The sequence below is a fragment of the Candoia aspera genome, chromosome 3, assembly GCF_035149785.1.
Source record: "Candoia aspera isolate rCanAsp1 chromosome 3, rCanAsp1.hap2, whole genome shotgun sequence".
NCBI classification, from domain to species: Eukaryota; Metazoa; Chordata; class Lepidosauria; order Squamata; family Boidae; genus Candoia; species Candoia aspera.
The window spans coordinates 4701682-4763315 of NC_086155.1; the positions used below are offsets into that span (position 1 = coordinate 4701682).

At 46.6% G+C, this 61634-nt stretch overlaps 2 protein-coding genes and 1 non-coding gene across 14 annotated transcripts; all 3 read left to right on the forward strand.

Annotated features, from left to right (window-relative positions):
• The first annotated feature begins 906 nt into the window (after window positions 1–906).
• Window positions 907–2292, forward strand: LOC134494786 (protein ABHD16B-like). Its single transcript, XM_063300034.1, has one exon. It carries the CDS (start codon window positions 907–909, stop codon window positions 2290–2292), a length of 1386 nt encoding a protein of 461 aa, XP_063156104.1.
• Window positions 2293–9288: 6996 nt separating this feature from the next.
• TPD52L2 (TPD52 like 2) lies at window positions 9289–35706 on the forward strand. 12 transcript variants are annotated; one of them, XM_063296893.1, is made up of 9 exons: window positions 9289–9430; window positions 12676–12839; window positions 15667–15815; window positions 16870–16929; window positions 19034–19093; window positions 25171–25272; window positions 30951–30992; window positions 34216–34264; window positions 35417–35706. In XM_063296893.1, the coding sequence occupies exons 1-9, from the start codon at window positions 9412–9414 to the stop codon at window positions 35510–35512; spliced, it is 741 nt and encodes a 246-aa protein (XP_063152963.1). In that variant the 5' UTR covers window positions 9289–9411; the 3' UTR covers window positions 35513–35706. The 12 variants fall into 12 exon arrangements, with proteins under 12 accessions (XP_063152963.1, XP_063152966.1, XP_063152968.1 ...); XM_063296894.1 differs by having other exon boundaries at window positions 9292–9430; window positions 12703–12839; XM_063296896.1 differs by lacking the exon at window positions 30951–30992.
• Window positions 35707–42180: 6474 nt separating this feature from the next.
• On the forward strand, window positions 42181–42252 carry TRNAE-CUC (transfer RNA glutamic acid (anticodon CUC)). Its single transcript has one exon. It is a non-coding gene; the product is annotated as a tRNA-Glu (tRNA).
• The last annotated feature ends 19382 nt before the right edge of the window (window positions 42253–61634 follow it).

Consider the following 61634-nt stretch of genomic DNA (forward strand, 5'->3'; position numbering starts at 1 on the left):
TTCTTCTTTACTCTTTCCCAGTTACCGCCTGCAGAGCAGGTACAGATTGCTCTAGCCACAGCTTTGAACTGATTTTATTGCCAAGGGGTTGGGGCTGGCGTGAAGCCTGCGGGTCGATTCCCTCTAGGGCGTGAGTAGGGAACTGTGGCACCTCCTCACCAGCCCTCCAGTCCCACTTCTCCCACACTGGGAGATAAATGGCAAGGGCAAAACATTTTGGCTTGGCTTTGCCCAGTGCCAGCATTCCAGCCATTCCCCCTCACCCCACACTGTCGTCCTGTCAGCCTTCCTTGGTAGACCAGACAGGAAACACGACCAGATGAGCTACTTCTACTTTACTGTAGGGCTACACTGACAGCATCTTGCAAGTCTGAAAGTACAGATCTCCCGCCGTCTCCTTTACAGCCTGAGAAACTAGGGAGGGTCCCTTCTGAGCCTCTTTCCCCACCCATTATGCAGCTGCGGGCTCAGCTGCCTCTTATCTGACCGTTCCCTAGGCAGCCTCTCTTGGCCCCGTCTCCCAAGGTCTTTCCCACATACCATCACAGGTCCTCTGGTCCGCCAGTGAACAGAGGGCCTTTAGCCCTGCTCAGGCAGTTGCCATTGGTTGATTTGGCAGCTCTTTGACCTCACAAAGGGGCCTGATGTCACCCATTGTTACACTGCTTTTGTGTTAGGGGATGCTGAACCATTCAAGGACCTGAATGCACGTTAGTTCATCATGGCCAAAGAGATGTCCTTCAACGGGTTCTAAAGCCAGAATCATGTATCTATGAAGGGAGTGGTCCAGCCACAAAGGTCCTACTTGGGAGACATCAGAAATATCAGTGTGGGGGTCCTTGTCTTGCCCCCACCGCTTTTTATTTACTTTATGCAGCTCCTAGAGAATAACCATTGTTTCTCTCCATGTGTGTCCTCTGTTTCCCAAAAGCTCTTGCCAATATCTTTAAAACCTATTTTATGGCCAGTTACCACTTTGAATTTGGTAACTGGCCAGTGGAATTCCGATGGGATGAAGCAGGAGGCAGCAGCTACCAGGTGGGTCACAGCAACAGTAGCAAAGCCCGTGGGTACCCCATTCTCGTCAAGACCGTGCCAGGAGCATGTCCCCTGGAGCCGGCCTTGGAGCCAGGGCCTTATGGACCCCGGAATACCCGATGGAACTTTATCAGACGCATTAAACATTTGCCCAGTCGCATTGCCAGCTACATCATGGCTCATTCCTTGGGCCGTTGGCTGCTCTACCCGGGCTCGGTCTTCCTCCTGAACCAAGCCCTGCTCCCGATCCTGGCCAAGGGTCAGACTCGCCTCCTGCAGGAGTATAATGGGAAACGGGCAAAGCTGGCAGCCCGGGATGGAAATAAGATCGACACCATGTTTGTGGACAGGAGAACCAAGCTGGGCGTCCCTGGGGCAGAACGGGGGAACTGCCTCGTGATCTGCTGCGAGGGGAACGTCAGCTTTTATCAGTGGGGCTGCCTGTTCACCCCCTTGAAGACAGGATATTCAGTGCTGGGGTGGAACCACCCTGGCTTTGCTGGAAGCACGGGTCAACCGTACCCGAAGAATGATGCCAACGCGGTGGACGTGGTGATGAGGTACGCCATGCTCCGTCTGGGCTTTAGAGTTGAGGACATTGTGATGTATGGGTGGTCATTAGGGGGTTATTCGGCCACCTGTGCCGCCATGTCCTACCCGTCACTGGGCGCTTTGGTTCTGGATGCCACCTTTGATGACCTGCTCCCCTTGGCTCTGAATGTCATGCCCAAGAGTTGGAAGAAGCTGGTGGTGCGGACCGTGAAGGAGCACTTCAACCTCAATGTGGGGGAGCAGCTGTGCAAGTACTGTGGACCCGTCTTGCTCATTCGCAGGACCAAGGATGAGGTCATCAGCACCTGCCCTGTGGGTCTGGAGGACCAGATAGCCAATCTCAGATGCAACCGGGCCAACGAGCTCCTGGTCCAGTTGCTGGAACACCGTTACCCATGTGTCATGTCCCGAGAAGGGCTGGAAGCCGTCCATGACTGGCTCAGAGCTGCCAACCCCAAGCAGGAAGCAGCACTTTACCAGCGCTACAGAGTAGACGACGCGTGGTGCATCAAGGAGCTTCAGGATTACAAGTCCAGCCTTGGGCTTAAGGACCACTTCCCTTGGCAGGTTGGACAGTACAGTCAGAGCCAAGAAAGGCAGCAAATGGCTGTGTTCTTAGCCAGCAAGCATCTGAAGAACGTGGAAGCCACCCACTGGTCCCTTCTGAAGCCTGATGACTTCCAAATGCCATGGGAATTATAGCAGCAGAGGAGGAGATGGACATTGAATGAAGAAAAGAGAAAGAGAGTGAGACAGACAGATGGACAGACAAAAAGAAGGGCTCAGAGAACCTAATCACGTGCCTGTATTGTCTTTTTGGGATGGGCCCTTTCCCAAGTAGGGGTCCTTCAGATGTGCTGGATTGTCCCCATCAGTGTTTCTCAACCTTGGTAACTTTAAGGCGTGTGGACTTCAACTCCCAGAATTCCTGGCTGGGAATTCTGGGAGTTGAAGTCCACACGCCTTAAGGTTGCCAAGGTTGAGAAACACTGATCCCCATCATCCATGGCAGGATGAAAGCTGTAGGCCAGCATATCCCATGGGGCAGCAGGTTCACTGCAGGGAATTAGCGTGGTGGCCCACTGATCTGGACTGGAGAATGGCAGGCTGGGTGGGGAATCAGAGTCATTCCCAAGCTGGAGGTTGAAGATGCCTGAGACACACAATCTGGTTCCTGAGTTGTGATACGGGACACAGAGGATGTCAGCCCTCCCAGGCAGACCAGACAGGAAACATGACTAGAAGAGCTACTTCTACTTCATTGTTGGGTTACATTTACAATTAAGTCTGAAAGTACAGATCTCCTGCCGTCCCTATTTACCGCCTGAGTAGTTAGGGCGGGCCCTTCCTAAATTTCTTCCTCTGGCCGTTACTCAGTGGCGGGCTCCTCCCTCTTTTATCAAATTGTTCCCTAGGCAGCATCTCTTTCCCCCGTCTGCCAGGGTCATTTGTGCATTCCATTACAGAGGATGGAAAGCAATGGACATTATGAAATTCCCGTTAGATGCTGGCCAGGCTCTGAGGAGGGATGCTAAGAGCACTGAAACTTCAGTTCATCTCCTGGGTAGCCCAGCTGAGTTTAAAAGATTGCTTGGAATCCAGATTAGGGGGTTTCGTGATGCAGAAGAAATTTAGGGGTAATTCGGGGAAGCTATTGCTCCAGAGCTGAGCAATGCTCATGTTTAAATAGTCACCCACGGGAGCTGGTAAGGAACAGCACTCCACAGGGTAATCAGCAGATGTCGCCTTGGTAAACAGAAAGCAGAAGAACAAGATTTATTAATGCCAAGCAGAGAAATTCCTCGGCATTTTCCCCTTCACTTGGATGAAGGAGAGTTTGCTGTGGAAATCCGTTTTAGAGGAAAAGTTGGGTGAATTTCTTATGGGTCAGATTCAGTGCTTTGCACCTGCTTAGTGACACAATGACCAAGGGATGTGTGTTAAGGTCCTAATTCTCTGCACATTTTTTCCTCCAGTTTCCATGGCTTCTTATTCATTATTTTTCAGAACAGGTAGTCCTCGACTTACGACCGTTCATTTAATGACCATTTGAAGTTATGATGGCACTGAAAAAAATTACTGATGACCAGTCCTCACACCTAAGACCATCGCAGCGTCCCTGCAGTCATGTGATCAAAATTTGGGCGCTTGGCAACTGCCATGTATTTACAATGGTCGCAGCATCCTGGGTCATATGATCAACATTTGCGACCTTCCCAGCTGACTCCTGACAACCAAAAGCAATGGGGAACCATGTGATTCACTTAATGACCATGGCAAAAAAGGTCGTAAAATTGGGCGCCACTCACATAATGACCACATCAGTTAGCGATGGAAGTTCCGGTGCCAATGGTCGTCGTAAGTTGAGGACTACCTGTATTGGTGCTCCAGTGGCTGTTAAGAGGGATTGTTGCCCTTGAGAAACTGTGGAAGTATTTCTCTTTAACCTGGAGAGATTGGAGAACTGGCCCATCTATTTCTTCTTATCACCAATTCAGCAGGGATTTTCAAAAGGGTGTTTTTACCCAGCCCTACAGCAGGGGGCAGCAGATAGTTGACCTTGACTGATCTCAACAAGCTAAGTAGGGTCAGATCTGGTTAGTACTTGGATGGGACACAAGCCACTTCCAAATTGTGGCCAACAATGAAGTCTATGAAGTTGCCACAAAGTGAGCTCCCCCAGATTAAGGAGGCTTTCCTTAATCTTGTGTGCACTGAGAGATAAATGTTTCTACTCGCCTTCTATCAAAGGGCCACAATTTGGGGAAGGGGGGGTCCAAGGCCACTCTTGGCCTTTCAGTGGCATATGAGGGTCTGTACTTCACAAAGGAGGAGGGGGCACCATTCATGGTCTGGCTTTAAGCTAAGTTAGGGTTGGGCCTGCTCAGGTTTTGGATGGGAGACCACCAGGAAATCTATTGGCTAGACTGGGAAGTCCAAAATGATCTTGGAGGAAGGCCATGCCAAACTCCATCTATCGTGCCGCCAAGAAAACCTCGGGGATGTATCCATGAAGTCACCAAGAATCAAAACTGACTTGCTTGGAAATTTACTTTTCACTAGGAGTCATATGTGAGGATTAGAAGGGTGGTGAGTCTTCCCCTATACCTCTCATTTGTTCCCTCCTTGTACACTCAGAACAATTGTGTGATGGTTTGTGTTGCAGGCCTTGAGAACTCGTGATGTGTTGACCAGCATTCCCTCCAGTTCAGTGTTTCTCAACCTTGGCCACTTCAAGAGGTGTGGACTTCAACTCCCAGAATTCCCTAGCCAGCATAGGGAATTCTGGGAGTTGAAGTCCACACCTCTTGAAGTGGCCAAGGTTGAGAAACACTGCTCCAGCTGATCATGGAGGGGACTGCAAAAACTGGCCTCTGGTTGTACCCTGTATTCTCCCTTGCTGTGCTGGGGTTCACGCCCAGAACAAACATCTAGCAGCTTCCAGAAAGGAGGGCAGTTGGGGAGGGGGTGGGTGGTGGGAGGGCCCACTCTCCAAAGCTTCCTGGGGATCTAGCATTGCAACTTGCAAATCCCAAGTTTTGCCCGCTGTCCTGAGCTGCGGGTGAGGAAGAAGCAAGCGATCAACTCAGCTGCCCAGCACGGAGGGTGGCATGCAACCACGGCAGTAGCGTGCAAAGCGTGGGGTGGTGGACCAGAGACGCCGTGCTGGCCTGAGATGACTGCGAAAGCCCCCTTTGAAACTGCGGGCTTGGTCCCACGGTAGACTTGGGTGTAGGCCCTTCTCACAGGCAACACCAGGCCTCCCTCTTCTACCTTCTAGATCTGGACATCTCTTCCTCCTCCTTTGCAGTACCCACCCTGGACTGCTCCAAACCAACCCTTCCTAATACTGCTTTGCACTGATTAAAGTAGCTGATGGGATCGCAGCAATGTGGCTTTTTGCCAAGGCACACTGTCGCACCTTGGCTGAAGCCAAGCGACGGGTCTGTTTTCACAATGCTAGCCAGTGTTAAAGCTGGGTGAGGACCAATTTCTGGGGTCGCAGGAACAAGAGATGTTGGACAGCATCTTCGCTATATGTCTGCCTCTGATCTGGTGTGTGTGTGTGTGTGTGTGTGTGTGTGTGCGTGTACACACACACACACACTGTATATTTTCCCCCTCTCTCTGAGTAGGTGGGCAGGCAGCTCTAGAGCAGTCTTTGTCAACCTTGGCAACTTTAAGATGGGTGGACTTCAACTCCCAGAATTCCCCAGCAACAACATGGCAAGAGTATGTTGGAATAAATTTCTATTTTTTTAAAAAAATAAAGACTTTTAAAAAGGTTGTGCTTTTTGTCTGAATAAATCAGTGTGGTGTAGTGCTGGAGGCACCAGGCTAGAATCCGGGAGAAAGTGAGTTCTAGACCGGCCTTAGGCACAAAGCCAGCTGGGTGACCTTGGGCCAGTCACTTTCTCTCAGCCCTAGGAAGGAGGCAATGGCAAACCACTTCTGAAATCTTGCCAAGAAAACTGCAGGGGCTTGTCCAGGCAGTCGCTGAGAACTGGACATGAGTGAATGGATAAAAAAAAAATCAGAGACTTCCCTTTCCTCTTTGTTGTTTAGTTTTTGATTAACAGGGAGACCCGGGTCTATGTGGATAAACAGTATTTCTTTGGTAGGAAAAAAAAAATCTGGTCCAGCAGCGCCATCTTCTGTCCAAATGAGGGATAACAAAAGGAAGACATCCTGTGGCAGTCTCTTAAATGACAGGTTATTCAAGTAATCCAATTTTCTGAGTTGTGGGACTCACTGAATCACACATTAAACACCCTTGGCTGGATTTGCATAACAAGCCAGGCTAAGGTACCTTGTTTTGGTGACTCACACGTGCTTGGTTACTGAATCAACTCATTTTCTACTACAGTACACTGAATCATAACCAAACAGGCTGGCTTCCCACAACCATATATTCCATGAAAAAAAAGATTAATACTAACCAAGCTTCCCATGTTACATGAATGGATCTGCTAGACCAGTGTTTGTCAACCTAAAAGATGTGTGGGCTTCAACTCCCAGAATTCCCCAGCCAGCATGGAATTCTGGGAGTTGAAGTCCACACATCTTCAAGCTGCCAAGGTTGAGAAACACTATGGTAGACCTTATATGATCCAGCCAAGCTTACTGTATGATCGGCTGAGTTCACCCAGTGTCCCAATCTCCAAACTAAAGCTAACAAGACATGTGTGTTTAAAGAAGTGTCTGCAGGGGTTGTCAAAAAAGTCAAGATGGCGGTCACAACTGCGTGTTTAAGGCCCTGCTCCAGAGGCGAGGCTTCAAACATGCAGGGGTGGAGGTCATCTTGACTTTTGGACCTGCCATCTCACAAATGCCCCTTTAGTTTCACACAATATGCGACACCCAAACTCAAAAAATATATGGTAAATTAACATGGTCTTTTGGTTCAAACAACCCCCTAAGAGAATGGCTGTGTTCCCACGGTATGTTGAGCCAATCAATGCCCAATTTTATTTCAGCCTAACACGTGGTCCAGCCCCTGGAAGGAAGGGGATTTTGCAGTTGCGAAGTGCTCAGCATAGCCACGTTTGTACAGCCTGACCAGCACTGTGGAAAGTCACTTACCCAACAATTTTGCTGACCAGAGAACTATTAGCTGCAGACATCTTGGTTACGTCTCACTATCTTGGCAGGAGCTAGCCAGCGCTTAGCCAGCTCATTTTCTGTTTGTCTGATTTATTTTGGAGCAAAGTTAAAATAATTCAAAATGGCTGCACGGGGGTCAAAAACAGGGTGGATAGAAACCTGGCACCTTCCTAGCCTCTTTCTACCCCATTTCACACATGCCTTGGGCACCAGTGGGAGGAGGGTTGGGAACAAAGGGCCATCCGACCGCTGCAGAAGCTGGAAGAGCAGGAACCTGGAAGAGTGAATCTATCAGTCTGGGGTGAAGGGTCATCCAGGGTGGGCCACAAATGCTCTGGACATCTTGAACCAGTGTTTGGAGGTTGCAAGGGGCCACACAGGGAGAAACAAGTTCAGGCTAGACTTCGCAAGATGGAGGCACCGTGTGTCTACCCACTCCATCCAGCTCACAAAAGCTGCTGCTTTAAAAACAAAAACATGGTGAGTCAGGAAAGGTGTTACCAGTGACTAACACATCTCTCCTCCTACAGTGGTTTCTTGCATTAACTTGGTTTCCTGGTTTCACCGGACATTCCTAAAGGGGAAGTTCGGAATAATCCCAGAATTTTCTGGATTACCCACGGAGATAGAGGGATGATAGATATCCCTCAAAGATATTTGAAGTCATGTATAAGAAAATAACATCAGTGGTTTGTAAAAAGCTAACAGATTAGGAAAAACAAATGTATATCTATTTTATTTTATTTTTGTTTATGTTGGTTGTGTTGTAATTCATGGGTTGATGGTTTTGAATTGTCAATTTGATTGTAAACCGCCTTTTTGGGGAGATGGGCGGTAATAGAAATTTGAAAAACAAATAGATAAATAAATAAATTTAAAACATTATGAGGCAGATGGGGTAATCACAGATTCAATTTTGTAAAGAAATCATGAATGAATTCATGAATTAAGAGAGCCAGTTCCGTGTAGTGGTCAAGATGCTGGCCCAGAAACAAGCAGACTGAGCTCTAGTCCCACCTTAGGCACAAAAGCTGGCTGGGTGACTTTGGGCCAGTCTGTCTCCCTCAGCCCAACCCACCTCACAGGGTAGTTGTTGTGGGAAAAACAGGAGGCAGGAAAATTTGGTATGTTCGCCACTTTGAGTTATATATTAAAACGTCTGGGTAAAATAATAATAATAATAGGTACACCATAAATTAAGATCTCAGCCATACCCAGGAGTACATCCTTTACCAAACACCTGAGATTTTTCAGAGTCAAACATTCCCCCCCCCCAAAGTCACTTGAATGCAACCAAGGGCATCCCTAGCAATCACATCCCAGTCATTGAATATTGATTTGTTTGGTTAAAACATTAACTCCCCAGGTTAACTGTGGAATACAAGCATTGTTTGTACACTGGAACCTTTAATTCTGCATTTACAATACAGACTTTCCTTTTTATACTTACAAGAGGGAGGAAATTTCTGGGATAGTAATTGGGGCATCTATTTTTGTGAAAGTCAAATAACTTTAAGATATAAATTTGCATAAATAAATTACAATCAGCACAATTTCTGTTACACTGCCGATTTTCTAGCACAAGAGCTTTGCCTATTAATTAGGAGTTTCGGGATTTTTTTTTAATTAATACGCTCTACAGCCTGAAAAAAAAAATGAAAACTACAGTATGTCACTAGAGGGCGCTATGCTGGAGGGGTGGGTGGGAAATCACATTGGGCCAAAGAGGAACAGTCTAATCCATGTCTCTAAATGCTTCCGATTCCCAAATGCAACTTTAATATTCCTCTACGGGTGAGGTGTGCGTGGTGGACGTCCATGGGGATGAAAGCCCAATTCCCCCGTAAAAGGGCAGGGAGGAAAGGGCGACGCCACGCAACGTCAACAAGCAAAGCAAATCTTCAGCCGAAGGAGATGACCGCTTAAAAAAAACCCAATGCCACTCTGCACCCGGCTCATTTGAGCGGACTCAGCCTCTTCCTGCCCCTCCCTCGCACTTCTCAGCAGTCCATCGGGAACCCGAAGTTGAAATGGCGCCTCCCCCAACTCGCACTTCCTACCTCTTGCTGGGGCGTGTGCCGCCGCCTCTTGATGACGTCCCGCTGGCCGGAAGGGAGCGTCGGTGAAGTCTGACGTCGCACCGTCAAGCGAGGAGCTGCCGCGGTGGTTGTTTTCCCCTCCGCCGTAGCCGCGCAACGGTTCCCGGGCCTGGGCGAGATGGAGAGCGCCAGCCAGGGTAGGGGTCGCCGGGGGGGACCGTTCCCTGGCCGCGGCCGGGTCCCAGCCCTTGTCTGGGCTGCGCGGCTTCAGCCTGCCCCGGGGGGCCGGGGGGCGCCTCCCGGCTGACTCGCCGTCCCTGCAGCGAGACATCTAGCGTGTCGGGAAGCCGCGTCCCTCGCAGGCTGGACTTCTAGGTGCGGGGGCGGGCTCCCGGTGTGCTTCCGGGGGGCTTAAGCGGGCTCGTCCGGGGAGCGGCGTTTCAGAGGCGCAGGGCAGCCCCGCAAGCGGAAGGGGGGCGGGGGGCGGGAGCCGGGGGCGGGGCTCGCCGGGGGCGGGGCGGAGGCGCCTGCGGCAGGAGCGGGCGCTGGGCGTGGCTGGGGAGGGGGCGGTTTGTGTGCTTTTATCTTAGCCTTTGGGGCGTCCCCCAGAGGAGCCCGGGGTCGCGGGGGAGGGGCCGGTCGCGGTGGGCGCCGGGGGCTGCCGCTCCCGCTGTCCCTTCCCCCCGGGGGGATCGTGGGGACTGGGTCTGAGAGCTGGGCGCCCGCCCGCCCGCCCGCCCCGGGTGGCAGCGAGAACCGGGGTAGGGGTCGCCAGCGCCGCTTTGCCCCCCTCCAAGGCCGGGGCGTGGGGCGCGGAGCTTCGGGGTTGAAGCCTGGACCGCGAGGAGGGACCCTTTGGGCGAGGAGCGGCCGGCCGGGCGGGTGGGTTTGGCCGCGCCGGGGTGTCCTCGGGCAGGGAGCAGAGCCTGGGAAGGGGCGGGGGGAGTCTGGAGCTCAGGGTTTAGCCAGGAAGCGCGGAGGCAGGGGGTGGGAAAGCCCCCTGGAAGGGGGGGCCTTGGGAGGCTTGGTCCAGTCTGGGGCTGCAGGGTTGCAATCTTGGGGGTTAGCCGTTGCAGCTTTAATCTCTTGGAGGGTCCATTTTCCCCCCGATTATGTGAGGGGTGGGTTTGATGGCTTAGAGCAGTGGTTCTCAAACGTGGCAACTTTAAGATGGGTGTACTTCTCGACTCCCAGAATCCCCTGGCCAGCGTGCTCTTTCGCCTTGCCTTTGTCAGTGGATTCCGCAGGTGACGTGACACCTGGTTCAGAGTTTTTTTTACAAATTATACCTGGCTTCACCCACATTTTTAAGGAATGGTGGGGTAGATCTTGCAACCAGATTCAACCCAGCGGTCAGTATCTCTTCCCCATATCCGCTGTGGGGAAACCGCTTCTTGTGCTCACGGAATCCTTCTCTCGCTTCATTTCTTTAAAAGTTATTTTTAGTCAAAAATAGCAATAAACAGGAAGGCGGCACACTACAAAGCAAAGGCTCATCCGCTTATTAGAAAACAAAAATAGTGGGTGAGCAACAAACTAGAGCAGGGTTTCTCAACCTTGGTAACTTTAAGATGGGTGGACTTCAACTCCCAGAATTCCCCAGCCAGCATGGGGAAATATCCCAGGGCCCCTGGTTGAGAACTGCTGGTTTAAAGCACAGAATACGAAATTGCAAGACAATGGCTCTTGATTCACAAGAGTTGCACTGATTTCTGAGGCCGCCTCTTCTCATGGTAGGTTGACTCTCGTCTCCTATTACAGTTGCAGCTGTGTTTTCATAGGCTGTGTGTGTGTGTGTTCTTGTGTATCTTGAATGTGCAGCTGTTCTCTGCCCACCTCTGCATGAAGAGTCTGCGTATTTGGGAGAGAGTAACCATTTGAGATTCCAAAAGTGTAGAAAACTCTATGGGTCTGCTCTGATATAAATTACTCCGACATTCCTTTGATGTTTGCTAAAAAATAAATCTAGTGGCAGCTGCAGCATCGGAAGGATGTTAGAAATGTCCCCTTTCTTAGACACTAATCCTTTGGGACTTTTGGCAGGGAGGGCTTTTATTGCTACCATAAAGTTTAGTCATTTGTCTTTTTAATGGGCTACGGTATTATCCCAGCTGGCTTCCGAGTGAGTAAAAAAGTAGCTTATACCAACAGAACAGAATCTCTGTAGCTCAGGGTTGAACTGTGGAGTCCTTGGCGCTCGCTGAGCTTGGCTGTTCGCTTGCAGACGTTGCATTACCTGACTAGGGAGCACCATCACTGGCAATGAAACATCTGCAAGCCAACAGCCAAGCTCAGCACCAAGGACTCCACAGCTGATACCTTCAGCAATAAAGAAAAAGTTGTGAATGAAAATAGGTGGAAAGAGAGTAACCCAGCCAAATTCAGTGAACTTTGGAATTGACTCTTTGGAATTGATATTTGCTTTTTTTTAATTGCTTTCTCCAAGTGCTGGTAACCCACTGGTTGGCTGTTTTTTCATGTTTCTGGTCCTTTGCTTCCTTCCTCTAAGCATCCATTCAGTCAGCAGCTGGAGGGCCTTCCTTTGTCTTTTTGACCAAAATCAGTTTGTTCGTTTGTTTATTTTCTATTCCGCCTTATTTTTTTTTTAAGAAGTAACTCAAGGTGGCGACCATACTTAATACTCCTTCCTCCTCCTATTTTCCCCACAACAACCCTGTGAGGTGGGCTGGGCTGAGAGAGAGTGACTGGCCCAAGGTCACCCAGCCGGCTTTCAGGGCTAAGGCGGGACTAGAACTCTCCATCTCCTGGTTTCTAGCCCGTTGCCTTAGCCACTGGACCACACTGGCTCTTTTCACCTCCCCCACCACCCCAGGCTAATGACCTGCCTATTTCCAGTAAAGATTGTGCTAACCAGTTGCATTGTTATGGTCTTAACTGGACTCCTGTGTGTGTAGGGGAGGGAAATAAGAGATAGGGAAACTGTTGAAATGCCCACGTTGAACCTTCTTTCGTGTCTGTGGGTAAGCATAAATTGCGAGATGCACCTGCACGCAAAGGGACATGCATACCAGGCAGGTCCAGCCAGGCTTCTCTGTGTCTTTCTGACTGGGCTGCAACCTGGCAACGTGTGTTGGTTTTGTATTCCTTTTAAAAATGCCTGTGGGCCCTGGCTGTGCCATAGCCCACAGCGGGTCCCTCCCACAGCATCAGCCAAAGGCCAAGGAATGGCACGTCCCACGTGTTGAGAGCAGATAATGCATCATTACCATTGGGGTGTGTTTACAGATGTGGCTGGTGGGTAGCTGCTTGCTATTCCTGATACAGGAATGCCCATGTGCTAACTCCTGGGCAGGGCTTCCCTTGGCACCTTCTGTCCCTCTGTTCTCCAGCCTCTTTTCTGAACAGGCAGCGTCTGCTTGACTAACACGCTTGCATTTTATCTGCTTATCCTTTCCCTCCCTTTGCTTCTTGTCCGTGACAGATATCAACCTTAACTCTCCCAACAAAGGTCTGCTGTCTGAGTCAATGACCGACGTGCCCGTGGACAACCCCAGTGCCGCTGCCATGGCCCCTCCTTCCCGGGCCTTGGCCCACAACGGGCTCACCGAAGCTGAGGAAGAAGAGCTAAGGTCTGAGCTGGCCAAGGTAAAGGTTTGCTCGCTCAGCAGGGCTACCCTGTCCCCTCTCCATCGGTTGGGTTGGATGGAGACCTTGGTTCCTCCCCATCTAAGACGATTAAGCTTTTCTCTGTTGCGCCCATGGTTCTTTCTGGTCCTGAAGACCAGGGAGAAATGGGAAGGAATTTCTCAGTGAAGAGCAACATTTCTTTGGAGATGAGTTATCTCATCCTTCCTTTGAAGAACTTAGGCAGGGAGATAATTATTTGTTTTTTATTTATTTATTTTCTATCCCACCTTTATTGTTTTTATAAATAACTCAAGGCGGGGAACATACCAAAGACTCCTTCCTCCTCCTCCTCTTTTCCCCACAACAACAACCCTGTGAGGTGGGTTGGGCTGAGGGAGAGGCACTGGCCCAAGGCCACCCAGTCAGTTTTTGTGCACAAGGCAGGACTAGAACTTTCCTTCCGCGCCTGATTGGCTCTTGAGCTGAGAGGGAGGGACTGGCCCAAGGGCACCCAGCCGTCTTTCAGGCCAAAGGTGGGACTAGAACTCTCCTACCACGCCTGATTGGCTCTTGGGGTGAGAGGGAGGGACTGGCCCAAGGGCACCCAACCGGCTTCCAGGCCGAAGGCGGGACTAGAACTCTCCTACCACGCCTGATTGGCTCTTGGGGTGAGAGGGAGGGACTGGCCCAAGGGCACCCAGCCGGCTTCCAGGCCGAAGGCGGGACTAGAACTCTCCTACCATGCCTGATTGGCTCTTGGGCTGAGAGGGAGGGACTGGCCCAAGGGCACCCAGCTGGCTTTCAGGCCTCAGGTGGGACTAGAACTCACAGCCTCCTGGTTTCTAGCCCATTGCCCTAACCACTAGACCAAACTGGCTCTTGGTCTCTCCCGCCTCTCGCTTCTTTTCATGACCTTTATGAGAAGTTGACTTAAGCCAGAACAGCCAGTGGCATTGTGGATTGAGTTTCCCTGATACTTTGCTTCAGCTATCCTTGACTCAGTGCTCTCTAGGTAATTGGGATTATGCCTATCATCAGCCTCAGAAACGATGAGATCTGCAGTCGAACACCTCTAGAGAACGAACATCTGGTTGAAGAAAACCGAAAGTTTCTCCTAACTTCTATTTGCTTCCTGCTAGAGCCGTTCACGCCGTGAAAATTATTCAAGAACAATGCTTTAGAATGTGCAAGCGCCACACCTTTTATCCCCTTGGGAAAACTCCTGTGTGTGGTCCAAAGCACCCCTTCCAAATCGTTTTGAAGCATGCTTGGTCCTAGTTACTCTATTACATTGGTCTTTAGTAAATATGTCATTCGCATAACCTAAGACTTGCTCACATATTTTTAGTTATGGCTAGGCAGTGGGCATCGAGCAGGGCTGAAACAGTCATTTGACCCGTGGCGTTAACCCCCCTCTTCACTGTGGAACCGTGGCACGCACATTACAACATCTCCAGGGGCTGCACCATGTTCTCTATTCGTTGCACTTATATTCTCTCTCGTAGGAGCTGAAGATGATAGATATGAGGGTCACCCCTCATTTTACACTCACTGGATGGGTCCACGAACACATTAAAGCTTAAATGTAGATTAACAAAACACTATTTCTTGATCCACGTAATACTCTAAGCCCAAGTAAACCATCACTACCTGTGGCTTTGTGTGGTTCTCAAAATGGGCAGACTACATGCTACCCCTTTTAGCCAAGTTCTTGTGCAAATCCAGCCAGTCCAGAGGCATTGAGTGATTTTTGTTCTAAAAGGCTTTTGCCTTGTAAGTAACCAATATATATAAATATATATTTTATCTGTGGCTTGCGTGTCTAAAATCACCAGGGTCTGCAAAGCGATGCTAGAATTGCAAACCAAAGTACATGTTCACGGTGGCCTGAGCATTGTAATAGAACTGATCTCTGTCAAGAGATCCAGAGTGTACCGTAGTGCTTACAAGCATAGCAAACGCTTTGCAGAATCAGTTTTAAGATCCAGCCTTCCCAGCAATCTTGTTTGATTTAGGCTCATCTTGTCTAGTTCCCCCCCCCCGAACCACAATTTGTTTTTCGTTTAAGCACTTACGTGAGCCACTTTGCAATTTTTAAAACATTTTCTGGAACTGCTGATAACGTTCCTTCAGTCACTACCCTTATATAAGGTAGACATTGGGGTGCCTGGGGCTGTGATACTTTGTGGCCCAGCGACCTCCATTGCTGCCAGTCATCCTCCCTGCCCCATCTTTTTAAAAGATGATAGGAAGCCACAGTGCTGCGAAACGCCAGCCTCTAGCATCGTTTTTATCTGCAAGATTTCCTTAGGTTGTCTGAAGATTCCCAAAGTAGAAAACGTGGAGGACTAATTTACCTTCTGTTAAATGGGCATTTTGGGAATGGCCGTGCCCTTCATGGCAGGTGTTTTGTGCACAGGTAAGGTACCTTCCATGGTAGCCTGTTTGTGAACAGTCTTAAAATTTCAAAACAGACCTTAAAATGTCTAGCGCATTGGCTGCATTCATGCAACATGCTTCCCTTCCTGAGCAGCTGGGCACAGTGCCTCAAGTCATCAGTTAATCCAAAGAGCTGAATTTGCCCATCATGTAAACTCACTTAAAATGACTGAGTTTAATGCTAACCAAGCCTTGCGTCCTATGTGAATGCAGCTGGTGAATCTGCCTGGCCTGTTTAAGCACTGCTGAAGTGGCTGATGCTCTGACAGCCTTAATATGCCTGCAGAGTTGCTGTACGAAGATGGTGCTTCTCTTGATGAAAATGGGGTATTTATTACTCATTATGCTGAGCTCTCCTACTTGGTCTTGCCTAATTTGGACTTCTCGCCCAAATCTGTCTCTGTAGGTGGAAGAGGAGATTGGCACATTGCGCCAGGTACTGGCTGCCAAAGAGAGACACTGCGGAGAGCTGAAAAGAAAGCTGGGCCTGACCCCCTTGGATGGCTTGAAGCAAAATCTCTCCAAAAGTTGGCATGACGTCCAGGTTTCTAATGCGTAGGTGTTCCCTTCTTTATGTTCTTGTATGTTGTTGTGTACAGTAAGGGAGAAACACCGAAGAAGTGCCTTGTAGCCCAGCAGAGGGGAGAAGGTACTTTCCCTCCATCGCTGTGTGGTGTGTCTGTGAAGTTCTCTGCCTCTGCTGGCCTCCAGCAGCTGAGTAGATCCTGATGGGTCTGGGGAAGGCTTCCATTGCTCATCAGGGCGTACAGCCTGGCTCCCTCCAGGGGTCTTAGAACCATGTGGCATCCTGGGAGTTGTGGTCCTACCACGTCCGGAGGGCTCCCAGCTGTAGAAGTCCTGTGTGTCTTGGCAGGGAACCTTTCCCTAAATCACAGGCATTGGTGCCAACAGGGATGGTGACTCAATAGAAACCCCTGTGGTTTTGAGCAAGTATGCCTCTCCTTGAGCAGTGCTCGCCCAGGGAACCGATGAAATTGGCCCGTTTTGGGCATTTTCAGTTAGATTTACAATGAATTACGGGTTGATTCTGTACAAATGTCAACATTAACATGGGCTTTGGGACTTGAGATAGCCTCAAGGGCACTGTACGTTGCTGTGCCGTGCGATGTTTTCGCTCAGGGACATAGTCCAGATTGATCTTCCCTTCCAGCCATTTATCATCTTCCTCCTGGGATTGGGCTATTTTCCCCCCTCTCTTCAAGCTCTTGACATTAAGTCCAGCCGTGTCCGACTCTCGGGGGCGGTGCTCATCTCCGTTTCAAAGCCGAAGAGCCGGCGTTTGTCCGAAGACACTTCCTCCGTGGTCATGTGGCCGGCATGACTGAACAGAACGCCGTTACCTGCCCGCCGAAGCGGTGCCTATTAATCTACTCACATTTGCATGTTTTCGAACTGCTAGGTTGGCAGGAGCTGGGACTAGCCACGGGAGCTCACCCCGTCACGCGGATTCGAACCGCCGACCTTCTGATCGGCAAGCTCAGCAGCTCAGCGGTTTAACCCGCAGCGCCACCGCGTCCCTTCAAGCTCTTAGTCACCCCATTTTTTTTTAAAAAAAAAATGTGATTGACCCCCGGGTTTTTGTTCCCAGCTATGTGAAAACCTCTGAGAAACTCGGGGAGTGGAACGAAAAGGTGACCCAGTCGGACTTGTGAGTTCCTTCCACTCTACAAGCACATGTCTTATTCTTCCTGGCTCTGTCCCCACTTTGGCCCTGCACCCCCTTGTTTTGGCTGCAGAGGAGGCTGCTTGTGCGCTTGGAATACGGGAGACTCACATTGAGGCCTCTTGCTTGTTAACTTTCAGACTTATTCTTTGCTGGGAAATGCATTTCTTGGTTGTGCTCAATGCTAAATATCTTGCAGGCTTCCCTGAGGTTTCCCGGTGCAAAGTAAGGAAAATCCCACTCAGTTACCAGATCACACAGGAAAAAAAAAAGGAAAGGATGATAGTTTAGCATTATTCGTGCGTCCTGTCTTGCCTCTGGGGCAAAATGGGGTATCTTTTTTATTTGATACCTTAGCATAGTGTTCTTGAGAGAATGACATTAAAGGCAAAACTGAAATACTTTGGCCACATAATGAGAAGACAGGACACCCTGGAGAGGATGCTGATGCTGGGGAGAGTGGAGGGCAAAAGGAAGAGGGGCCGACCAAGGGCAAGGTGGATGGATGATATTCTAGAGGTGACGGACCCGTCCCTGGGGGAGCTGGGGGTGTTGATGACCGACAGGAAGCTCTGGCATGGGCTGGTCCATGAAGTCACGAAGAGTCGGAAGCGACTGAACGAATAAACAACAACAAAAAAAGCATAGTGTTTCTCAACCTCAGCTAGTTTAAGATGAGTGGACTTCAACTCCCAGAATTCCCCAGCCAGCATGGAGATTCCAGCGCAAGAGAAAAAGGATTTTAATCCGCACAGACCGAAGTGGTGCATAACTGGGGGGAATGCCTGTGTTTGTGTTGGCTGGTTGCAAGTTTGCACATAGGTGTACATGCCTGAACGTGTCTGTCATTTTCTAACTATAACATAGCTATATGTAACCGCTTGGCTGGAACATGCGAGCGGCTAAGAACCGAGTGTGGATGGATGATATAATTGACAAATATAGGAGTGGACCTTCTGCATTCTTCTTCCAATCTGGAGACACTCTTCATGGCCAACCCAGGCAAGGGGAAGGAGGTTTTACAAGCCCACAAAGATTTTTAGTAACCTGCTTTTGATTCCTCACAGGGGTTGGTGTGGGGAATGAATACCCTAACTTTCTTCTCTCTTGAATTAAAAAAAACTCGAAATCTTAGGGCCGGTTTGCAAGGCTGATATTAAAATATATATATATCTCTCTTAGGGTTGTTTGCAAGACTTGTGCATTCAGTTTAAATCTTTGACACTGCTCCATGCTGAAATTATTCTAACGTAGTGGATCCAATCCAATTTTTTTTAATTGAAGTAGACTCTGGATGACAGCTTCCCAGTCTTGTCTGCAGCTTTGGGATTACTTGATGGCTGTTGTCTAAGGGCTAATTGGGACTGGCCCTGCTTAGATTCTGAGCCCAGGTCTGATGGCCTGCGTGCTTTGCAAGAGGTGGCATTCTGGGATTGGACTGTGCACTTGGTGATAAATATGCTGCTGGTACTTGTCCTAAGCAGCAGAAGGAATTAAGAGGGCTTGACTTGGGTTGTGGTCTTTGCAATTTCGAAGGGTGTCAGTAATAGTTCCATCCTTCGCGTGATTTTGTTCAGTCGCTCAGATAGGTTTTTAGGGTTCTGGAATCGCGGTGTGCTGCTCACAGCAAGAGATTCAGCAGGAATCTTTATGTAATATCCTGCTTTATGCGGGGAACTGCCTTCTTGAGCGTGAAACAGGATGTTTTGAGCTCGAAGCATTTCTAAAATTGCTCAGAGCAGCACGTTTGCAGAGCAGCAGTTTCACACACAAAGCAGGGCCCTTGTATCGAGTTCCACTCTCAAAATGAAGAATTTGCACTCCCCCTGCCCCATTGAAGTCTTGGAACTACCGGTGCGTCTTCTATCCACTTAAAGTTTTTGGCTTGTCCTTCCGCCCAAAACACCTCCTAATGCAGTTTACCGAGACGGTAGTCAAGTGTTCCCTGCTTACAGGACCATGATATGTAAGAAGTACTCTGTGGCTTCCAAAAATGACAGGAAGCGAGATACTCCCTCCTACAGGATGGCCTTTAGCAATTGTGTAAGCAAACGAAAGAGGTGTTCTCTAATCTGCGTTGTATTTATAGATATGTTTCGGCCAGCAGTACACTGGAGGACTGGAATGAGAAATTAACACAATCAGAAGCGTGAGTGTCTTAACCTTCTGCATCAACCACACACCTTCTATATACCACCACTAACTGTTCCTTCCTTGCACTAACAACCTTCCTGCTTGGTCCCTATTCCGTAAATGCTGCTTGGGTGCTGAGCAATTAGGAAAAATCAAGAAAAGGGGTCAAGAACTGGGATGCTGAGCCTTTCTTTCTGTTTCTGGCTGTTTTGCTGATGTTTGTCCAGGGCTGATCGATAGTAAAAACGTTCATTTATCCTGGCCTTTTTCGAATCCCCAGTTGAGATGAGACAAGTTAAGTTTTACATGCGCTTACATGTAGTTCTCGCTTAACGACCACAATTGAGACTGGAATTTCAGTTGCTAAGCGAAGTGGTCATTAAGCAAATCTGACCTGATTTTATGACCTTTTCTGCAGTGGTCATTAAACAAATCACGGTCATTAAGCAAACCATGTAGTTCCCCATTGATTTTGCTTGCCGGGAAGGTCAGAAATGGCAATCACATGGCCGTGGGATGCTGCAATGGTCATAAATGCGAACCAGTTGCCAAGGACCCAAATCGTGATCACATGACCGCAGGGACACTGTGACGGTCATAAGTGTGAGCACCGGTTGTAAGTCGTTTTTTTCAGCACCATCTGAAGTCTGAACCGTCACTAAATGAATGGTATTAAGTGAGGACTACCTGTATTACTTATTTTTATTTATTTTTTATTTATCCTGCCGCAGTCTTGCAACTCTTGGCAGTTCAAATGTTACAGTAAGGGCAACAGCAGAATTGAAAACAGCATACCACCCAAATTGTGAAAACAAAGCCCAAGGAAAGAGAAAAATAATAAGAAAAATAAGAGGTGCAGGTGACGTTATTGAAAGGCCGTTAGAAAAAGTTCTGAATCATGTCCTAAAAACTTGCAGGAAAGGGGCCAGTGTGATCTCAGTGGGGAACCCCTTCCATAGCCTTGGTGCTGCTGCGGAGAACGACGGTTGTATTATGACCTGGACAATGGAGCGCTACAGTTCAGTGGATGGTAGGGACAGCCATCTCCAGAACGTTCCATAATTCTTCCAGAACTCCCCAAACTGGTTTATGTTCTGGGTGACTTCCTTTGGCGAGTTTTCAGTCCATCCCCAGAACGACTAGATCAGCGTGATCTGGGGGGAAGTGGAATGGTCCTGCATCTAGTGGATGAGCAAGAAACACACAAACGGTGGTGCTCACACATCACATGAAGTTACCACAGATTTGCATGATTTAGTGGTGTGTGAGTGTGGCCATTGTGATGGATGACCCATGGTTATGGCCAGGGATGTACAATCCTTTTTGGCCCAAATATTGCTGTTGTCTAAATTATGTGTTGGAGATCCCACACGCAAAATAAGGCTGGACCAGGCCAAAAGATAAGGAGTATTTAATTTTATTTAAATTAAAATCAAATCATACAACCAATACGATTGCTCCTCATGTATTCATTTTTCTCCTCCTGTCTCATTCAGTTACATATTTGGTGACTATATCTGGAGGGATTCTGGCTGTGTCTAGAAGGTGCAGCTCTGTCCTCTGCGTAACTTAATTTACACCTTAGTTTTGTGAGTAAAATAGGCCACCATAGCTTGTTCATGCCTTAGTTCAGTGTGCAGTTATGACAATAGGTTGAAAATACAGCTTCTTGAAAACCTTTTTTAAGTACCAGGGCTTAGTACATAAGACTCTGAAGATATGCCTAAGAGTGCATATGACATGTTTGTGACCCTCCCGTGGCTAGAGAGCTAGAAGGGTTAGGCCAAATAAGAAGCACAAATGACTGCAGAAGAATTTAGACAGATTGGCTGCACTTGCTTACTCAACGTGGATCACAAGATCCTGTTTCTTGGTGCAGAATTCAGACGGTTAAGGAGCGGATATGTTTGCCCAACCCTGGTATGAACCCATGTTTGAGCCTACATGGTGATGATTTGAGCAGCCAAAAGGCCATCTAGTGGCTGTTTTTAAGGTGGCTCACTCCCTTCCAGGTAAAGGGTGTTGGCCAAGATCATCTGAAGGGCTGCTGTGAAGAATTCTTGAGCATTTAGCAGACAGCCCCCCAGATGTGGAAGAGCTGGACTCCAGCTGCACAGCAGTAGTGGAGATGACCAGGGCTTCATCTTGTGAAGTGATCTGAGATCATTTGGAGTCTGTGAGCCTTGTTTCTTTGAGCAAGGGGGTGTTTCTGTCACCTCCAAAGGACACTGTGTGTCTCCTGCTCAAGAAGCCATCAATTCATCCAGCTGTTTTGGACAGCTTTAGACCCATCTCCAACCTTCCTTTTTAAGAAAAGGTTGTGGAGAAGTTGTTGGCCCTACACCTGCAAAGACCCCTAGAGTAAGCAGATGATTTGGACCCTTAGCAATCAGGTCTCAGGACAGGGCATAGCATAGAAATTGCTTTGGTCGTGGGTGATCTATGGAGATACCAGGCTCAAGGGAGTTCAACCGTCTTGGTCTTCCTTGATCTCTCAGTGGTTTTTAATACCATTAACCATGGTCTCCTTCTGGACTGTCTCCACAAGATTGGAATGGGGGCACTCTTTGGCTGTGGTTCTTCTTCCTGAAGGGGTGATCAGTTGGTGGTGGTGATGGGAGAGGAGAGATCTGCCTGGATCTAACACTAACTGTTGAACTCTACTTGGTGGAACGCCTCAGGGATTTCTCCTCTCTCCACTTGTTTTTAACATCTACATGAAACTTCTGGGGGAGGACATCTGTCAGCAGAGTGTTTGGTATCATCAATATGCTGATAATACCCAGCCATACAGGTAGTCCTCACTTAATGACCGCTTGTTCAGTGACCATTCAAACTTACGACGGCACTGAACAAAAGGTACTTACAACCGGTTTTTGTAGTTGCAGCCATCGCAGTGTCCCCGCATGATTGTGATCCGGTTGCTTGGTGATTGCCATTGGCAACCTTCACTGCTGGCTCCTGACAAGCAAAGTCAATGGGGAAGCCAGCAGGAGGCCACAAATGGCAACCACATGACATTGCGCTTAATGACGGTGTGGGATTCGCTTAACGATGACCGGAAGTGCTATCACCAAGCGATGCTGTCACGTGACATTGTGCTTTACAACTGTTGCTTAGTGACAGAAATTCTGGTCCCAATTACTGTTGTTAACTGAGGACTTCCTATGCAAAAGAAGACTTCCGGGTCTGGTCTGAATAAGAATGCCATCTGACAGGACCTTGGAAGCAGTCATTAACCATCGTTACTCCCTTACTCTGGAATTCTTTCCTCGTGGGGTTTCGGTCAGCTTTTTCCCTCTTGAGCTTCAGAAACATGGTGAAGACCAACCTCTTTTGTCTTGCGAAATGTAGTGATAACTGAAGGTGGGGCTTGCAGGTGCATCACATTTCTATTTTCTGGGTTTTATACTTTTTAAAAATCTTAAAATTATTTGTACATAGCTGGGTTTCTGGGTATTATTTTGTCTTATGTTGACATTGTTAACTACCCAAAGTCTCTGGGAATAGGCCACCTATAAATGAAGCAAGCAAGCAAATAAATAAGGGGCAGCAAAGTGCCCTCTGTAGCTCTGTACTGCCCTCGAGTGGCTGTCTGGGGCTTTGCAACCCGGATCTAATAGCCCTGTAAAATGGGGCATTGCAGGATTCCCTGCACTCTATTGAAGGTTGGCTGAAGATTGTCCTGTGGAAGAACTCATTTCTGCTGACTTTGAGATTGGTACCATATGGACCTAGAGATGTGGGTTGCATGTTGAGTTGGGAAGCCTGGTGGCTTTACTCTGAAGGAGATACTTCCTCCTCCTGTTGTGATGTGGATGGGATGGGATGGTTTCCTTTAGGTAGAACTTTTAAGAATCTACAGTTTTACTTGGCACCCATACCTTTCATTAAAACTTAATGTGGGTTGTTTGGTGTGGGCTTAGCTTGATGGGCAAATGAGGCCTCTGTGATGAATTTATGGTTTAGCAGGAGTGAACCTGTACAGTGAATTATGATTAAACTTTTTTTTTTTTGCAATACTTAAAGCCACCAGTACCAAAAGGGGCTTACTGTATTGTGTGAATGGGAAATCCATTTTGTCTTTGTCTCTGGGTCTCTGAAGTCATTCCTATAAATCAGTGTTTCCAAACTTTGGCTGCTTGCAGGTGTGTGGACTCCAACTCCCAGAATTCCCCAGCCAGCAAGGCTCGCTGGGGAATTCTGGGAGTTGAAGTCCACACATCTTCAAGGTTGAGAAACACTGCCATAAATGAATGGCATGCTAGAGCCTGGATTGGTGCTTTCAGGTAGGAGAATAGGATCAGTAAAATAGCAGCTGAGTTGAGCTTGTGATGGCCCTGCAGGAAAGGCAGGATGGGATTCCTACCCGTGGACTGCTTTTTTAGGTGTCCCTCAGTGATTCATTAAAATTATGTAATTGTTAGAATTGCAGCCTGCCTTTTCTCCAGATGCTCCTGGTGACATATATAGCACTCCCTCCTTCCATTCCCCCCCCACAAGAACCCTATGGGGCAGTTGGGCTGAGAGAGGAGGGCTGGCCCAAAGCCCCCCATGCCAGGTCTGCCCAGCACCGTCCCCGCACCCCATCCTGGCACGCTGATTTCTCTTCCCTGAGCAGTATCTCCTGCCGTGGCGCCAGCAAGCTTGCAAATGTTCTGGCCGAAGAGCAGCTGGCTCCTGGCCTCTGGCTAGTTGAAATAATGATTGTGCAGGGCTTAGATGAGAATTTTATTTCATGCATAGGACACGGAGTGAGATGAGGCACAGCTCGGAGTCCAAACTGTAGCTTGTCAATTCCAGAGGGAGGTTTAACACTGCAAACTCTTTCAGAAAGGAGAGTTGTTGAATACAGTGGTTTGATTGGTAGGGGAAGGGTGTCTAGCAGGGAGGGGGCGATGACAGCTGGTAGCATTCCCAGGCTGGTCAGATTGTGCTGGGCATTGTGTTCAGGGGCATTTTGGAGTGTTGCAGTCTTCGCCTTCACTTTGAAATCCCGAGGACTACAAGGAGATGCTAAGGTCCTTGGCTGTCACAGTAGCTCAGCATTGTGCTGATGGCGACTGCGGATGTAAGTGACTTCCTCAATTTGTTTTGAAATGGTGCGGTTAGAGGGCAAAAAAAATAGAGAGCAAGATTACCCCCTTGGAACCTTCCAATTGCTGGAGAAATCTCCCAGTGGGCAGCAGAGGCCTTAAAAAGGTAGGCTGCTTTCACTGTTTAAAATTGCAGTGTTGGATGGTACCTGACAGGAAGCTTTTCCCTTGCTGAGCACAAACAAGCCTGTTTTTCTTCTAGATTAATACTGCATCAACTGTGTGTGTGTGTGTGTGTGTGTGTGTTTGAACTTTTAATGCTGTTCTCCAGCCTCAGTGCTCAAAGTGTTTTGGAATTTCCTGAAAGTCAGGAAGATCTGCTTTTTTTTTAATGCTGCAAAGGAAAAGTGTGGAGTCACAAGCAAATTGAAGGAGAAATAGAGCTGCAAAAGGTCAGATGCCCTCTACGTGGCAACCGAAGGCGACGATCCAGAGCCAGTCTGGATTTTTGCAGCTCAGAGATGGTAGCCTTCATTTGCAAGGCATGTAGAAAATAAGCTCTTTTACATCCTGTGCTAATAGGCAAATACCAATCATGTTAATGTGTGGTTTTTTTCTTCTTTCTGTTCTCCTTAAACAAAGCAAAAACAAAAAAACAAAAAAAATTGACAATAGCAGCAGGTGATCCACAATAAAGAGCATTAATCCTCCTTAGCCCATTATCAGGAACTAGCCAGGGAACGTACAGCCGCTTTACAACCTCGCTGAAGAATCTTGAGCTGTTCTCAAAGTCTTAACCCTAGTTAAGTGCTTCTCAGAAGCGACACGTCCTCGCTTAAGCCCTGTTTGCTAGCCTGATTCACCCTCTGCAGTAGTCGCAAAGCTTTGCAAACTTTTGCTCCTCCAGTGATGTTTGTGTACACAGAGTATGTTCTCAAAAATTGCCCTCCCTTTCCTACCCATTCTTGCCTGAGCTCCAGCTGTGTCTTCCTTTGCTCCTCGGGGACCTTTCTCAATTAATAACTGCCTTCCCCTTGCAACCCTTGTTGTTCTCCAGCTATAAGAGGACCCAGGAAACACTGTCTCAGGCGGGCCAGAGGACCTCAGCTGCCCTTTCCAACGTGGGTTCCGCGATCAGCCGGAAGTTTGGAGATATGAGGTAAGGTGCTGAGCGGCGTCTTTCCTTTGGTCCTACTTCGGCCAAAGAGGAAGAAAGTCAGCAGGAGTCAGTTGCCAGCATCGGGTTCCAGTTTATAGCACTGTGACCCTTGTGACGACGCCATATCCGTTCAGTGCAGCCCAAATATTGATCAACGTTTTCCTGTGTTCGGGAAGGGTCCCTCGTAGGTAGCATCTCCGAACAGGCATCTTTTTGCTCCTTGAAAGGAATTTAGCATCTGTGGTCAAAAGCAGTTGTTCAGAGGTGCCACCATCGTCCTTAGAAACTGATATAGTTCTATTTGTTGAGCACGATGATCATTCTGAATATAGGATACTAGGGAGTTAAACTTAATGATACTGTTTATAATTAAGCATCTATGTTTACAATAAGGTTATACATAGATGGTCGTGACCAGTACCCATCGCTGTTGTTCTTGGCAGTAGAAGTAACTCAGTAGCATCCAGTTCTCTGGCCTAAAACTCGGATTCTGATGTGCACCTAATAAACATTTTATATAATTCACTCTGATTTTACTGCTCATAAAAACATACTTTAACCAGTCTGATGATCTCAATGAGAGGCTCTGGATAAATTAACTTTTTATTATTGTTAATGTGTTCAGAATTTCCCTTGGTTGTCCATTACACTTCCCCATTGCCAGTACTTTGGATTTTGGTGTCTTGAATTATAGTTCCAATTATGTGGATAAAAGAGAGCCAGTTTGGTGTAGCGGTTAAGGCACCAGGCTAGAAACCAGGAGACCCTGCGTTCTGGTCCCGCCCAAGGCACAAGGCCAGCTGGGGGACCTTGGGCCAGTCGCTCTCTCTCAGCCCTGGGAAGGAGGCAATGGCAAACTACTTCCAAAAAAACCTTGCCAAGAAAACTGCAGGGACCTGTCCAGGCAGTCTCCGAGAATTGGACACAATTGAATGGGTTAAAAAAAATGTAGATAAAGTGCTACTTCAGTGGAGCTGCTGGCTTGGCAATCCATTCAGCCCTCACCTTGAACTGCTCAAGCCTGCTGTTCCTGAATGCTGAAAGCCATCCAGAAGCTCTGGGCGAACAATTTCTTGAACGGTAGTGGAGGTTATGATGCAGAGAGGCACCCCTTATATATCAAACCCCTTTTGGCTTGCAAAGAGGTAGAATTGATGTTTCCCGTTGAGCCAAGTGGAGAGAAGGGAGGGGTCCAGGTTCCAGCAGAGGGGTTTCCTATGTATGTGTGCAACGTAGCAAATTTTTCCCCCTTTTCCGCTGTGGGGTTTTTCTTACTAATGAACGTATAGAGCAACTGCCTAATGTGTGACAGTATTGTAGTACGACAAAGGAGAGTGCTTAATTTACCACAACCCTGATTTTTCAGGAACTCTCCTTTCCCCATCTGGCTGGGATTATCGGGGTGGTAAGCGCATGCTAAACTCTGATCACATAAATGCCATTTTGAGGTCTGCGTGTACCTTTGCAACCGATGTATTGATATGGCACCTTCCTTCCTTTCCAAAAGGAACACCTTTGCCCAAAAGCACTAAAGCATTATGTGCTGACCGTAACCTCTTCACTTTCCCCCTGCAAGCTGATACGGTTTGCTCCCAGAAAGTTGCTCAGGATGGAGGTTGCCCTGTGAGTTTGCAGACTACCAACAGCGCTAATAGCAGTGGGTCATTTATGCAAGGGGTGGAGCATTTAAACATACATAGGTATTTGCTAGACTGCAGGGCTAAGCCCACGAGTACCAAACAGTGTCCTGTGATCACACAGCCATTATGCATCGTGAAGCGGAGCAGAATTAAAACCGTGGTAGCCGCTGAGCTTATAGGAAGGTGAAGAGGAATTGAAATAGTTTTTGCTGCTCCATACACTGTCCATGGGTTACAGTCAACTTGTGCGACAGTTCTCGATTGACCTTTGTCAACCCCCACCTTAGCAGTGCCTTAGAACAGGGTTCCTCAACTTTGGCAACTCTAAGCTGTGCGGACTTCAACCCCCAGAATTCCCCAGCCAGCTTTGCTTTGCTGGCTGGGGAATTCTGGGAGTTGAAGTCCGCACAGCTTAGAGTTGCCAAGGTTGAGGAACCCTGCCTTAGAACGTAAGAACAGCTCTGCTTGATTTGGCCAAGGCCCATCCTAATACAGTATTGGTTTCTCCCATGGCCAACCAGATCTCTCTAGGGCAGTGTTTCTCAACCTCAGCAGCTTTGAGATGGGTGGACTTCAACTCCCAGAATCCCCCAGCCAGCATGCCCTAGGATGTTGAAAAGCAGGAGGAGGAGGCCTTCCCCTCTCCGGCCATTGTTCCCCTGTAAATGTTTTCAAAGTCGTGTTATCCTCACCAATACCTAATGTTGAATCTTCTAGACTGATAACACTTGACAGGCCATGATTAATAAGGTTTAAAACTGGAAGGACAAAGAAAGCATGACTGCTTTATCAGAGGAAGCAGGCAGCTGCCTTCCTTTCCTCTACATCTCAGTGCCATAGACCAGTGTTTCCCAACCTCAGCAACTTTAAGCATGCTGGCTAGGGAATTCTGGGAGCTGAGGCCTACACATCTTTAACCTGCTGAGGTTGAGAAACCTTGCCAACTGTGCTGTTGGGCCTCCTCGTCATCCAAGGGGTAAATCTGGACTTCTCCGGCAGCCGCATTTCCAGCTTTTGCAGAGCAGAAACACTCTAAAAGATAAAACCAGCACTCTCTTCAAGTTTGCCTTATGTGATCAGAGGCTAAGTGTTGTGGTGAGTCCCTTTTTCTTCCGAGTAATCCCTGCTCAGCTTGTCTTTCCCTTGTCTCCTTGAGATTTTTACTGTCCTTTCCCACCAAACTCTAGTGTGCTCCTTTACTTTTCCTAGTGTGCCTGCAGTGTAATCAGAAAGCCTCTGATCTTGGCAAATCTTAACTGCTGTGGTGTGTAGTCACCTAACAGAAAAAGCTAAGACTTCAGTACATTTTCTAAACCAGATTATTCCAGTCCAGTCTTCTTCAGATGTGTTGCATTACTCCCAGTTTCCCCAGTCAGCTTGGCCAGTGGCTCTTCTGGCTGGGGATGATGGGAGATACCAGCTTCAGGAAGGCTGGTGTATATTTTTTTAAAGCATCTAAATAGTTAAATTTCATTGGATCCAGTGGGAGTTAGTTGCAGAATTAACTTCCTGTGGGGTCAGGCAATCACAGCTAAGCCAAGAGAGGTACTTAATCTCTTCTCTCTTTCTCTGTGGATGGTTGAAGTTGTAGAATGGGCCAGCTGCCTTACCAGATGTAAATTATTGGGATGTGGAAAATAATTTCCTACCTGTATCTAAGCATCTACCGCTTTTGTGCATGGTTTGAATTGGACCCAAATCTTTATATTACACTGGTTTTTATCATGTGGGAAGGTTCATAAAAATGGATTTCCAGTGTTCTCTTGGGGTTGAGTCAGTCTGTTGCCATCCAGGCCGTAACGCTTGTGAAGAACCAGAGATCCAAAAGGACGGAAACCATGAGCACACTGCTGATTCCTCTTCTCATTCATACAGTGGTGAGCAGGAGGACCAGTTTAAAAAACGTCTTTATTAAGTGCCCTAAAATCACCTGGAATGATGGTGGTCGTGTCAACGATTCCCAGGTTTGTTTCCTAGTCCCTCTCTTGGGGAACTGGTTTTCTAGCGGCTGCATCCTTGCAACATACTGTGTCCTCTGGATTTCTCCCGCCAGAAGATGTCATCCCTGGTTGTTATCTGGAGCTGTGTTGGCACCACCTGGAAGAAAATGCCAGGCTACTCCATTGTACGTTCAGGCATCATTTTAGTCTTGCTTTAGCTCCGGGTGTGTGTGTGTGTGTATCTTTCAGAATTCACAGCTGAGTGAGAATGGGCCCCCTTCTTTTTGATCTGTAGGCCCACGCGAAGGTGGTCCACAGGCCACGTAGCAGAGATTGGTAGCCTGATGGACCTGTTGGTTTAGTTGGTTGGTGAGTGGAAGTTGTCAAGCATACTTCTTTTAACTCATCAGAGCTGTTTGAGATTTGCCATGGACTTTCAGATGTGTCAGTGATTTAATTGATGAAAGGTAAATATTCAGTGGCAGGAGCGTAATCCTCATATCATTCCTTGTCCTTTTAAAATTCATCTTTTGGTGGATTGCTTGGGGCCTGAGTATGGTATATACAAGATGGTCTTGAAATGTACCCCTAACTTTCTGTCTTTCCCTGTTCTCAATTTCTGCTTCGGTTGGATTCGTCCAGGGCCCATCCCTTCTCACATTCTTTTAGGTAAGGCTCTGCCAAGATGTGATCCGCACGGGGAGTCTGGTTGAACAAGGTTATTTTCATGGGATACCAAAGGTTGGAGCCATTCATGGATCTGAGTTGCAGGTTCCATGAGAGCTTTGTCTGCCTCCCTCCAGTTTTTAGTGACTTGGTGCACCCGGGCCCAGAGAAGATTATTAGAGGAAGTGCCAAGCAGGGCTCAATGGGTATTTGGTCTGGTCCAAAAAAAAAAAAAAGGTCGCTTTTTCAACTGAAGTTTCCATATCTCTGCAGGGTAAATCCCACACGTGGCTGGCACTTTCATTTGCCCCTGCTCTTTTCTCTGGATGCAGGATGGCTTAAGGATCCGTGCTTGTTGGGGATTTAGAAATGCAGGACAGCAAAGTCGAGCCAACCTCACTTTGCAACCCTGATGGATTATGGGTTTCCATGACTCTTCCTCTATATCAGTGTTTCTCAACTGTGGCAGCGTGGCTGGCTGCGGAATTCTGGGAGTTGAAGTCCACACATCTTCAAGCTGCCACAGTTGAGAAACACTGCAATATTGATCAACCCAGGCCACTGTCACTCAAGTGTATTGGGCATAATGTAGGATTTGAAGGCTCTTGGCTAAATTGAACAGCTTCTTCTTTTGTGGGGGGTGGAGAGAATAGGCTCTTTTTTTCCCAGAGAAGCCAAGCCTCCGTTTGTATTGCAGGCCTCAAGGTGCTTTTCCCTCTTGATGAGACATGTGGCCTTCTCCCATTGCAACAAGATTCTGAGGTTGGATTGTTGGGCCACAGTGCTGTTGCTTCGTGTCCCAGTGAGAAAGTCTAGGTTATAAGCACTTGGGGGAAGAGCAGAGAAGTAAAATTTGGGGTACAGGTAGTCCTCAACTTATGACCATTCTAGCGACCATTTGAAGTTACAAACAGCGTTGAAAAAGGTGACTGGCAACCAGTCCTCGCACTTAGAACTGTCGCAGCACCCCCGCGGTCATGTGATCAAAATTTGGGCGCTTGGCAACCGGCATATATTTATGACGGTTGCAGTGTCCTGGGGTCACGTGATCACCATTTGTGACCTTCCCAGCCGGCTTCTGACAAGCAAAATCAATGGGGGAAGCCAGATTTGCTTAATGACCACATGATTTGCTTCACGACTGCTGCAAAACAAGTCTTAAAATCAGATGCAGTCACATGCCTCACTTAATGACCACATCACTTAGTGACCGATGTTCCAGTCCCAATTATGGTCGTAAGTTGAGGACTACCTGTATTGCTGTCATCTGTCTCTCTCTCCCCCCCCCGCCATAATTCTCCTGTTCCTCCACTGAGAATGTCTCAAAATGCTTTGCAACTTGCCACTAACCTGTGTGACGGGGGCAATAAATAGGATGTGATGGTTTAATGCTTCTAATGTTTCCTCCTTTCCCCTTAATGCTTCCGAGTAGCAGTTACTCCATTCGTCATTCGATAAGTATGCCGGCTATGAGGTAACGTAGCAAAAATGCCGTCTCTTCAAAAATTATGTTTTCAGAGGTACCTGGGTGGGTAGGATGGGTTGGAGTTCATCTAAGGGTTCATAGTGGCGTGGAGCATTAACAATTTGTAGTCTACAACCTGATCTTCCACAAGGTCCTTGTGAGAGCTGCCAGAGAAATATTAACGTACTTATTCATTATTATATTAATAATATATATCCTGTACAAAACACAAGATATCACAGACCATTTAAGGCAGCTGGAGAGAAAGAATTGGCATTTAAGAGTAGAATATGATCTGCCACATTCTGCCAAAGGAGTCTGCCTCCCCACATCCCCCACCTGGGCAAAGTACCCTAGTGGTCCACCATTGAAATGAAGTCTGTCTGAAGGCCCCCCTATTCCACACAAGTGTCTCTATTCTAGCTAGGTCACAGAGATAGATTTTTCCTTTTCCACTGCCGATGATCAGAGAACCTCCAATGCAGTGTTTCTCAACCTCAGCAGCTTTAAGCCGTGTGGACTTCAACTCCCAAAATTCCCCAGCCAGCATGCTGGCTGGGGAATTCTGGGAGTTGAAGTCCACACATCTTAAACTCCAGGTAAGCAGTCTGGGGTAAAGATGTTAAAGCAATTGACAGACACACCCTCCCCACTGCCTTAATGAATTCATGTATAAATGAGGGCGGGAGTTTGGCTTTCTCATCTCCCAAGGTCCTGTATCCCTTATTGTATTAAATGTGATTCATGAACTGTGTGGATCTTGCTTCCCAGCCATACATTGACCATGTCAGGATTGTAGATAGGATCCTATGGAGAAGGTCCTTCCGGTATCCTCACAGCTGCAGCCAAATCTCCTGGTTTCCAAAGACGCTTCAGAAGTAGCCCCACATAGAGTACGTTGGGTGTACCTCAGCCTGGGTGTACCTCTGGGGTCTCTCACAGTGACCACTCTGTCCTTCTCAGGAGCAGTCCAAGCTGGCACCCGTTTGGGTGCAGCTACCATCTGGCCCCAGGTTGTCAAACTGTGATCCCCGATCATTCAAAAGAAGAATCCCCTGCACAACAGACTGGAATCCCTGTACCAAATTCCACAATGGGAGCACCTCTATTTTTTCCAAATTAAACTTTGGCAGGTTGGCCCTTACCTACCTGTGACTTCCTCCAAGTGTGGATCTGGAGCATCAGATGAAAAGGGGAAATAGAACAGCGCGTGCCTTCTGCAGGTTGGGGGCAAAGTGTTCCATTTTGCCCCAGGGAAATGGCTTTCCTGGCAATTCCAGGAAATGTGGTCCAGCATAGAAAAAAAACTTCATTCCTGTGAGGCGTGGAAAAAGAAGTAGGCCATCCATGTCCTTGTTGGATCAGTTTTAGGGATTTCCCAGTCCCTGAGTTTCACCAACTGGAGCCAGGCGCAAAAGACATCCAACTTAGAAGACACAGGGAACCTTTGAACCCAAGATTTTGCTTTTACTTCTTGAATGGAGCTTAGTTTTTTTAATATGTCCACCCCTAAATATCCTCTTGTCGCTGTTACTCAACAAAACATTCTTGCTGACACACAGTAGCTTGGCTTATCACTGGATGTGAGAGATGAAGCCACCCCTTTTGGGTTAGGGAAGCTTCCTGAATCTTTTCACTTGGGGTGGGAAGCAGCCTTTGCTGCCACTTCATATAGGATGGGGAATGGAGTTTTGCACGCTGCAGATTTAATCTGCTATTGGAGCTGGCATCATTCACTGTTGGATCCAACATCGTCTTCCATTGGGAAATGCATAGGAATGTGAGTTCATGCGCTGTGCCCATAGAAGCAGTGCTTCAAGGGCATCAGTTAATTAAAGTTTGAAGGACGTTAAAACAGCCATTGCTGTTACTTGATTCCTGAATGCAGTTTGGGCCAGATTTCAGATTTGGGTTTGAACAAAGTCACCAGCCCTCAACGATGCTGGCAGGGTCTGTCTGTCTGTCTGTCAATCAATCAGACTTTATCACCGCCCATCTCCCTCCCAAGGAGGGACTCTGGGCCGTTTACAATAAAAACGAAATTAAAATCAAGTTACAAAAAAACAGTTACAATACAATAGACTAGAAAGAAAATGTGATGGAATCTAGATGGCGGAGAGTTCTTATCAGTCTGAATGTAATAGGTCCATCAAAAATCACTCTAGGGCGCTAGCCATCCCCAGGTATGGCTATTGCCCCTCCCATTCCAAGCCTGCTGGCAAAACCAGGTCTTCAATCCTTTTTGAAAGTCCAGGAATGAGGCGCCCTGTCTCACCTCTGGGGGGAGGATGTTCCAGAGGGCAGGAGCTACTGCAGAGAAGGCGCGCTTCCGGGACCCCGCTAGGTGGAGTTCTTTTATAGACGGGGTCCTCAGCATGCCCTCCCTGCAGGACCGGGTGGGGCGGGCCGATGTAATGGGGATGAGGCGGTCCCTCAGGTAGCCTGGCCCCATGCCATGTAGGGCTTTAAAGGTGATAACCAACACCTTGAATTGGACCCGGAAGCAAACTGGAACCCAGTGCAGCTCACGCAGCAACAGTGTTACACATGCAAATCTTGGAGCACCCAAGGTAGCCCGTGCGGCTGCATTCTGGACCAGTTGTAGTTTCCGGATGCTCTTCAAGGGTGGCAGTATAACCTCCTCACTCTGGGAGTTGAAGTCCGCACATCTTAAAGTTGCCAAGTTTGAAAAACACTGGTTTAGGGCCTCCTCCATGTCCGTTTGGTGAAATAGCGATAGTTGTGGGACAGCAAGTTCATCAACAGGAACTAAGCTCGTTGAGCCTCAAATGGTGGTGGGACTTGACAGCTCAATAGTTAACAAGTTTTTGTTCATGCTGTATTTGGGGTGCTGCTTTTGAACTACTTCCTGGGAAAGTTGGAAACCCAAAATTTCTTAACTCGTTATAATTCAGTTTTGATAACAAGCCCCCCTGGAAGTTGTATTCACATCTTTCTCTTTCTGAAACAAGCGTGTGCGTGTGTTTCTCATTCAACCAAGAATTTCCTCTGTGGCTTTTAGGGGTGCTTCTGGGCAGCCTCCCTTGGTCCTCTAGATCATGACTCCCAAACTTCAGCAAATTGTGGAGGTCATAAATGGTGGGAAGTGAATTCTGGACCACTTTCCAGATATCATATCACAACCGAGATTGCCTGCCTGAACGAAGAGTACAGGCTTGTAGTAACTTCCTGTTTATTTTTTTTGACATAACTGATCTTTTTCTTTTGCAAGAAATTCTGCAACTTTCAAGTCTTTTGAAGACAGAGTTGGAACCATAAAGGTAATTTTCCACCCATCATACATCGGAGAATTATTTTTTTTGCAATGAGCATGAATGAACTCTTAATGGGTTGGATGTGTGTGGAGGAGAAGAGCCTGCATTCTGCAAGATGAGAAAGTGGCACAATTGGTCTTTATGTGGGGGGGTGTTTATGTGGCCCCAGCACTCTCTTTTCTACCCCTTAGAAAGGAATTGTGCAGCCAAGTTATAGGTACAAATTGCTGATCCTCAGCGGCATGATTTCCTGCTGATTTTTAGTGTGAAACAAAGCATGTTAAGCTCTTTGGACAGGTTTAGTACATGTAAAATGTCCCCCCACCCCCTGTGGTAAAATCGGCCCTACCCACTTGTGTGAGACCATCACCCCACCTCACTCCTGCAGTCTCCAGCCACCATAAATATTGACTAAGCAAGTATGGCTAGAACCCAGCTTCTAGTTTCTGAGTCCAGCATAGGCCTCCTTACTCGCAGCTTCGTAGGAGGAGAACGGTGTTAGTTTACCGTGGTCAAAACAGTCAAGAGGGGTCGGGTAGCCCTGTTTCTGACTAACGAATTTTAGTATAAGAAATAGAAGCTTTGGTGAGCTGCAGTTCACTTTGTCGGATGCGTAGAGTGGCTGGACTGGCGTAGGGTTTGAATTGGGGCAAGATGGGGAGGGTGAAGGAGGGGAAGCTGTTTGTGCAGATGCAGATTGCGCTTGAGACAGATATCGGTGTATGTTAAAATCCCAGTGGGTCTAGCCGTACTATATGCCTCTGGTGAAGGAGCTGCAGCTCACGAAAGCCTGTCCCTTCTGATAAAATGTGTTAGTCAGAAAAGGGGCTACCAGACTCCTCCTGATTTTTGGTTTGCAGGCTGGGATTCTCACTCTACTCTGGCGTTCTAAGACTTCAACGCGGGCGCTTTCTTCCATCCTTCCACCCCGCTGGATTTCGGCAACTTGCCTAAACCCCAGGAAGGGTTTCTTCCCTTGCTCCAGTCTGTGCCTCTGTTTGCACTGAGTTCGGAATGAGAGCCCATTTCTCTTCTGAGGTCTGTTAGAGGCTGGATTGCCCTGCTAGAAAATGCACCTAAATGGGAGGGAGGAAAAAAAACGGCACCCGAGGAGACGCTGGTCTACTCAACTCTCACACACCTTTCTCTTTTGTTCAGTCCAAAGTCGTGGGTGGCAGAGATGACGGTGCCGACCAGCTCCATTCCCCGTCAGCATCCGGAGAGAAGCCGTCCCAGGACAACGCGCCTTTCTAAGTCTACCAGGTGGTGGTGCGTGACTGCTGGAGCCCCACCCTTTGCTCTTCCCAACATGCAAGACGAAACGGAAAAAAGAAAAAAAAAGAGAGAGAGAGTGCTGCGGTCCCACTCGGAAGAGAGAGATCCATACATCCTATGTAGACATTTTTTGCTGCTGGATTCTTAAGGTCCAATAAAGTGAACACACCGTTTTTTGTACACTTACCTATTTTACACTAAAGGTTTCTAGATGGAACCCCTTGCTGTGCTTCCGTTTGGAAGGGTATCAGCGGGGAGGGTTCTGCCCTTTGGGCCCAAAAGGCCTTTTTAGGCTTCAGAGGCTTGTAGCCACCCCACTTCCTTCGTCCTCCAGTTGCAAGCAGAAATTTGAGTTGTTTATGCAATATGGAGAAGGGTAGTTTCAGGAGGTGTTAGCTGTACACAAACAGCTCAACACTCTGTATCTTTACTCCATCTTTTTGGTATAGCTAGCTAGCTTCCCATTATTCTAGCTCCTTTGCTTTCTGGGCAGTTAGAGTGCCCATGACCGCTTTGGAAATCTCTGTTTAGATCTATAAGCCAAGTTTATTTAATGGGGTTAGAGATATTCCCCCCCCCCTTTCTGGGATTCTCAGAAAGGAATTTCTACTTAGCCACAGCCTAGCTTGCTACACTGGATTCTCTAAGCTTTAATAAATCTCAGAAACTTTATGTTTTGGAATTGCAGTGGACTTCACACCGCACCAGCCTCTAGCAGTATGATTTAGGGGCCACCTGCCTTTCAGATGCGGGAGCTGAAACACAAGCCTTACATCACCACCTGCTTTACTCGTTTATAATCTTTTTATATCTTGAAAGTGTGAAGAATGTTGTGGGTGGGGAAGGAAAGGAAAGGAAAGGAAAGGAAAGGGGTTGATGCATCCTATCATAGAAACTGCATGTGGCTCTCAACGTTCATTTCAGTGGCGTGTGGCTGTGTTGCACACATGCTTGCTTGCATGCATGCTCTATCTCTCTCCCCTGAGTGTATGGAATTTGCTTCTCTGCCCTTTGGATTTTGGCCTTGAAGGTCCTGGAGGCAGCAAGGGGACACCATGTTAATTGGGGCAGCCAAGTTCTGTCCTCGTGGGTTTTTTTTTTTTCTTCGTTCATTGCTTCGTCCAGGAACTTTCCTAAAATATTTTACAGATTCTGATGGTGAGATTCTGTTCATGGCCTTTGCAACCAGTGGATGTCCCTGGTGACTCCCATGCATTGGCTGCTGTCGCCGATTACGCTTGGAAACACTAATATATTAAGAAAGGCTAAGAACTTGCCATTCCCCTGACTTGTAGCTTGAAAGCATAAGCGCCACTAAGTGATCCAAACCTTTCTGTGCCTTAGAGGCTCAGTGGGATATGAAGGAGTGCCCCACAGTACATACCAACAGAGACATCTGCACCCAGAAAGAATTATTTGGCGACCCTTCCTCTCTCTGAGAAGCAAGTTTTGACACTTAAGTGCTGATGATAAAATTCTTCCTGTGTTCTTTTGTTGCTGTTGGATGAATTCCTTACTGGTCAAACCTGGCACAAGACCGGCAGGAGATCTGCAGGGGATGAGATGTGATTTGTTTTAGTTTCTTAAGGGTGAAGTAGCCACCTGTATTGGAAAGGGGGGAAATGGTGTTGATGGGACAGGGAGCTGCAGGAACAGGCTAAGCTGTTTCTCCTGTACGGGTGGGGGAAGATTTGTCAATAAAATATTCCTTTTGGAAAAGCAAACTGCTTGTCTGTACTGTATATTTTTGGCTCACAAATCTTTGTTTTGGGCAACTGCCCCTGGCTTGTCGCGATCTTTTCTGTGTGGGGCAAAAGATCAGAGCGCACAGATGGAAGGTTGCTTCCAAGTCCTCCTCCTCGCTCCGCGGTTGAACTGCGGTCTGCCAGGCCAACGGTGTGAAACAGAAATGAAGGCGGGCCCCAGGTTGGGGGCTTAGCCTATGACTGATGAAACAAAAATATGGGCTGAATATAGGACCGGGGTGACTGATGGTGGAGCAGGAGAAGCGAAGTTAGCAGGAAGGGAGCAGTTTTGGAGAAATGTGTTGGAGAGAAACATCCCTTACGTGGAAAGCAAAAGCTGGTAGAGTATCAGCACTGGAAATCTGAAGACCAACAAAGTGGCGGCGTCACACTGCCCAAGCTGTTTGTGCAGATTGCACGCATGGTTTTGGCTTGCGTGAAGCCACCCAAATGGGGATGATTCTGTAACCCGTGTCTTACTGTTATGAGGGAACCAGGACATGGGCCTGTTGACCATGGCCTGCCTTATTCCCCTACTAAAATGTAATGTGAATGGCTACTGTTAGATGCGATACGGTTGAACTCCGCATTCATGGGAAATGTCCCAGGGCCAGATACCTGTTATATTGCCCTAATGGACACACTTCCACTGGTATATCTGTGTAATACAATATGTGGTTTATTACACTTAATATGTTACAGGATTCAGAGCATATAGGATCTTGTGCAGATGGATGTCTTGTGGGATCTGCTTGTGTGTTTTCACTAGAATCTCAAATCCTGGAGCAAAATATGACCCCATCATCTATTCACTGTATATTTAGATGTTGTCCTCCCCTGATCAAGGCCGCATGGATGCCATAATGTAATGCTAAACCATGGTTTAATGAGAGTGAGACTTGGCTTGCCCTATTCTCCTAACACACCTAACCTGGTTAATGAATTCACCTGTTTTCTGGATTCATACGATATGCTGACAATAACCAAATGGTCTGAGTTACTGCAAAACGCTAATCTGGAAAAGAAAAAAATCCCTAACCAAGATTAATGCTAACCAAACTTAGCATGTGTGAATACTGTGACTAGATACTGTATTGGCATGACATGGGTGATGTCAAGCCCATGGTTGCGTTCATCGCTCATGCCATGCTGAACTCTGTTTGAGCTTCGCCTCTGAAAAAGGCCACCTTGCTTTGCTAAGACTTGAACAACGGCAGGCAGAGCATAGCTTCACACAACACCCTAGCCAGGCAGTCTTACAGCTTGTTGATTATTGCGAGCCAACCAGTGCAGTTCGATGACGGTTCAGTGATGCAAAACTCAGAATGCAGTTAATTCAGTTCAGTGGACAACAGATCAACGTGTTCTGATGTCGCCAAAGAATAGGACCTGATTCTGCAGCAGCATTATGCAATTAATCTTTCAGCATTTGGGCTATAGATTAGTTTTTGCCTGTTACCAATGTCTCTTGAAAATGTGCAGTCACTAAATATCCATCTCCTAGGTTTCTTCTGTGTGTGTGGGGAGAACATGGAGTGGGGCAGTTGATAAATAAAAAATCTCCACATGACACCGAGAAGAGCTTGGGTGAATAAATGCCTATAACCCAAGGAACCATGACATCCTAGCCACTGAGAACAGCCAGCTGGGCAGCAAGCAGCAAGCAAGCATTTCTGTGCATAGCATCCTTTTCCTTTTATTTATTTTTAATACTAAAAATATCAGGGAAAAAAACCATCCAAAGGATTGTACAGACTTCCCTCTTTGGGACCGTATGTTCCAAGTTTCCCTTTGCATTGGCCTGTTTCAGGATACCCACCACGCCAATTTCTTTTGGGGCAGGGGCAGACAAGGAATAGGAAAGATGTAGTAAGCAACAGAACTTAAAAGGCAAGAAATTCAGCTAAAACTAATTTAAACCAACACCATTCTCTGTATCTTTCCAAACCTCGGCAAAACCTCCTCAAGTCTGTCTACTTCACTTTTCACCTCTTTTGTGGGGGGGGTTCTCATCAACTCCATCCAACCACAACTTTCTCCATCTTATTATTTATGTATCAAATTCATACACCGCCCATCTCACTATATAAGTGACTCTGGGCAGCTTACAAGTCTTCCTCTTCCTCTTGACCTTCCTTCATACAAGTAGTCCTCACTTAACAATCATTCGTTTAGTGACAGTTCAGACTTAGAGCAGCGTGGAAAAAGCTGACATGACCGGTTCTGATGCTTACAAGTGTTGCAGCGTCCCTGTGGTCACGTGATGATGATTTGGGCACTTGGCATCCGGCTTGCATTTATGACGGTCTCAGCATCCCGTGATCACATGATCGCCATTTTTGACCTTCCCTGCTGGCTTCTAGCAAGCAAAATCAATGGGGAACCATGTGATTCACTTAACAACTATGTGGTTTGCTTAAAGCCTGCCGCAAAAAAGGTCCTAAAATTGGGTCAGATTCGCTTAATGCCCGCTTGGCTTAGCAACCGAAATTCCAGTCCCAATTGTGGTTGTTAAGTGAGGACTACCTGTATATTTGTTTGGCAATTTGATTTTCATTCTTGCTATGTGACCTAATTACCTCAATTGCCAAAATACTGATTTATGTAGCCACCCACCTCACAGTTGTGACTCTGGGTGGCAAACATAAGAATAAAAGCCAACAAAACAACAATCAACAATGATACAATAAGAACATGGTGGTGCCCAAGGATGTTTTAATTCTTCCATCGCAGTGTTCCTCTTTCGTGACTGGTCAGTCAATTTTATATTCACATTCTTTCTTGACCCCTAAATCTTTCTTACTACACTACTTTATTCAATTTATGTTTTTCCTGACATGCTCAACTCTTACTTCCATATAAGAAAACAGGCAGTAGAACACTATTATGCACAACCCTTTTTGCTTTCAGCCAAAATTCATTTTTCACAACAGACCACATCTACTACCCTCTAACTTTCTACCAGCAATGGTACTTAACATTTCTCTATCAATATTTCCAACTTTAATAAACATTCTACCAATGTACACAAAATCATTTATTTTCTCCAGCTTTTCACATTTTGTGCCAAATTCACCATTGGTCACTACGTTTTGTTAAAACCAAACTATCTTGGTCGTTGGTGAATTAATTTTTGGATCTATAGCACTCAATGCATATGCAATCTAACTTCTGCAGCTGGAAGGATGTTTTTTCAGTTATAGTAGTTGAAAGCGGTTTGAATTATGGTAGAATCGGGATTAGGTAATGTTTTAATATTAATATACTGTCTTAAGATTAATATACTTGTGGGTACAAGCTTATACTGTAATTTTTATTCTACTGCTTTCATGCACTTCTCTATAAACACAGTACAAATAATAGATATTTTACTGTATGGTTGCTGCTGCAAGCCGTTGGATTCTTAGCCAACACCACCACTTCATTTGCATTCAAACATGCACAAACGTTTTCATCCTCAACCAACACACTTCCTACAACTCCACAAACATTCCTTATATAATTATGTATAAATACTGCATTATTCACCAATGCCACAAGATCAGCCCACCTTCAGATCTATTACCTCTCCTCTTTCTCTTACAGTACTTACAGGCAGGCAACATTGATCTGTCTTTCAATTCCATTCGTGAATTCACACTCTTTCCCACGTATTCCTCTTACGTGCCAAGTTGCAACTTCCCATATGCCACGGTCATCACCAGATGGCCCCAGAGATGCTGACTTTGGTCACCTATCGTGGCTTTGGTCATTTGAAGCTTTTTTAGTAAGACAGAGAACCTCCAGAGCAGTGTTTCTCAACCCTGGCTGCTTTAGGAGGTGTGGACTTCAACCCCCAGAATTCCCCAGCCAGCTATGGTATGCTATATTTATTTATTTATTGTTCAAATTTTGCTACCACCCATCTCCTCCAAGAGAGGGACTCTGGGCAGTAGAACTGGCTGGGGAATTCTGGGAGTTGAAGTCCACACCTCTTAAGGTGGCCAAGGTTGAGAAACACTGAACTAGAGGGTGCAGAATAGGAAGGGGGCTAGAAAGCCCCATTTGGAAACTTTTCCATGTCCTGAGACATCCAAGCAATCCGCTTGGGCTGCATGCAAAGTCCAGATTTGGCTTTCAAATTGTTTTTGAGTGAATCCGGTTAATACGTCCCTACATTATAAAGATGCATGGCTAATAAGAATCCATGAATTTTCTCAGGGCAGCGTGCTTGACCAGGTGCAGCCGCTCCATAAATTTCTTGGGGGGGGGGATAAAAGCCCCCCCCTGCTTTCAGGCAATTCTGATAGAGACAGGCATAGCAAAAAGGGCATCTTCTAACAAATGAATCTCATGCTTTTTCTATGCCAGTGTTTCTCAACTTTGGCCGCTTTAAGAGGTGTAGACTTCAACTCCCAGAATTCCCCAGCCAGTATAGCATACCATAGCTGGCTGGGGAATTCTGGGGGTTGAAGTCCACACCTCCTAAAGCAGCCAAGGTTGAGAAACACTGCTCTGGAGGTTCTCTATCTTACTAAAAAAGCTTCAAATGACCAAAGCCACGATAGGTGACCAAAGTCAGCATCTCTGGGGCCATCTGGTGATGACCGTGGCATATGGGAAATTGCAACTTGGCACGTAAGAGGAATACGTGGGGAAGAGTGTGAATTCACGAATGGAACTGAAAGACAAATGGGAGTTGAAGTCTACACCTCTTCAGGCGGGCAAGGGTGAGAAACACCGCTCTATGCACGGAACAGACGGACGTGCACGCAACGCTCGGTGGCACATTGAGTACTCTAGCGCCCATCGTCCCCAGCCCCAACATATACACGCGAGCAGAACGGGTTGACGGAAGTTGCAAACGGCACCACCAGAGACTTTCGCTATGATCTGGCTTCACAGAAGACCCCAGCGCGAGCCTCCCTGGTGGTCTAGTGGTTAGGATTCGGCGCTCTCACCGCCGCGGCCCGGGTTCGATTCCCGGTCAGGGAAAAGGAATTTTACCACACGCAGATCCCGGCGCGAGCAATCCTCTCCCGGGGGCTCCTGGGCCCAAAACTTTCCCGGGGAACGGGCGGCTGCGAAGCCTCTTTTGCATACGTCCCCCCCGCCCCCGCAACGAAGCCCGCAAGACCCCGGCGCCCACCAGCCTCGGGCGGCCGGCCGGCCAGGCAGGGCCGGAGCGCGAGGCGGGATCGGCGCGCCCTGCCGCAGAAGCGCCGCGCCTCGGCCATGCCCGAGCCAGCCGGGGTAGCACCGGGAATCCCCTCGCGCGCAGCAAAGCCTCATGCGCACGCGCGGGCGGGGAGGGAGGGAGTGCTGCTCCCCCTCCCCCTCCCGTCCGCGCGCCTCACGCACCTCGCGCGCCCGCGGGGGTGGGCGCGCCTGTCGCGCCCCCGCCCGTCTGCCCCGCGGCTCTCCCTTCCCAGCCCCGCCGGCGCGTTCCCGCCACTCCTCCTCCGTCGACAGCCGCTTCCCATTTCCGCTCCTCCACGTTTTTATTTTTAATTCCGATTTTTTTCCGAATGGGCGCGCGCGCGCCGCCGCCGCCGCGGCCTGCGCCAAACCTCGCCAGAGAAGCCGCGGAGGCGCACGCGCACGCCCGCACGGGCTTTCCACCTTCCCGCGTGCCCTCACGCGCCTGTCGGGGTCGCGCGCCCCCGCCGCCTCGTCCCGCTCGCCCTCCTGCCGGCCTCGTGGGCGCGCACGTCGCTTGTGTCCGGGCGGGCTGGTCGGTCGGCGGCGCGAGCGCTTTGGGCTGCTGGCGGTTGGCACCGGCCGGCCGGCTGCCTGCCCCCTCGCCGGCCCTCTCTCCCACCCGCCCTCCCGGCTGAGCAGGCCCCGGCCCGCACCCGCTCCCCGCGGCTCCCCCAGGCCGCCCGAAGGCGGCGGCGAAGGCGCAGAAGGCGAAGGGAGGCGGCGGCCGCGGCAGGTGAGGGCCGGGCGAGGCGCGGGAGCGGCGGGGAGGGGCGGTGGGGGCGCGGCGGCGGTGGCGCAGTGGGGCGGGAGGGGGCGCGGCGAGGGGCGGCGGACCGGGAGGGCGAGGAAAGGGGAGCGAGCGGAGCCGGCGGGGAGGCGTTGGACGGGGGTCTTTCGTGCCCATCTGAGCGCCCCCCGGACGTTTCGCGGCTTTTGCTGGCGGGGGTGAGGAGGGGCCCGCGAGTGCTGGAAGGGAGCGAGCGGGCGGGCGGGCCAGGAAAAGGCCGCAGGGCTGGGGTGAAGCTGCCGGGCCGCCGGGGAAGCCCCCTCCCCGGTCTCCTGGGCTCTCTTTCGGGTGGTGGGTTTGGGGGTGCTCGAGAGGCCGTTGGGTTCTGCAAGGAAGAGCTGTCGGGGTATTCTGGGGAGCCTCAGTCAGCCCTTCGCGGAGAGGCGCATCCTTGGGGCCTGTTCTTTTTGACACCCCCCCCCCACCTTGTTGGCAAAGATAAAGGCTTCACGGGGGCAGAAAACCCATATTGCATACGTTTGCTTGCATTCCAGATTGTTGTGTATTTGGGAGGGGGGAAGGAGAATCCAGTGTGCCCCCCCCCCCCCAATTCGTGACTCTTCCAAATCCATGCATTTTCCTTGACTTTTGTGATAGGGGCCTTTAACAGCAGCTGACGTATGCATTTGATAGGATGGAGAAGGTAGCTTCGCTGTGTGCCTGGTGCTGAGTGTTCCTTCAGTGGCTGATGCTGTTTCTAACCAGACCCAAAGGAGGGAGGATGAAGAATCAGAGACGTGCGTCATTCCTGTATTTTATCTCTGTCTCAGAATTACAGACTTGATGGTCCGGTCCAGTCAGTTTATCCCTGTTGCTGGGATGATTGGCTCTTTCTGGAGAAAAAGCAAAGCCATCAGGCTGAACACCGGTGCTATGTAACACAGGAGGGACTTGTATCAACTTTATGTCTTGCAGGCCTGTTATCTAGTGAAGCATCAGTTTGCAAAATTGCATTTAATAAATACATTGCTAAGTTTTGCTCTTTGTTTCTGCAGTTTGGGTAGCTTGTTCTGTAATATCATGTGTATTCAAGGGGAAAAGACAAAGTCAGTACATCACTTTGAACCAGTGTGAGATAAAATCTGCCTTTATCAGTTCAAGCTATTTTATTGCTGCAATTTTCTCCTTGGAATGTGTAATGGTGATTGTGCCTTTTATTAAGATACAGTGGCTGGCTACTGAAACAAAGACTGAGCTAGACTGGTCATTCAGTGGTGAGCTATAGTAACATCTTTAATTACCGAAAAACATTTGTTCATGGATCTATTTGCAGAGTTTATAGGCTCTTCCAGTCAACTGACTCTGAGCAAATCCATAGTTGGGATTAAAATACATAACAATCAAAGGTTAAAACCAAGATCATACATTATAAAACACCCAGGTACACTAGGAATCAAACAGTCCCCTATCCAAAAACCAATAAAAAGTAAATCTGGAGGGATAGACACAGCAGCCCTAAGGAGAACAGCAGCCAAAAAAGCCTGTTTCTGTGGTCCTTGTACATGGCAATCTCTGACTGAGAGGACCTGTAAAGATCCTGCCCTACTTTATCATAAGGGGGGGCGGGGTGAACATTATTTGGGGAAGGTGGTCCCCCACAGAAATCGAAACAGAGCTGTTACATTGGTGCCTTGAGGTGGGCCCATACCAGCTGCCACAATCTGGAACAGTCTCTACTACCAAATGCCCTTTAAGGGCAGCCCCATATGGAACACATCACAGTAGGCCAATCAAGGCACAAATTACAGGAAAGGTTGCAGTTAGCATGCAAGATGGAGCTGTGCAAAGGCACTCCTGGCCCTGGCTACCACCTGCTCGTCATTAATCGTTATTTAAACTCAGTTGGAAGGAACTAGTGCTTGCATACTTTGTGAAAAGAGCAGTTGTTGTAAACTATTTCAGACCTCGGGTCCCCTTTACAATTTCCTGTTGAAATCTTTACTGCCTGTGCATTTCATTTCTCTCCACTTTACAAGAGGAATGAAGGCTACAAACTGGGTCAGTTGCCTACCCATCCCCTTGGCAGCAGTTAAAATCTCTTGTGGTTCCCAGGACTCTTGACCAAAGGCCAGTGGAACCATTCAACATATGGGATTAAATTGGATATTGCCAGTGGTGCATGATTCATTTATTTTACAGTTCTGCATAAAGCTAATTGAATTAGCATCTCCTATTTTCTTTTTGCACTGAAAGGGATATAAGCTTTGGGAGAAAAACAGTAGGAGACAAAAAAGTGTCCAGTTGATTATGGTTCTGTCCCTCAAATTCTTTCACTCATTTTGGTAATAGATCTGCCAGACTTGGAGATGCCTGGCGAAGGTAGCTTCTTGATAAGATCCTAAAATTAGTTCTCTTCCTGCATTTTTGAACTTGTGTTCTTGGGCCTTTGTGATGCTCATCCCCATGAACACCAACTTCAACATACTTTATTCCCAACGTTTCCTGGCTTCCCATATTTCTGTGCTTCTCCTTCGTATTGATTATAAGCATCCTCTCTCCACCACATATTCTGGAATACTGTAGACTATGTTGAGTATTTCAATCATTGCTACATGTTGCTTTGAGTTGTTGTTTTAATCAGATCTTACCTGAAATGAAGTTTCTGCTGTTTCTGCTCCTCCCATTAACTTTCAGGTCAAATTCTATTCCATACCTTGGGATTTGGGGGTCGTGTCCACTGAATGCGTTCAGGGTTTAATCAATGGAAGCTATAACTATGCTATTTTCTCCAGAATGGGATTTTTAAGTCTTTTGTGAGCAGTTCCTTTTCCTGCCTTTTTTGCTGGAGTGGGACATTTTCTTTTGCACCAGGAATTAAACCCATTTGACTTCAGTAGGGTCATAGCATCCTGCCTTACAAAATTGGGCAAGCTTAGAATATTTACTGTCAGGCACGTTTGTAGCTAGCTTTTAAAACCTTATACGGTGGTGCTTTTTTTCTTGCTATTCTGATGAAACACTGGGTTGTGGAAGGATTGCTGAATACTTGAGCATTTGTTTCTGATTTGGGCCTGCTATTTTTCTGAGGCAAACCTTCCGTGTTGCACAAATGTTGAGGCCAGAGCGCTTTATTAACAAATTTTATGCAGCGCAAACATTTTTTTTTTGGATGTAACTAATACTATTCCTATTCTCTTGTATTTTGGAATGAGAGAGCTCTCAAGCTGCCTGTGCAGTCTTTTATTGTGCCCTTAGGAATCGGCTTATGTAGGCTATAGGGAATGGAAGTGTGTGACTCAGACATATGTGCACGTGGCAGGATTGAAAAGGACAGAAGGCTGGTCTTAGTGTTTGAAAAACGAGGTGGAATCCTTTATAAACATTGATATGTTATGAGGTGGTTGTTAAGAACATAAGAACATAAGCAATGCTCTGGCCCATCTAGTTCAATAATCATTTCTCAGTTGTGGCCACCCAACTGCCCAAGGGAGCCCACTGGATTGGACACCTGGCCCACATAGGCCAGCTGTCTGTTCTCTAAGTCAGTGTTTCTTAACCTTGGCAACTTGAAGATGTGTGGACTTCAACTCCAGTATGGCTGGCTGGGGAATTCTGGAAGTTGAAGTCCACATATCTTCAAGTTGCCAAGGTTGAAAAATGCTGCTCTTAACTGGCCCACCAACTGCCCAAGGAAGCCCACCAGTCTCCCAGCAGATGGCCTTCAGAGGCAGCCCCACTGCCATCAAGGCTAAGAGCCATGGATTCCCAGGACTTCCATGAATTAGTCCAACATTTTTAGAAGCTAGCTGAGCTGGTTGCCAGCACCACATCTTGTGTTAATATCTTTTTTTTTAAAGAACTTTATTAATTTTCAGAGTATAGTTAAAATACAAAATAGAAAAGATAGAATACGAAACTAAAGAAAAAAAGAAAAACTATAAAAGTAGAAAACAGAAACAAAGTGACTTCTGATCTTCTCCAATAAAGATATGAATACATATACAAATATAATCTTTTACCATTAGTTAAACTTTAGTAACATTTCTATCAGATCAAACCATTTAATCATTAAAGCCCAAAATCAAAACTTCATTTTTTTCTGATACAAGCAAATAGTCTAAAAGTGGTTGACAGAGCAACAAATCCCGACATGGTATTTTCTCTTATCAACGCTGTTAACTTTGCCATGTGGGCCAGTTCCAACGGTTTAATCATCCATTCGTCTACTGTAGGAATTTGTGGTTCTTTCCATCTTTGTGCATATAAAAGTCTTGCTGCTGTAATCATGCATAAAAGCAAAGTCCCATGTTGTTTCTCAATATCTCGTGATAATATCAATAAACTCTTGAAAAGTCAAGTTCTTTCAGTATTAGCAGCTTACAGCCATTATTGAACATTACTTTGGGTTCTCCTTTCAGTCTATGCGTTGTTTTCTCAGTCCTTTGCAATGCTCACCCCACTTGGACTAACCTCAAAGTGCTTTGTTCCCAATCCTGGCTTGCTGTCTGTGTTTCTGTCACTCCAAAGTCAGATGATTCTATTCTGTGGACCAAGCAATAATGAAATCACAGCCCTCCATGTAGGAGGAAGTGATGGGTCTCTGAGGATGCTGCAGAACTGGAAAGTGAGAAGCAGATCACATGGCCGCCTCCTAGGGCCATTCATGTGCCTTTTCTTCCTTCTTCCAACTTTGCTCTTTCTCAGTCAAAAGCCTGGTAGACCTAGCGTTGAGCATGATGGTTGCCTTAAATAGAAGGCCTGCTGAAGATACAAAGCAATTTGTTGTTTCAGTTTAACTTAGAATGGCAAGAATGACCATCTTAAATCCTTCTCATCCACTTGAGAGTTCTCTTGACAAGCTGAATATGCAGCTCAGGTGAATATACCTGTGCAAAGGTGTGTAGGCCTCCTGGGCACAATAATTGCATTTAATTCATCACATCCTGCCTTTCCAGATAGCAGCCCTACCAAGGTTGAGTACAAGTAGCATCAATAATTACAAGTAGAATAATGAATTTTTAAAAAACTTGTTCTTGTAGAATAGTTAATAGGAATAAGCCTATGGAATGGGAGGGGATAATCTTCAGAAGTGGATTTTGCACACCTTTCTTCCTCTCCTTTTTCAGGTATTTTTTCATTACTGCCATTTCTGCCAAACAAAAGCCTTCCCTAACCCAGAAGTTCCCTGATGTGCTGGGATTCCCAGAACTCTCCAGGAATTCTAGGAGTTATAGTCCTAACAATTCCAGGGGATGTCATATTGGAGAAGGTATCCTTACAAGACCCCCAGCCCTAAGAAGCCAGTGATCTCTGCTTTGGAAATACTCATCATTTCCTCACGTAGAGCTGGACGTTGAGAAAAAGTAGCATTCCTAACCCCATTAATGGCGGCTGTTGCTGTTTTGGTATTTTTTGTTTTCTTCCCCAATTCTCCTTCTGTGGAGTGGGATCTAAGTAGTCCTCAGGTGTATTTGCAGGTGGAATTAATAGGCAGGGGAAGGAAACAAAATTATCTTGAATTTTCGTTTCTTGCATTTTCATACCTCAGCTGTGGGTCTGGCAACGTTCATTGGTTGAGCTACCTTGTGGTTTTCTCATTAGGCAACTTGTTCAGTTCCTCATATAACAAGGAAGCTGTTGCTGAAGTTATGCTAAGCTTTCATTCTTTGGTTTTAACTTATTGCTGTCTGGTGGCATCAGTTGTTTAAAAGTGATTCAAGTAGAAAAGCATCCTTGTTCCCTACCTTGGAAACCCATGACATTTTTCTTAATGGAAGCTGTAGCAGTAACTCTGTTGATGTACATTACTATAAGAGTGAAAACGTTAAAAACGATGGCTTCATTCGGTAGACTCTTGGGTTGGATGTGCAAATTCCATAAATGAAGATGTTAATAATCTTTCCTCATCGGTTAAAGCATCTGCCTCTCAGATAATTCCTAAGCAGAGTAAACAAAAATATTAAAGGCTATAGAATATTTATAACATTTATAAATATTCTGTTTATGAATATTCTGTATTTGTTTGTCATGGATCAGATGCGTTTTCAAGTCAGTCCTCGCCCTTCATCCTTCTTCGTACAAATGTGGCAAGGCATTGCGTTTAGATTTGTAATGACTGAATGCAAGCAGACTGCTAATTAGGCCAGGAATGTGTGCAATGTGTCGTGAAACCTATTATTTTAGTTTGTCACATAAACCAGTGATCACAATAAGCCATCATATGATTTATTTGGGCATATAGCAGGTTGTATGAATTTGTATGCATTTCAGTAATATAGAATTAAGTGATATATGTCTGCTCATTTTGGATATGTTGTTTTGATATTTAGAAACTGAACAAAATTGTAACTGGGGGCAGGTTTTCCTTTGCCATGAATTTGCTCATTGCCATCTTACAAGATTCAGTTAATGCAAGTAGCTATTCACAGATTTGCCTCTGTCTGTTGTTGGTAGTGAAATGTCGACTTGCTGAGTGAAGCATTTTAAAATATCTGTCTTGGAGGCATCTCTGGCGGTATCCATGGAAACTCTGCTTTTTGCTTTTAGTCAGCGGCAAAAGTACGAAGGAAAGAAGAAACCTGTAAGTTTTTATTATATGCAAGATGATGATCCAGGAGTTCCCTTTCACATGTACCAGATCAGTGTTTCTCAACTTCAGCCACTTTGAGATGTGTGGACTTCAACGCCCAGAATCCCCCAGCCAACTTTAACACCTTAAAGCTGCTGAGGTTGAGAAACTCTGCACTAGGTGATCCATTTTATGCTCGTTGGTTTATTCGTTCCACATCTCAGGTGTGTCAGAACTGCCGGGAGTCCTACAGGTGAACCAGCTCTTAACACAGAGTGTTCCCCGGCCTGCTTCCTTTGGGGTGTGTTGGACTCCTCCTTTCATAATTCCGAGTATAAGAGCAGGTTATCCCACATCTCTAGGAAGCAGCATCCGAGAAAGCTGCCTTGAGCATTGTTGAGTGAGAATGGAGTTTTTAGATGTTGAGTGCTCTTGTTTTGAGGGCAGAAGTGAAGCGACAGCATGCGGGAGGGAGCTGAGGAGCTGCTTATCAGCACATTTTATTTGGTGGCTGTTTATGCTGAGTGTGCCCACGTTTAAATTTTATTTGATGGTCCTGCTGGCTGAAGATACTGAGATTTGATCCAATTTACCTAGGCGGCAAGAGGTTGGGGAAGTTCAGCTTCCAAATGAGAATAAATGAATATGGTTTATTAAATTACTTAATTGGTGAACTTGATCTTCCTGCCATTTTTAATGTGGCTTTGTCTTGTCCTTTACAAATGCTCTTTTAGGCAGAAGTAAAATGTTGCCTTTTCAGCCTGAGAATCATGTCCGTAGTAATAATAATAGCAGTGGTAGTTTTAAAAATGGGCTCTTTCTCTTGGGTGCATCGCTGTTGGAGCTGTCCAGCATATAATAATGAACACTTCAGTCTCTTTCCCAGAGTTGGTTTAGTTAAATGTCTTCTGACTTACAGCTAAATATGCTTCCTGAAGGGTTTTCCCCCTGGAAAAAAAATCAGCTTTCAAGATTGCAAGAAGCAGAGAAATGGAAGAGGGAGGGAATGTAGAAGAGGTGTACATCAATCATTTCTCGTTTGCTGCTCTACTTTTTCTTTTTTCTTTTCTTTTTGTCTTCCTCTACTCTTTTTTCCTGTAGGATTTCAATTAGATAAATAGACTTTGGGGAGCTGGGGAGAAAGCAACAGCTTAAGGGAATACACCTCTTCTAGAATTACTACTTTGGTGAGGGGAAAAAGGGCTGTTGAGAAGGCGCTACCAGTGTTTGTGCGTAACATGTAGTTCTGCCCTAAAGGCCTTTTACTGGAGGCACAAACAGGATGTTGAAAATGTTTATATAGTGTAGTGTTTATGGAAAACGTACTATGGAAATAAATAATTCACATACCAATTTTTAAGTAAGTGGCAATTCTTGGATCTTTTGCTTCTTAATAGTGGTGCTAATGTTAGCCTGTTCGCTTTGCAAACATGAAAGTTGGCTTTTTTCTTTGTTGAATGTTTAGATTTTGCAAGCTAATATTAAGAATATCAGCTTTAAGAAGGTTTTTAGAGAAAAATGTGAAAATCTGGTGGCAAATATTTATATTTGTATTTTTAAACTTATTTTAAGCTGGTTAGGTTTCCACGTGAATAGAAAGTTGGGATACACATTCAGTAATCAATTAAAAATGTTATGTCTCTTTGTGTTCATTTTTCCCTTTAAGAGTTAGTTTCAATTTCCATGAATTTGAGGATATTGCTTCAAATTTTAAAATATAGAAATGTGCTGTGTTCCTTTTTCTTTGTCTTCATGTGAATGAAAGCAATATGTAGAGTGTTTTATCCTCTTTCAGAATTGGCAGATGAGCTATAATCCATTGATTCATGATAATAGTCTAGCTTGTTTGCATCATGTGTTGAAAACACCTTAAAATCTTAGCCAGTCTTCGGTTGATTAGAAAGCCTATAAAGCCTACACGGCAGGGGGCTGGGTTATTTGAGGGATCGTGTCTCTCCAGTGACATCCACCCGTCCCATCAGGTCCAGCAGAAGAAGCTTATTATGGATTAAACCCACTAGAAAATGTCATCTGGTGGGACCCAGGAGAAGGCCTCTTCTGCTGCTGCACCTGCCCTATGGAACATCGTTCCCCCTGAGGTCAGGCTGGCCCCGACCTTGATGGCCTTCCAGAAGAGCCTGAAGACCTGGCTTTGTCATCTGGCCTGGGGATCAGAGAGTGGTGTAGAGCCCATAAAATGGCTGTACTATTCTTGAATGGCTGTGCTCTCTTGGTGATTCTACTATATGGCTTTTAATTGTTTAATTGATTTTAATGTTTCTGTTGTTTGTATGGCTGTTTTATTTTTTGGTTTTTTGATACTGTTTATGTTTTAATCCTAAGCTATCCAGAGACACTAATGTGAGATGGGCAGCTATTTAAATTGGATGAATAGATAGATAGCAACTCACAATCCTTCCTTGTTTCTAATATTTATTCAGCATGGAAGAAAATTGCATCTCTCCAGTGTGAATGTACCATAAATTTGCAAATGAAAGTCTTTCCAGTTAAAATACTCCCTTTCTGTTTCTCATTCTTTTGACAGCAACATGCTTTCATGGCACCAAATAGAATAATTAACTCAGCTAGCTTATGTAAGATAGTCCTGAATTTTAACAAGAAAATCCATACAAAATACCTGGCGTAGTTTCTTCAGTTTATTGACTACCACAGACTTCTAAAAACACATATGCCAAAAACAGATTGATTGTCTATAAATATTGAATTAAGGAGCACCAAGAACATAGATGCCCATGGTTGCATTCCAACATGGGGAATGTTTGAGAATTGTTGTACAATATTGATGGCATTGAATGAACACTGAAGTACTGAACTTGAAGCAGTTCTCAGAGGATACCTAGATACCTGATCTTGTGATATGTTTCGTTGAGGTAGCCACATAGGACAGTTTTCTTCGAATAAAACTCTAGTCATTTCAGCACTGGGTGAAAGCCTTATTAGCATAGATATAATAAGAGGTAGTCAAGATAGGTGTAATTATACTATTACACCTATCTTGACTACCTCTCATAATAGAACCACAGAGATGACTTTGGAAAAATGATGCAAAGGCAGTTGTCAAAATTTAAGCTCAGAACAGGAAGAAAACAACAGAAAGAAACTCAGGCTAGCTGCGCCTTAACTCTCTGGAGTATAGAAGGGAAGGAGGGAGGGAAGGAAAATACAGTCAGATTTTCAAGTTTCTGCTACTCTAGCCTATATCAGTGGAGTATTACATTTAGAATCTGTTTCTTGGCCTGGCCTATTTTGAAAGGCTGACAAGTATTTGTATATTTAAGTTTGTCCTTTTAAGGGTGTTGCTTACTTTAAAATAATCATGGTCTCATGTAAACTTTTACTGTTCTGATTTTTTAAATTTATTAGTTATATCCATAGGTGATAAATATGCAGTTCATACATTTCTAAAATGAACAGATCTATTGTTGATAGGGGCAGTCTACAAACATAGCAGGCATTTCTGTACAATATATGGGCAAGATGTAGGCATGGTTTGAACCGACTTGTAAAACACTGAAAACCGAATTAAAAATCTTACCAGTTGCTCAGGTCAAGATAATTATTTGGGAGTTGAGCATGTGTGAAGGAGAATGTGTTGCAATAATACTGATCCAAAACAGTAAGAAATAGTGAGTCAGAAATCCAGACATATGCTGTGTTCTTTTATCCATAATTTTGGTGGTAGGAGCATTGCTGAATCAGAAGGTAAGGCCTACTAGCATTCTGCTGCGAATTCACCTGCTTGCAAGAATTAACCATTAGTGAGGAACTCTTTATTGAACCCAACGATGGAGTTTCCATTTAGCTGCATGCCTTTAAGATGTACCAGTCTTAACTCAAGTCTCCACACTCACATTATTTTACTAAATTAGAAAGTTCCAGACATTGGCATGCTTCTCAGAGCAAAGGTGTTCCTGCCCTTTACCATTTTGCCGGCTCCTTTTTACACTGTTTCTTGCTATCCTAGCCTTTTCCGTTGAGGGACTAGAATTGCACATGGTAATCCCAAGTGTGGGTTGTAAGCCGTACATTCAAATGGAAGCATTACGATAGTGGCAATATTGTTTTTTATCCCTTTTGTAGTGATTTCTTGAGAGCTAGTTAGAGGCACCAGGCTAGAAACTGGGAGACGGTGAGTTCTGGTCCTGCTTTGGGCACAAACCCAGCTGGGTGACTTTGGACCATTCCCTCTCTCTTTGCCCTAGGAGGACGGTGGCGAGGGGAAATCACTTCCAAAAATGCTGCCGAGAAAACTGCAAGGATTTGTCTAGGTAGTTGCCAGGAGAAGACTGACTCAGAGGCCCACACACAAATAAAGTGATTTCTTATTTAAAATGTCCTTTTCTCATAAAAACCCCCCCCCAAAACTGCTGCATATTGAGTTGATACTTTTATTAAGCTGTCTGAGATAATTTTCTTATCATTAACCATCAAAATATTGGTGAACCTAGGCTTTTATTTTTGCTTCAGTCTGCTGTATGGCATATTTAGTTAAATGACATTTGCCATTCGGTATTTAGAGTATGTTATATGTAGATTTAGCAAACTATTAAAAACATAATACTTCAGGAGAACCGAATGCAACCATTTAGTTACTTACTGTCACTTTTTTTATCTTCTTAGAATTTAGTTTTTGATGTTACTTCGTCATTTTTAACTTTGGGCCATTTACTTGAATTGATCGTGCTATCGATATTGTATTACAAATCATTGAATGTAAGTCACCAAGAGTTCCCACATGGAAAAGCATGTGGAAGTGTTGTTAAACTACTCACTGATAAATCAGAAATAATATTGGCTGATAGTGTCCACGGCCTTTGCTGTGTGTAGATTAATACTCAGTGCATGAGAATTAAATAAGAGGAGCTTGAACACCTAATACTGTATGACAGAAACCTGATGGAATTTATCCTATAACTGGAATGTTAGCAGCTGAAGAAACAGAAGCAATAGAAGGAGTCTGGTAGTATCTTTTCCTATTAACACATTTTATTAAAAGGCGTAGGCTTTTGTGAGCCATAGCCTACTTCATCAGATGCACAGAGTTTCTGGACTGCTACGGGTTTTACTGTAAATTGGGATGAGGTTTGCTGTAGCTTATCAATTAACTGTTGCAATGTGTCAAAAGTCCATTGTGTTTGCTGAGACCTTCTGAGATAGCCTGAAATCTTTTGATGTACAGTATATGAGTTCAGCTAAGACAGGGAAAACAAATTGCAATTGCACAGTTCATTGCATATTGGAAGTGTCTATCCCTGCTCCTAAAGCCAAGAAAATGAACTTGGCATTAGTGTAAAGCGCATCTGAGTTAAAATAAGTGGAGTGGAGGAAATAATTTTATCTATCTATCTATCTATCTATCTATCTATCTATCTATCTATCTATCAAATTTGTCACCGCCCATCTCCTCCGACCGGAGGGACTCTGGGCGGTTTACAGCACAGAATAAATATACAATAAAAACTCAAATAAAAACACAGTAAAATTCCAATAAAATCCCATTAAAAACCCAAACAATTTCTTAACTACCCCAGCTCGTAATAATAAAAATACTGTTGTTGGTTTCTCCAACCAAATCATTGAGAAGATGTGAATGACCCTTTCCAAAACCAAAGTGGAGGTCTTTCAAGAGAGCATGAAGTTGTAGTGATGGGGAACTATGCTACCTTGAACCGAAGACAAAGTCTGGTACTTAATGGCTGCTCCTGATCTGTCTTGCTGACTTTGAGAATGGAGGAAGACAGAAAAACATCAGCTCTCCTTGATTTAATACCAACTGTCAGGGAAAACTTAATGGATGAAATGAGAGTAGCAGGAACATTTGGGGAAAGTCATTGTGTAATGCTGATGTTCTTGATATTAAGGGTAATTAAAGCTGAGTGTAGTTGAGTACATGTCTTAAGACTGCAAGAGAGTGGGTTTTTATAAGCTCAGAGGTTATAGGTCCAAAGGTTGGTTGGATGGTCCAAAGAAAAAGAAATGCTCAAAAGATAATTGCAAACAGTTCCAGCAAGTGGGGTGGGTGGGTGGAAGCAGCACAAGCCACTAGGACCACCCAAAAACCATATTAAATAACTGAAAAAGAGGAATTGGTCACAAAGAAAAAGAATGAGCAGCTAGCCCAAAATTGTAGAGCATCATAGAATCAAGAAAAGCTAAAACCCAGAATGAGCTGAAGTTGGGGAAGGATGCTAGGAATACCAAGAAGGGCTCGTTCAGATATTTTCAAAATAAAAAGAAGAGAAAATAAATGGTGAATGAAGATGGCTGAATGAAGATGGCAAGAGGCTGACAAAGAATAGGTAGAACTAATCAACTTTAATCATGGTTCATTCTTCTCCAAAAAGAAAATATATCTATTTCCTTGGAATGCGTTACAGTCTTCAGTGCCAGATGAATCACTCTCTGGGTCGTAAAGGAATTAGCCGATGGTCTGGTCCATCTTGGACAATGGATTGGCAGCTTACGGGAAGAGGGCAGATATTGCCACTGTCTTCAGAAATGGTGCAAATGGAGTATTGCTGGGAGTTCTAGTACAGCTGTTCTGACCTCAGTACCTGGAAAGATTTTAGAGCAGATCATAAAATGAAAAGAATGAAAAGCACTTTTAAGCACTTTTAAAACTGTGTAGTGATTGGCTACAAGACAGAAATAACATTCAAAATGATCTTGATAGGCTAGAGAATTGGGGTGGAAATAACACAGTTAAGCTTAACAGAGCTGTGTGTTTAAGAAACAGATTGAATGCACAGATGCAAAATGGGGCTGTTTGGCAGGACTACCTGTGAGAAGGATCTCGGAATAGTAGTCGATTACAAGCTGAAACTGAATCTAAGTCAGCAGTTTGATGTGAGTGGGGGAAAAAAAAAACCAGAAGTAAAGGCTACCTCAACCGAACTATATTCTCCAAACCATGAGAAGTAGTAGATCCACTTTGTCCTGTGCTTGTCAGATTGCACCTTAGATTTTGTGTCTGGATCAGGGCATCGATTTTAACAAGGGTTTGGGGGAATTGAAACAGGCCCACAGATGATTGTGGGAGTAGAAATTTCAGTCCTGTGAAGAGAGACGGAAGGAGTTTGCTTTTGGAAGAGAAAACTGAGTAGGGATGATGGCATCTTCACGTTCCTTTGTAGAAACGTCATCCAGAAGACAATTAAGATCTGTTTTTTCTCATTTCCGAGGGCGGACACAGAATAATGGATTTAAGGAAGGCAGATTCTGACAACGTTTGAAAAATGTTTCTAACAGAGCAGTCAAAAAACGGGACCCCGAGAGACGGTGTCGTTTTAATTGGGATTCTTGAGAGGAGCAAGGAGCTGGGTTTGATCATTCCTTTTTCCAGCTGCATAAATTCTACTGATTTGTGGCATTATAGTTAAACTGCCAATATTTTTGGCAGCCTTATGAAAAGCAAGCAGGGAATTAGTAAGTGAGCTCTCCAGAGCACAAGTAGTTATGGAGGAATCTTTTAATCATTTTGGAACCAGGGTGCTGGATTGTTTTTACAAAAAGCAATTAATTGAATGGAGGTGCTGATACTGTTTTAAAACTGTGCTGCTTTTCCATGAAGTACACCGATTAGCAGCCAGTGAGTTAGTGCTTGCTGATGATTTAAAATGGATAGTTGATGACAGTACAGTAAGTCTGAATATTCTTGGGTTTAATCATGCTTTTGTCTTGGATATTGTATTACAAGAGATTTTTAAAAGTTGTGCATTAATCATCTATATCTTTTGGGTAGTTTTTTTTCCCTGCTGCGTAAAATACATTGCATAATTCTGCGGAAGTAACCTGTGCATTTGGCTATGTTCCCCTGTAGCTTGCATTATTATTATATCTATTATATTATTATATATGTTTTAAATGAACCCACTCCATGTGCAGAAAAAGGAGAGAAAGGTACCTACACACATCAGGTTGTATGATAACTGCAGCAAGATTATTGCGTGCTCAAAAGTGGAAAGAGTTGGCACTATTCACAATGGAGGAATTTTTTATGCTCTGCTGTCTTAGGTCTGGCCTGGAAGTTTACGTATTGTAGAGGAGGACAATGTATGTATGCATGTATGTATTTTTCAAATTTCTATTATGCCCATCTCCCCAAAAAAGGCGGACTCTGAGCGGTTTACAATAAAATCAAGAATTAAAACCATAAAAATATAAATTACAATATACCAAACCAATAAATAAGAACAAAATAGATACAAAATCCGAGGGGTGAAGATCTTATTCATTGGGGAGATATCTACGGTGGTAGCCACCCCGAAGAAGAACTGTTGCCCCTCCCACCCCAGGCGAGGCCCCAGACTAGGCTGGATTCTCTGGACTGGAGACTGGGAGCGAGGCTTGGGACTTGGAACTAGGCTGGACTCGGCTGGAAGCCCCGGTCTAGGCTGGATTCTCAGGACTGGAGACTTGGAACGAGGCTTGGGACTTGGAACTAGGCTGGACTCGGCTGGAAGCCCCGGTCTAGGCTGGATTCTCTGGACTGGAGACTTGGAGCGAGGCTTGGGACTTGGAACTAGGCTGGACTCGGCTGGAAGCCCCGGTCTAGGCTGGATTCTCTGGACTGGAGACTTGGAGCGAGGCTTGGGACTTGGAACTAGGCTGGACTCGGCTGGAAGCCCCGGTCTAGGCTGGATTCTCTGGACTGGAGACTTGGAGCGAGGCTTGGGACTTGGAACTAGGCTGGACTCGGCTGGAAGCCCCGGTCTAGGCTGGATTCTCTGGACTGGAGACTTGGAGCGAGGCTTGGGACTTGGAACTAGGCTGGACTCAGCTGGAAGCCCCGGTCTAGGCTGGATTCTCTGGACTGGAGACTTGGAGCGAGGCTTGGGACTTGGAACTAGGCTGGACTCGGCTGGAAGCCCTGGACTAGGCTGGCAACCAGATCCTGAACACGATAGGTGTGAAATTTCTGAACACAACGGAGCATGCAAAGCACCGGTGCGCAGGACTGAAGGCGAATGGCAGCGCTGGAATATCAAGGCTTGCCCACGCTGCTGAGGAGATTGCTGAGTTTCATAGCTGGAAGCAAGGCACAGGCTGCTGGGCACGGCTGACGCTGATTCCTAGCCGGCAGCAGATGCAGGGTTCACTTCGTCTTCGGTGTGGAGCTTGAATGCTGTTCCTCTTCGGCCATAGATGCTGAGTCTGACTGTAATGGTTGCCTATTCTGACATACTCAGCCTCACAAGCAGGTTCTTAATGAAAACTGATTTATTGAAAGAATAGTGTGCAAATACAAAGAAAGCTGAGAATGACCAAAAGCGTGCCAAATACAAACTAAAAACCCCCACTTCAAACCCGATCCCGCCTCTTGCCCCACCATAGCAACCACCCCCTCCCAGGTGTTGGTGACCGTTACACATCAGCCTGGGAAAGTAACCTTGAACACATGCAATAACCCAAACATACATTCCTCAGTAACAGTAAGGAGATTACAGCCCGGCACGGCTGAAATTCCCCTCCCAGCAAATGACAGACACGGATCAGGAAATTGACATGTGAAACGTTACGATGTACCCAGACCATTGGAACGATGAACATGACACTGACACCAGTAAGGACTCTTCTCCCGAAGCTGCAGGCTTAGAGGATCGGTTGTCTCCGGCAGCTTGCTCTCGGCACGGCTGCCTTTTATCCTGATCTTTGGTGCGCTTGGAGTCTCCTGCAGCCAACTGGGCTGCCTTCTCCTTCGCGCGCTTTTCAGCCTGTCTCTGGCACGTGCTGATTGGCATATTCAAATCCTCCTCCGGATCTCGCCCAAGCAGCGATGTGGATGCTTCCCACTGTGCTGAGTCATGCTGGAGTTTCATTTCTCCGATTCCAGCCTGGTAAGTTTCCAATTCCTCCTCTGACTCGGAAATAGTTTCACTTTCTGGGTCAGAGGCAAGCTTGGTTCTGACACCAACTTAGAACAGATCTGAGCTATTTTATCCTGCAGATGCTCAGAAAACTCCTCTGCACAGCCCTGTAAATGGATCACCAAATCCCCCTTATCCAAGAGGGGTTGGGTAATCTTAAACAGGCCGTTGGGCAGCATTCTGTGGACGCAATAAGAGCAGAGAAATATTGATGTTTCGCCACCCTTACCACCACAAGGTAGGCCTTATTAGCAGCTCTAGCTTGTGTTCAGTCAGATTCGGTCTTTATCTTCCTTCAGCAGCGCTCTAGATGTCTCTTGATTCTCTTCAGAACCCGCAACTCCTCCACAAACCACGGGGAGTGCCAGGTCAGATGGGGCAAGAGAGGTCGCACAGATGCGATCCTGTCCAAGGTCCTAGCCGCTTCCCTATTCCAGGCTGCGGCTAGGACCTCCACTGGACTGTGCAGTACATCCTTGGGTATAACCCCCAGCTCCTTCTAAAACCTCATAGGGTCCATCAGTTGCTGGGGGCGGACCAATCGAATGGGTCCTGCCTCCCTGCAGAGTGGGGCAGCACCAGAGAATCTCAAGGCCACCAGGGCATGGTCTGACCATGACAATGGGGACAGATCTAACTCTTCCCTCAGATCACATTGCCACTGCTCTGACAAGAAAACCAAGTCCAGGGTGAGGCCACTGTCTTGAGTCAGGTCCCAAATAACCTGGGACAGGCCCATGACCACCATGGTGGCCATGAACTCCTGAGCCACCTCCAAGGCATGCCCCAGGGATGGCAGACTGAAGTCCCCCGGAACCATAAGCCTGGGGAGCTCCACCACCAGCCCCGAGATGGCCTCCAGCAGCTCAGGCAGGGAGGTTGCCACGCAGCAGGGAGTGTCATGAGCACAGATGGTGAGCAGGAGGGGGCCCCTATCCAGGGGGGAAAACGTATGTGTAGTAGAGAGGCTTTGAGCTGTCATTCAAAGAGACACAGAACAGACCCGCCTTGACTTTTGGGGTTTATCTGTATGGGTTTTCTCACGCTTCTTCAGCTGGGTAGGATTTTCTATCTAATGTAGCAGTAATAAAACACTAGAGACTTATTCCTCGTCTCAGCGTGGTTCCTGACTGTTAGGACAGGGAGGCTGGTACAGCAGCAACACTCCCAACTGTTCTCAGGAGCCCAACTTGAAGAACAGGGTCTCACAACAGGCCACTTGTGGAGCAGGGCCCCTGAAGCCCACTAGAGACTCTTGGGTGACAACTGCTATGCCTCCTCCCCTGCCCTGGTGTCTCGGCTGGTGCCACACCTGAAACCTGGGCAGTCACATTTCTGAGAGGGCTACCCCCCCCCTTCTGGGCCATGCCAGGTCTCGGTAATACATGCCAGGTCTACCCCCTCCTCTGTGATCAGATCACATATGAGGGGGGCCTTGTTGTTGACTGACCTGGTGTTAAGCAGCAGCAGCCGGAGGCCAGGGCCCTCAAGGATCTGCTGTCCAGGGCCTGGGTTTGAACATGGAAGGCCGGAACACACCACCAGTAACAAACACTGGGGGCATCTTCCCCGAAGATGGCTCGCCCTCTGGTTCCTGTCATAACATCCCCGACCCGTCACCACCTCAATAGGACTCAACAGGTGCCCTGCAGCCCCCAGAGTTTCCAGGCCCAGTTGCCTCCCAATCCCGGACATCCTCCCACACGCAAACACCCTCAAGTGATGGCAGGCCCCCCCAGCGCACCAACTCCCGCTCTTGGTGCTGTTTGGGCCTAACCACCACACACACACTCGCTGTGTCCCCCCCAGCCTCTCTCACTGGTCACAGGGGGGCACCCCACTCACTCCTACCCACCTCCTATCATTTAGGGGTGAATACTCTTACATAAACAACATACAGTCCTGGGCTCCCCCCGTGTCTCTTACACCCAAAGGGGAGTACACCACTCACACAGAGGGGACCCTAAAAATTCCCTGCCGCCTCCAAGTAATT

What these genes read in the sequence shown, in the direction of transcription:
- LOC134494786 (XM_063300034.1), top strand. Translation starts at nt 907, where the DNA reads ATGTGTGTCCTCTGTTTCCCAAAAGCTCTTGCCAATATCTTTAAAACC.
- TPD52L2 (XM_063296893.1), top strand. An exon ending in AAGGTGACCCAGTCGGACTT is followed by an intron (nt 16,930 to 19,033) that starts GTGAGTTCCTTC and finishes TTGTATTTATAG; the next exon opens with ATATGTTTCGGCCAGCAGTA. An exon ending in ATAAGTATGCCGGCTATGAG is followed by an intron (nt 30,993 to 34,215) that starts GTAACGTAGCAA and finishes TTCTTTTGCAAG; the next exon opens with AAATTCTGCAACTTTCAAGT.